Here is a 72089-nt window from a genome sequence, read left to right as displayed (position 1 = left end):
AGAGCCCCCACTGCCTGTTCCTGCTGTGGACAAGAGAGGGCCAGAACCTCCCTGAGCTGCAGCAGAGCTCCAGAGATCAGACCCAGCTCATATCCCAGCATCAGACCGCTGAGGGACGCAACGGACACGGCGAACACCACCAGCATCGCACCACAACCTGAAGAGCGAAGAAAGAGAATAATTAACAACAAAGATGTTACACAACTTGACAGCATAGTAAACTGAATGGTAAATCTGGAGCAGGACCTATAAAACACACAATGTGGGTATCCTTTAAAACTTTTTTAAAGGGTCCAGACTTCCATTCCTCACTCCTGCTGCCACATACACTCAATGGACAAAAGTATTGGGACAACTTCATTCATTGTTTCTTCTACTTTTAATCACATGTATTAAAAAAGAAAAAAAGTTTATATGAGTTGACACTGCTTTTGTTGGAGTAACTATCTCTACTGTGAATGGAAAACTTTCTGCTAGACCACAATCATTCCAGAGAACACAGTTTCACTGCTCAAATGCTCAATCCTGGGGGGCTTTAAACCCCTTAAGCCCACGTCACAAACATTCAGACATGTTACATACACTAAACTATAGTGTATCTTGTATATCTATGCAAATGTTAGTAGTTACTGTGAAATAGGCCCCTTAAGATTAATAATTAACTAAATAGGCTTAGAGTTCAAACCCCTTAAACTCCAAGGAATTATGTATGAGTAGTTCTAGTCTTCAGTTCGTCACCCTGAAAAATGCATGCAGTACTGTGAAAAAGTCAGAAACCACTCTTCACTTATTGAATTTGCAGTCAAACAACCTGTAAGCAGAACAATTTCCAGAGGAATGTCCTTGCATAAGGAAGGAGAAAGTCAAAGGAAGGGTACAGGAGATCCATGCAAGCCCTGGCAGATCACAAACACTGGCCCTGTCAGATAAACTGCACATACAGCTTTCATCTTTGAGAGGTGAAAAGCTCTGATCTTGCTTCAGATCTGCACAAGTGTTTTTCTCCATTCTCCACTGTGGGAAGATGATTTGACGCTGGGTCTGGAGGGATGTGGAGCTGATCAAGAAGCTTTTACTGGGAAGGTTTTGAAAGCTGCTGGGGCTTTCTGTACATTGGACTGAGCATTCCAGAGTCCAATCCTGACTGAAAGTGTGTCGGTGCTTGGATGGTAAGGAGCAGAAACTTCTAAAAAAGACTAAACTTTGGAGGTGTAGAATAATCTTCCTGCAGATTTCTGCAGAAACACTGAAACTGAGTCTCCAGAAGGGAACTAAAGCTCTAATAAAGGTAAAGGACATACATGTAGTTGTTGAGGCTTTTGTTAAATATACGTGTGAGCTTTTGTCTTGATAATATAAACTAAAGAACGTTATGACTGTTTTAACTGGAAATTAAACAAAGGAAGGGTCCAGACTCCTGCACGGTACTGTAACTAATAAACAAAGATTTTAAGTAAGGGATTAACCAGGCATCTCACATACCAATGCATCACAAAACACACATTCTATTTATATAAATAAATATATATATATATGACATATATTACACAATAACTGCCAAAAGTATCTACATCTTTTTTCATGATATATTAGCTTACGAGCTCCTGCTTGCAGCTGAACACATGGCTGTTTGATATGTGAACCTTTTGCCCACAAGCAAAGCTCACACTTTCAGTCCTTTTAAGGGGTGATGACATGCCCTTAAATGGATCATCTTGCTTGTTGACAACAGCTGAATATGCACACACACACACACACACACACACACACACACACACACACACACACACACACGACTAGCATTTCTTGCTTTTCTGAACACCCATGCGAAAACTACATTTCTCAACTGGTTTACTGCTTTAACATGCTCTCTTCATTTCAGGGGTCAAAGCATGACTATATACCACAATGCTCAGCACTATGCTTATCATATAATGATACTGGTGCAAATCATTTGGAAACATCATAAATCGATCAGTTATGATTATTAGCTGTTAATAATGTATAATTACTGGTGGGCGGTTCCTCTAAGTCTATACACTGTTGACCCCATATTTTGTTCCATGCAATAACATGTCTGCCTGCACCAACCTACTGTAAAGTGTCATGCATGTTCAGTTCTTCAAACACGAGGCCAGAGGCTTTTGTTTTTGTTTTTAGTCCTACTAAAGAAAAACATCAGGTGAAGTCTACACTGGCCCCTGTCAAGGAGTGGATACATTAGGCAGCAAGTGAATAGTCAGTTCTTGAAGGTGATGTTGGTCTTATAAGCAGGAAAAAGAAGCAAGCGTAAGAATCTGAAGACCAAACTTTGCCAAGAACCAAATTGTGACGTCTAGACGACTGGGTCAGAACATCTCCAAAACATCCGACAGGTCTTGTGGGTATGCAGTGGTGTGATCCATAGAGGTCCCACCTCACAATTTACAGGGCTTTATAGAGGATCTGCTGCTAACGTTAATCTTGGTACCAGAAACCACAGGGCACCTTCACAGGTCTTGTGGAGTCCATGCCTTGAATAGTCAGGTCTGTTGTGGCAGCACAACAGGGACCTACTCAGTATTATGCAGGTGTTGCGATGTCATAGCGATTAGTGTAGCATTATATAATCCTTATATATTATCACACTTTTATTACACAGATTAAAATCTAAATCTCTCTCTCACTCACACACACACACACACACACACACACACACACACACACACATACAGTGTTCAAAGCAGTTTCTGTCACTGCAACAAGGTTTAATAGGGAGCATTAAGATGATCGTGCTAATTTAGCATTTCAATTTGTTAGCACCAAGCAAGCAGTATTATATGATCACTATCCTCAACCTAGACACTTTTACTGTGTGTAATCTGGCCACTGGATTTTGTCATTAGCATTCTGACTGCCGTACATTCATGAATATCAGTACGAGTTTTTATCATTTCGATTAGAAACAGTTTTCCAGCTAATAGTTAGTAGTAGTGAACAGCTGCCTGCACTGGACACTGTTGCAAAAATGAGCATTTCATGGCCAAGATGATGTGGATCAGAGGTTCTGAATGACAGTTTGAATGATTTAGATTCATTTCCCAGCTCTATGCAGAAGTGCCCATTTTCTCCCCAATCTGTGCAATCACCCAACCCATACATATTCTCCCTCAGGACATGTAATGCTGCTGACACTGGGAGGGTGAAGACCTCCAGCACAAGCACAGCCAGTGACTCCTTTTCCGAACTGCTGCAGGCTCAGAGGAAAGCAAGCACTGCACTGGAGTGACGTGGGGAGAAAGTGCCATCTACTAATCCTGGAGAGAGCAAGGCCTATTTTGCTCCTTCGGGCCCTGGCTGCCGATGGCTAGCAACATGACTGTGATTCGAACTAGCGACCCTCTGACAGCACCTTATTCCTCTTGATTGCCCCCCAGAAGCGTATTTCTGTAGAGAATGTGAACTTCTTTGCATAGAAAATAAACACCACCTGTAATTAGACCGGGGTGGACAACCTTTTGCATCTGACTGTATATCTGTGCTGGAAGGTGCGGCAAGACAGCTGACTGTGATTGGTCATTTTGTGCATTAGTTAAATGGACTCTTCCTGTGAGAGTGGGCGGTTCTTGCCTACGTTAAGCCGGGTAAAGCACCAGATTCTCTGAGGCACTGGAGTCTTCAATTTTCAAAATGGTTCCCTCCTCAATGATTATTGATTATAAGAATAAAATTCATTTAAACAAATCAATATGTGACTATGCTGAAATACGCTACAGTTTAAATGATATTTTTTGTCAAATTTTGTCAAAAAACTATGACTAAATTAGTACAGCTGTAAATGAAACACTAAAAAATGATATATCTTCTTCTTAGAAGAGACATTTTTTGACAGTGTCTGATGTCATGTGCTCCCTGAACCAAAGCGAGCGATTTTTCGTTAACAGGAATGAGTTCCAACTGTTCGGGAGTCACAAGTTTCATAACAGCAGATCAAGAGTAAATCATTCATGTATAAATGTTTTCCCCGGAGACAGGCTAGCGTATCAAATGGCTAATATTTACCAGACGGAAAGGCATGAGGAAAAAAACGTCATGACAATTCTGTACGAGGGTGTTTACGCACTTTCAGCAGCGACTGTGTTAGACTGCAGAGACGTTGTGCTGACATCTGAATCAGGCAAATTCAACACATTACTTTTTTCAGTGTGTTAAACACCAGAGGTGTTAAGTAACGAGGTACTTAACGAACGATACTTTGTTACCTTACTTAAGTAGAAATTTATTTTATCTATACTTTACTGGAGTAATTATTTTTCAGTCGACTTTTTATTTCTACTCCTTAAATTTTCTCTCAATTATCTGAACTTTCTACTCTTTACATTTTAAAAATAACCTCGATACTCCTATTTCATTTCAGTTTGTTTTCATTCTGGCTTGTCATCATTCAAAAAAAAAAATCTATCCAGATCAATCGCACCATCCAGAGAGTGTGAATTTGACTGTGGTTGGACGAGAAGTTTAAACATACACCATTCTGACCCCCTATTGGTTTGTAAGTGATCCATCGCACCTGCACAGGTCACGTCACACTCCGGCAAGAACATGTCATGGCCTAAGCTTTTGGCATCCTAAGCCTTTTCCTTCCATTACTTTTACTTTCTACTTTAAGTAGTTTTAAAACCAGTACTTTTACACTTTTACTGGAGTAAAAGCTTAAGTTGATACTCCAACTTCTATAGAAGTCTTTTTAAACCCTAGTATCTCCACTTCTACAAAAAAGTGAATACTATTGACACCTTTGTTAAACATTTATAGGCTAGTCCTTACATACAGATGCACATAGGACAGCTTTCATGCAGTATCACAGGGTGATATTTTGGGTGCAATACACACACAAACACACACACACACACAGTGGAACAACGATTTGCTGGACGCATGCTGTCATTTGAAATTAATGACAAGAAATATCTGTATAATAAATCGGCCACCATAAACAGTTATAGCCCAGTTATAATTAACACTGTAAAACAGAGATAAAAATAACTGCTTATCTTTGCTGTTATGACTGATAGTGAAGCTGCGTTCGCTATAAGAGTGTGTATTTCATGGTTATGAAATGACACAGTAAGACCCGATTACTGATCCAACACACACACATACACACACACACTTTCTTTTCCCCCATAGGAAAAAATAACATGATCACAACCTCACCCCATTCACAACTCCCCAACTCACCACAACAGTATTAGATGAAGCATCATCCATCATTACAGAGAACACAGTTCCTCCACTGCTCCACAGCTCAGTGCTGGGGGGCCTTATAGAATCATATTTTATTTGCAATACGTCTCTACAGAGACTAGACAAGCTCTGTGTGTGTGCATTTACACAGTGTCAGCAAGGGGTGCAACTTAAAGCAGCTGAATGCATTCATTAGAAGGGGGGTTCAAAAAATATGCACAGCAAGTGATCTGTGGAAGTGTCATTCAAACTGAGAGACGCCCAACCTGATGAAAGCAGGCCAGACTGGATTTTCACCCAGTAACAGCTCTGTGAGCCCTGTAAACTCGACAAGCGTTATTCATATTCATTCATATTCATTTTATACTGGTACAAAGCACTGTTTTGCGGAACTGGTTTGAATGGGTTGGAGTCTAAAACTTGTCTGGTGGGATAACCAACAACCTCCAGCTAGTTTTCTGAAGTGAGGTTTGGTTAGGACTAAACTTTGAGCACCCTGACACTTCACAGCTGCACACAGTCAACAGCAATAGCAGATCACGTCTCACCGCTCTACAGCCATTTCACGCAAAACAAGTTAGAGGTGGCAGAGGGGTGTAATCTGCCGGTACGAACACTGAGAAACCCCAGGAAAACATTATCCTGAGGGGGAACTGGCAATCAAAGGCGTGAGACGGAACATACCTGAGAGTCCAGGTGCGCTTTTCTCAGGGTGCGTCTGCTCATCCTGTTTCTGCAGTACCGTCTTGTTCTGGAGGTCGGAGGTCATTCTGTCGGTCTCTGCCGGAGCGGCCATTCTTTCCCACCAGGCCAGTGCAGCTGCAGGGAGTGAGGAGAAATATGCAGAGAGTGATCACAAAATACGGAGTAACTAATAAACGGATAAAAAGGTGGGCTTTTCCGGCTTTGATGTCACACTAGCTTTTTACTCTTGCTTATTAATTATTAATAGTATTTTGCATAACATGGACAGCTTGCTCCACCCACTTTACGCAGCGCACCAAACAAAAATGCAGTAATATCGTAGACCAGCCGTATTCCAGCACACCTTTGTAAACCCAACAAGACCCCTTTCAGCCATAACATTAGCACCACTGACAGGTGAAGTGCAAAACATTATCTAAGCATTATAAAACAGGACAAGTGATCAAGCTGAAGAATCTGAGTCACTTTGACAAAAAAAAAAAACTGTGATGGCTAGACGACCGGGTCAGAACATCTCCAAAACATCAGGAAGGTCTCAGCACCTATCAAAAGGACACCTGGTGAACTGGTGAAAGTGTCATGGGCACCTATGGCCAACTGATACTCATGGAGGCCCCAAAACACAACGTACAGGACGTAAAGGATCTGCTGCCAGATACCACACAACACCTTCAGAGGTCTTGTGGAGCCCATGCCTCAAATGGTCCGATCTGTTTTGGTGGCACAAGGGGGACCTACTCAGTATTAGGCACTACTATTAGGTACTAACATTATAGCTGATCTGATTTTACAGCATCTTCTGCACTCTGTGAGATGTTAAAAGTGTAGTACCACATAAGAACCACTTTTGGTTTCCTGTCCCCTCATTTTTATTCTGTTTTTTTTCTCACCCGAATTCTGTCCCTAGTTTAGTAGAAACTCCAGATCTCATCAGAACACATGCAGGTGAACATAAATCCAGTAAAAAGAGCAAGAGCTTTTCATTCTGAAGAAAGTAGTGAGATCTTGTCTGTGAGCTAGTCTGAAGAACAGAGCTGGGTTCCTCCAGGTTTCTCCTGGACGCCCCCCAGTCCAGCCAGCACAGCGTGGAGGATGTGTTCAACTCCATCAGCAGCAGCAGCAGCTCACCTGATGATTAACCATCATTAAGCCCTGATTTACCACCAAACCAGGTGTTGATCTGAGGAGAACTCTAAATAATACTAGGACTAGAACTTTGGAGATGTTCTAATGATGAACACAGTGATGGAGAACCTCCGCCACTTTCTGTAGGAGTGTTATTATTAGAGTTTATTCTAATATTAGTGTTTTACTGAGTTGGTAAACACTTACTAGACAGATAAGCAGCTTCAATTCAGGTGTACCTGATGTTTACATGAGAATTCCACCATTTTTTCCAAATTCTCTTTATACCTCAGTGGCTCAAATGTAGCTAAAGTCAGTCAGAGTGGTTTGATTGCTTAATTTGATTTGCTTAATTGTAGACAGTCATGCTGCCTATAAGTTTATTTACTTACCAAAATGACCCTTGAACCATGTCTTATGAGGTGTCATGTTGATGATCTTTGGATACTTTTTTTTGGCTTGCGACACTCTGCATGCACCTCTCTTCTGCAACTGTGCGTTAGAAGCACACTTTTTACACTAAAACATGTTACAACTAAAAGGTTTCTCTTGAGCGGAGCATTTCACACATAACTTTAGTGTGTGGTAGAGAGACATGTCTGTCTGTCTGTCTGTCTGTCTATCTGTCTAACTATGTACCTATCTGTCAAAAGACCACCCTCAGGATCAAATGTATCAAACTATTCTAAACCCATGATCCAAAATAACGTCCCAGAGTCAGTTGCCCAACAGGTTGCAGGACCATGTTTACTCAGACAGCAGCCCTGGGCCAGTGGGGGAACCCACCACAACAACTGTCCTCAAGGTCACTTCAGCTGAGCTTCTGACAGCCAAAAGACAGCAGCAGCCAAACAAGCATGCCCACCACAGGCTTATCACACTACTTTACAGTGCACCAGGCTGGTCTCAAGAGTGTGTGTGTGTGTGTATGTGTGTGTGTGTGTTAATGGCCATGCAGCTCCTCGCTTAAGCCAACCCATCAAAAAAAAAGTCCCTCAAAGATTCACTCGAAAAACTCGACCACCGGAAGTAATGACAGCAGCAGCTAAGTAGCCCATCTCTTACCTGTCACCTGCGCGCGCGCGTTTGGGTCACTTGGCTCCCCGTCTCGTGCTTTATGAGATCATGGCGATGGTGGGAGCCTCGTTCTTTCTTCCCCGTCCCGGAGCTGCACACACACTCTCCTGCTTTTCTGCTCCTTCGTGCCTTGTTTTGGAGTGCTGGCACCCTCTAAGCCCCGCCCACTCCAGCAGGAGAAAAAAAAGACACACCAGAGCCCAAGTTAGCCGGTCACACACTGGACACTGGACATTGGTCCCGAGCAGACAGACGGACACCGCTGAGAAGGAGCAGGACAGTTTTCACTGCATGTTATTAATACTAATTAATATTGATTAACGCCACGCGGGAGTTACTTAGCTCTGACACTGAGGGCCTGGGACGTTTCCGGAGACTGCACAGCTGCTGGTCAGCGGTTTATACGGCTGCAAAACGGACACATCTAGAGTTCGTAGAAGTAAAGGGCTAAAAGCAGCTGTAGATGTGCGCGCGCTGCGGGGTTATGTAACACACGTAGGTCTACCGGCTCGGGCCTGAGTGCAGCACGGCAGCGCTCCAGAAAAACACACGCGCGCGCGCGAATGTGCTGATTTGGTTTCCACGCGGAACTGCAGGATCGTTCTGTAACACGTGCTGATAAAAATACAGAGCTTTCCTGGAAAAGCCACGCCCTGTTTTACAGGCTGTTACAACACCTTTCCCCCCGAGGGGGGTTAGAAAAAGAGCAAAAGAGGGGCAAAGAGAAAGAGAGGACAGAAAGAAAGAGAAAAAGGGGTGAGGGGAAAAGTGGGAGAGAGGAGAAATGACAACAAATAGGGAAGAAGAAAAGAGCCAAAGAGGACAGAGAGAGAGCAAGGAGAGAAAAGAGAGAGGGAAACAAAAAGAGCAGAGAAAAGGAAAACTAAGGGGGGGGGGGGGGGATGAGTAGAGAGAGAGGGGGGGGAGATCAAAAATTGGAGAAAGAGAGGTGTTAGGAAAAGTGAAAGAGGGGAGATGAAAGAGCAAAAGAGAAAAGTGAGGAAAAGAAAAATAAGCAAAAAGAAGAGAAAACAGAGAGGGAAAAAGGGGCGAGAGAGGAGAAATGACAACAAATAGGAAAGAAGAAAAGAGCCAAAGAGGACAGAGAGAGAGCAAGGAGAGAAAAGAGAGAGGGAAACAAAAAGAGCAGAGAAAAGGAAAACTAGGAAAAAGGGGGAAAGAAGGGAAGAAAATGAGTAAAAAAGAGAAGGAGAGATAGAGAAAATGGGATGGGGTGAGAGAGAGAGAGAGAGAGAGGAGAGAAGAAAAAGAGTAAAAAAGGGGAGAAAGAGAGGTGTGGGGAAAAAGTAAAAGAGGGGAGAAGAAAGAGCAAAAGAGAAAATAGAGGAAAAGAAAAATAAGCAAACAGGAGAGAAAACAGAGAGGGAAACAAGGGCGAGAGAGGAAAGAAAAAGAGGGAGAGGACAAGGCAAGAAAAGAGTGAACGAAGGGTGAACGAGAGAGACCAGAGAGAGGGAGAGGAATACACCACATTTGGACAGAAGTATTGGGACACTTGCTCAGTCTTTGTTTCTTCCGAAAGATAATCCTGCTTTTGTTGGAGGAACTGTCTCTACTGTCCAGGAAAGTAGACGTTCTACTATATTTGAAAGAATTGAAGTGAGGATTTGATTGCATTCAGCAACAAGAGCTTTAGTGAGGTCAGGATATTGGAGGATCACCACCCCACCTCACCCCAAAAGTATTGCATGGAGCACCAACATCCTTCCAGAGAACACAGTTCTTCCACTGCTCCACAGCTCAATGCTTCAGGGGCTTTATACCCATATAGCCCATGCCTGGCATTAGGCAGCATGGTGTCAGTTGGTCCTAATCTATTGGCAGTACTTCTCTACAGGGACTAGACAAGCTGTTTGTGTGTATTTGCACATCTGTGTCAGCAATGGGTGCAACTTAAAGTAGCTGAATGCATTCATTGAAGAGGACATATATTTGGACGTGAATCCTTTTGAAAGCCTGATATGTACTTGCTGACACTGGGGGGCGCTACACAACAACAGATGTTTCTGACATTGCTTGGTGGTGTCTTGGTGAAAGACTTGGTCTCTAGGACTTAGTAGTAGGGAATGTACAGGACATCCTCTACCGAAGAACACAAACATATCTCACGCTCAAACATTAGCTCAGTCTGATCGCACCTAATGCTGGAGTTACAGTGTCTGTTTGACCCCTTGACCCCTTGACTTACTGGCCAGTTAAGACGTATTACTCAGTTACTACACTCTTAATAATAAGTAGGTTCCAAGAAGGGTTTCTCAGGCCTTTGCATGGGCAGTTCTTGTAAGTGTGGCGGGGACTGAGAAGAACCTTTTAACAGTGTGAAGAACATTCATGTATGACAGGTCAAGAACCATTGAGGAACCATCATTTCAGGGGTTCTTAAATGTTCAAATCGGTCTTTGTATGGTTCTTCTCTGTGATATGATAAACTACTCCATATGTCCAGATGTTTGCAGATGAATGCATTCAGCTACTTTAAGTTGCACCCATTGCTGACATGTGCAAATGTTCACAAACACAGCTTGTCTAGTCCCTGTAGAGAAGTACTGCCGATAGAATAGGACTCTATGATGAACCTACTGGCACCATGCTTAGTGCCAGGCGTGGGCTTGAGGGGTATAAAGTGTGTAAACGGTGTTGTCTGGAATGATGGTTAGGTTCTCCATCTAATACTTTTGGGATGAGTTGGAGAGTTGGGGATGGGGTGATGTGGTGATCATCCAACTTCCTGATCTCACTAACGCTCTTGTCACTGAATGCAATCAAACCCTCACAACAATGCTCCTCCCAAATCTAGTAGAAAGCCTTCTTCCCTGGACAGTAGAGACAGTTACTCCAACAAAAGCAGGATAAACTCTTTTTTATAACCCTTCATTTTAGAAGAAACAACAAATGAGCAGGTGTCCCAATACTTTTGCCACATTTGTATTGTATATTCTTAGTTGAAGAGCCTTTTAAAAAAAGACTCTATAAAGCCAATAGGTTCACATTCATCTGCTCCAGAGAGTCCAATTCAGAAGGGGTGTCCACAAACATTTGGACATATAGTGTAATGAAGCAAGGGCCCACGGACGCTTAAGAGTTTACTGGGTCTTTAATGGTTAAGACTACACATAAAGTTGGCTTCCCGAGACACAGATTAAATCTTAAGCCTAGACTTAAAAAAGACTTTTCGGTGGTAAAGCACTATTGACATTGACATTTAGCCCATGACTAAGCTTAATGCATGTCCAGCAAACCATTTGTTAATGTAGGAAGCCTCAGCTTCAGACCATTGACCTGTTTTCTATTAATTATCTTAATTATCAGACAGGGCCCGTTTGCTAATGTGTTTCAAGTCTCATTGCCTGAAAGTGGCTGTTGCTGCTGTACCAAACACAAGCTGACCAGCACTGACCAGGCCACTAAATTGCATTGCCTTTTTGAAATTACTGGACTTTAATCTTAGAAATTCTGATGTTATGTAATGTGTCGGTTGAAATGTGTCAGGAGGCCTGTAGGTGGCAGTAGTGCACTTGAGAAGAAATGCACTGCTTCCAATGCTAAGAATCAGAGGCAGTTTGGAAAGAGGCCTGTTGCCTTTTCCATACCAGCATGGCACTGTGTTCCGGTGCTTAGGTGCTGGTACCCCACTTGTGACTTCATACTAGCGTTTGCCTGGATAGTTATAGGGACCTATATTAAGGTCCTACATTAAACTGTGCTTTGGCTGCTTTAGTAGCTATTACTAAAAGTTCCATAGGTCCATATCTAGATACTGAAGACACTGAAGACACTACAGCGCCCCACACTCCCCTTTCAAAATCTCCTGGATTGCTGTCAGATGGCACTGACAAATCTACTTACTGGACAGTCTGTGTCAACAGTGGTTCCCAGCCCTGATTTTTTTAGTACCCCAGCACCATATTGGGTAGGAAAGGGTACCAATACTGAAGTATCAATATCTTCCATACTGATTTTCTTTTGAGAATTGATCTTAACATAAGAGCAGGGCTGGAGTAGGCCTGGATGTTCTACACCAGTGCTCCTCAAACCTGGTCCTGAAGGCCCACTACCCTACACATTTCCCCCAGGTTTCCCCTCCAGAAACGGTGGCTTCTGCATCCAAATAGTGTACTAAAGGTCAAATATGGAGTCATGCAGTCCATGGCGGAATATACACAGATAGGAAGGGTCAGTAGTAGTAGGGTCAGGGTCAGTAGTATTGAATCTACACCACAGATTTGCCCATCCCCAGTGAAAGATTTTTTAGGCTATGCCTAGGGAACCTGCCTAGGGAACAGTCTACCCTCTATCATTGATGTTTACAACAGCAGGTAAAGGACAAAGACCTCCTGCATCACGAAGGACTCTATCCATCCTCTGTTCGCCCATTTCCTTCAGTTAGGAGGCTACGCAGCATTAAGGCCAGGGCGAGCAGGCTAAGGAACAGCTTCTTCCTGGATGGCAGAAGCTTCTTCCCAGGGCCAGCCATGGTCTAATGGTTAGAAAAGCAGGATTTGGAACAGAAGGTCACCAGTTTAATACCCTGGACCATTAGGAAGTTGTGGTGGGGGAAGGGAAGGAACAGTGCTATGTCCTACCTCAGCATTTACGACTCAAGTGCCTTGAGCAAGCCTACTGTACGGTTACTGGCATTGCTGTCTCACTAGATTTGCTGCTGTTATACTTTTTTGGTTGCGTGTCAGGGCACCACTGTAATGGGGCACCTTGTTTATCTCTTAATCTCCATAGTTTACTTATTGTATGTCTAATGGTGCTATTGTGTGCTTTTAGTATTGCTGCAGAGCACCTCACTTTGTTCCCTTTGATGGACATGTCCTGGAATGACAATTAATAAATGCTGATACTAACTGTAGCTTTAATAGTCCAGCTCGATCATTTCTCGATAAATCAAAAGTTGGCTATTTTTTATGTTAAATGGGATTTTTTACCAAAGTTCTGTAATTCTTGTCCAAAAGTCTTGGACCAAAAGAATGTATTTACAGGACCTTACAAATTGAAGTGCTGGGTATGGACCCAAATGCCTAGAAATTCCATTACAAAGTTTGGGAACCAGTGCTGTATTTTGCCTCCCTTTCACTCTGTAAACATGCATCTGCTTAGTTATTTGCTAAGCACCTTTCTATTTCTGTGCCCTAGTTAAAGGACTTCTTTGTAGTTCCTGATTCAGCTGCACTGGCTATCCAGCCCTCATATCTGATCTTATATCAGTTCAGAAGGTGAAGCTCAGTTCAGATAAGTGCTATCCAGGCACCTTTCCATGTTCAGTGACGGAATGAGAGGGTCAATGGCAGGCCATAAACGTTTGTTTCTACGTCAGAGGACTAAGTTTGTGGAACAGCCCTGACGCAGAAGCCTGAGCTGCCCGTAAAGAGCAGAGGAAAGTCCAACAGCATGATCAGCACGGGGCAATCACCCCAGAGGCTCACTGGCATGTGGAGGTTGAGATAGGCACTCATTATTTATACAGGTCTGTATGGTTTTCCCACACAGACTCAAAAGCTTTCAGCAGAGCGAAGGCTGCACATTTCCCATTGGAATTCTGCAGTGTACTGCAGTCAGCACTTTTGAGCCCGCTGGCCCCATTCAGATTTACCCCAAACACTGAGATCCGGAATGAAACGGAAGAGAAATGGTCCGTCCGTTGTTGGGGAAAATATCAATAGAGTTTTATTGCAAACCAAACAAAGTCACGTAAATCCAACATTATACAATTTTACAGTACGTATTTTAACAGTTATTGTTACATATAAGCATATCTTTAGTTGTTTTGTTCCATATACATTAAAACTAATACACAGACTCAAAATATACAAACAAACTTAAATAGCAGTACACCGTCATACTGAATGGAATGTGGCGTCCGGACGGATCGGAATGCTTTTCTGAGCGGCTTTATTACAATACAGAGGAGGCTGGAAGACTAACATGAGACCAAGCCGTCCGATCAGTTTGTCCAGTTGTCTATCTACACTCATGTAGCAGCAGAACCCTCCAGCATTTGCCCACTCAATCGAGCTAAAAAAGAAAAAAAAAAGAAAAAAAAAACGGGAAAGTGGAAAGTGATGGAGAAAAATGGAACTGATATTAAAATCATAGCGACAAACTGTGCGACAGGTGTCTTCCCACCAGCTGTAGAGCCGATGCCGTCACGTAGAACAAAAAAGAAACGACTCAAGTGATTGTAAAAGCTTGGTCATGATACGTGTGTTAAGAAAAGGAGAGGGAAGATGAAGGCACATCTACACATTTCTGTGAAACTAAAAAATAATATTTCGGCATCTCCAGACAACAGCAGTACCCTCAAATAAGCAGATGTGTTGAGGGGGGGAGGAAAAAAAAGAAAACAATGAAAAGTCCAACTATCAGCACTTTGGCTTATCCCTCTCGGCTTTGTCCCTCCCTGTGTCCTTCCAGAACGACCTGGGCGTAAGCGGAGAAGTAACCATGCTCTGCGAAGTCAAGACCACGATGATATTGATGATGATGATGATGAAAATGATGATGATGACAATAAAGATCTCAGTTCTCTCAATGTCTGAGATTCAGGCCTTAAATCTTAAGGCCCGTGGAGCTGCCTTAGGCCATGTGCAAACAACCCCCCTATCTGGGGGCAGGGAAAAATGGGGCTGGCTTCGTTCTCATAGTGATGCACTACAGGTGTGACTCCATGGGTACGGCATTTCCATGGCAAATGAGCTACAGGTAAGAGTCTATGGGATGGTGTCTCCATCCTGACGGGCTACAGGTAGGAGTCCATGGTGGGAGCGTAGGAGAAGCCCAGGAAGGCCTCGGCCGCCTCGCTGATGCTGGCCGTCACTAGGGCACTGTCGGGCGAGCAGCCGATCGAGTTGGGAACCGGCTCGTCCGTGAACTCTGGGTCGAAGTGCCGGAGGTCATTTGGCCCCGTCTGCAGGACATAAACAAAACTTCCTTTATTTCCTGCCTCATGTTTTGCTGTTGATGTAGCTTCAGTATTTTTAATGGTATTATCAGGAATCTTTACAAAGAGCCAGAACATGGAAACGGAACTTACCACATTGGGGTTGAAAGGTGGGGTGAGCTTCTTAGCGTTCAGATCGTCCCAGTTGATGGGGGAGAAGAACATGTGGTTCTTAATCTCAGTCTGTAATGAAATAGGCAGAGGAACATGAGTGACAATCTGCAAGAATCCAATGGTATTCTTAGCCTCAAGAATACTGACTTAATAGCACGTCTGCAGTTTAAGGAACTAAAGTCGCCAATGGTACCACTTACAAAGTCATCAGTGCAGCCCAGCCTCTTGGTCCGGTCCTTCTGAAGGAGCCCCTCCAGCAGATGTCGAGCAGCGTTAGAGATGTTGGGTTTCAGCTGCAGAGGCTTGTTCAGGATGTTGTCATACATCTCCGCTGTATTCCTGCTGTAGAATGGAGGCTGTTGGCCAAAAATGGAGAGCATAATGTTAAAACCTCACTCCCAAAAGAGGGTATAACATGGCAATTACACACTTGAAAGATCTGATGGACTACAGCATAAACTATAAATGATATAGGATAAAGTCTACTACTATCTACATCACTCACCAGGCCATACAGCATCTCATAGAGCACTGCACCCAAACACCACCAGTCCACTGTTCTGTCGTACGGCTGCTTATGCAACACCTCTGGAGCCAGATACTGGAAGAGAGACATAGAGAGAGAATGAGCATTTAAATGAGAGAGCGCTTGATTCTCTTTTCAGTCACCACTTCACTAGAGTAGGCTGAAGTAGCTCAATTCATCTGAGATGAAAAGAGCCTACCACTGAGGATTACAACAGAGGATTATCCATCTGAAGCAGTGTATTCATTCCTTCCATTATAAGAGAAGCTTAAAAAGGTAGAAAAACAAAGCAGTGCTACCAGAGCCACGCTTGCTAGTGTATGTGCTATAAAAGAGAGATGAAAAGCTACCTCTGGTGTTCCACAGAAGGTAGATGTGGTTCCATTGGGCTCGATGTTCTCCTTGCACAGGCCGAAGTCGGTGAGGATGATGTGCCCCTGTGAGTCCAGCAGAATGTTCTCAGGCTTCAGGTCTCTGTACACGATGTTCAGAGAGTGGAGGTAGCCCAGAGCGCTGGCGATTTCAGCTGCGTAGAAACGTGCACGAGGCTCAAGGAAACACCGCTCCCTCTGCAGATGGTAGAAGAGCTGAAGAAAGAGAGAGAGAGAGAGAGAGAGAGAGAGAGAGAGAGAGATAGTCTGTTAGAGCTCTGAATATTTCAGTACTCTGTAAAATATATCTCCAGGTGCCTAAACATTATTATTAGTGTTTTTAAAGATACACTATATGGACAAAAGTATTGGGACACCTGCTCACTCATTTCTGATTTCTTTCAAAATCAAGGATATAACAAAAGAGTGCAACTTTAAGTAGCTGAATGCATTCAATAGAAGATGTGTCCACAATCATTTGGACATATAGTGTATTATACTTGCATAAAATTTGAGATTTCACAATGCAACTTAATGATGTTCTAAAGACCTGTGATTAACACCCCATGTCTTGGTTCTACATCCTGAAAGCCATTTTTAATCAGGGCTTTCTTCACTCTTCACTGTTGTAACAATGGAAGGAAATGAGAGTGTACTTTACAGAAAGATCCCCCACAGCACACACACACACACACATACATACACGCACACACCTCTGTTCCTCAAAATGGACCAAAACCTCACTACCATCACTGCTAAATTAGGCTGCCCTCTCACACACACTCAGTCTCCTCCCAGCCATTTCCCCTGTAGTTTCCTTTAAAGAACACAGCCTAAGCCTCTCTCTCTCTCTTTCCTCATAGCAGGATATCCGCTCTCTCCCTCTGTCTCTGGCTCCACTGTCTGGCTGCCTTTTTACTCTCTCCTTCAGCTCAAATATCATCCTCCCACCCTCAATAATTCTCCTCATCTTCTATTTTTCTTTGCCATCTCTCATGTCCGCTGACCAAGCACCTCTCTGCTACCCCCCAACCCCCCCGCCCCTGCAGTGATTGTCTCATGCAGGTATTGTTCCATAAACAGAACTGATACCACAGTCTTACCTCGCCTCCGTTGATGTAGTCCAGTACGAAGTAGAGTTTGTCAGCAGTTTGGAAAGAGTAATGCAGGCCCACCAGGAACGGGTGTTTCACATTCTTCAGTAACACGTTACGCTCGGACATGATGTGTTTCTCCTGCAATGCACAGAAGGTCAGGAAGGGTTAGGTTAGATAAGGTTTCACATATGAAAGGAGTCCAATAAGAGAATTCCTGGCCATCTAAGTCATCTAGATAACACATGGCTAAAAGTATTCAATTGCTGTCGTAACACAAACTAGTGTCTCCAAAGTGGGAAATGCACAGGAGAATGAAATCACGGTCCTAAATTCCCTGAAGAAGTTGTATTCCAAGTGACGGTAGACCACTACTAGTCCACTCAGCATGAGACGTTCTGGCGTTTTTAAATCGTGTAACAAAAATCAAGTTACAAGGTTCTGACAGTGACGCCATGTAAAAATGAAATGCAATACTTAATAACTCCTACATATTCTATTAGGTTCCCTGTTTAATGTAGGACTATGGAGAGCGATTCTGTACAACATGTTTCTGACCTGAAGCCAAAGCTAACAGGCAGCCAGGCCTATTCAAACAGATGAGGTTTCTTACCTCTTTCTTCTTCAGGATGGCTTTCTTCTGTAGCACTTTGACTGCGTAGAACTTGTCATCGCCCCGGTGGCGGGCCAGCAGCACCTTGCCAAAGCTGCCTTTTCCAATGACTTTCAGGAAGTTGAAGTCTGAGGGCTTGGCGGTGGGGTTAGAGGAAGGACCCAGATTGATCTGCTGTGAGGGACTGGGCTGCAAGTGGAGGGACATTTAGTTACAGTCAGACAAAATATGTCTTCCTATAGTTGCCAATTAAAAGATACAAGGTTTTTACAGCGCAATACAAACAGACATGTACAGATACTGACCGGAGGAGAGGGGTTAGCGTTCATCAGCTCGGCATCTTGCGGTGGTGTCAAGTTCAGGATAGACTGGACCTCTGGGCTAGAACACGAAACAGCAGCCATAATTAATTTATGCTACCATCTACCATCCATGCTGCACAGTTTAGCCTGAAACACAGCAGCTCTGCATTATCGAACAAAGTGGTACAGTTCTGTAGTCTTTAGCCAGTACAGATACTTACTGTTTGCATGCATAAGAGTTGGTGGCAAGCTTCTGAATAAAATCATTCAGTCCCATTCTCCTCTGTTTCATAAAGGCTGTGGGATGAGAAAGAGAGACAGAGAGAAAAAAAGGGAATCAGTTGATATTCTTCCATCACCTCCCTGAAGTAGGTTGGCTCAAGTAGCTCCATTCATCCCAGATAAAGAAAGCCTACCACTGAGATTAGCCACTAGTCCCCTTGTCTTAGAGTAGGTCAGCGCCGGAGCTGGGACGCTGGTCTCCGTTTGGATTGTCATGGCAGTACTTTTCCACCGTGGGCAGCGACCCAAAAGCACACAAAAGCTTCACTGAACTCCTACACCTCTGTTCCAACTTTAATAGCAGACGGAGGGGGCAAAGGGGGAGGAGCTTCGATCTCGCCTTTCCCCGGGGCGTGACTAAGCGTGACGTCCGCGATCCGCAGCTAATCAGGGGCGAGGGTTCTTGAATGATTAATCACCCAGGCCACGCCTACTTCAGCAGAAAAAAACGAAACTTCTGGAGACTGGAAATATGAAGCAAATCCACTCAAAAATGAGCCAAAACACGAGCAACCCTGCCAGGGCAGTGCGTCCAAACCCGGTGTTTCAAGACCACATTTTTGCACATTTCCAGCCTCCAAAACACTGTACTGCTGTAATTCTGCAGCACTTTAATGTTGCAAGCTCTAACTAGAAATATAGGAAACTAGAAACCACCCCACTAACGTTGCAGCACAAATATGCACCACCTATATGAGCCATCCTGCATGCAATTCTATGCATTTTGCGCACGTGCCGGTTTCAGCAACAAGTGAGCAGCCCAGCCTACCTGAAAAGCCACAGGTCAACAGTGTACACCACAGGTCAAACTCTTAGCCTTGAAAACGTCTGATGTGCAGGTGATCCGCGCCCATGAGGATCCGCGTGAGCTCTGATCTCTCTCTCTCTCTTCCCCTCCCTCCCACCCTCTCGGTGGTCTTCAGTGACGCATGCACCGCGAGACAAAAGCGACTGAGCTCGTGCCAAACACCTCTAAACTCGTGCTCTGGTCTCAGGTTTCCTTCAAATATGCTCTCAGTGCTCACTTGGCTCGTGGTATTCGGGGCTATACAGCGAATCCAGCTACCTTGACTACTAAGCACTAGGCGAAGGTCCCCGTTAAAACTCGTGCACGAGCTCTCTGCCTATACCATGAAAGCGATGCCCTACTTTGGCACGGTTATGCAATGCTGTACTGGGGTGGACTGTTAATTAACCCGGGCGATTCGGAGGAATCATCAGTCTTCATTCATTTATGATAATGATGAGGGGAAAGGCTTTCGCTCATGAGGTGCCAGTGCCAGATGTTCACACGCTGAGTCTAATCCAGCTGTGCGACCAGAATACAAATAGCTAGATAGCTAGTGCTACATGCAAGCGAATAATACGGGCAGGTACGGTTTAATCACACCCAGGGGACTACGAAAAGGACCTGAAGCCAGGTTTAACATCTTGTATACGTCCAAAACAGTTGGCTACCTACAGTAAATAGCAGTAAACACGGAAAATAGCTTGGCGCCGCCTGTGAAGATTTTTTTCAGCCATCCAGGTCATTGAACTTCCTAATAAAATAAGTCAAGACGACTTGACTTGAACCAAAAGGGTAATATAACTCATTTAAATTGAGGATATTCAAGAAAATATCGATATTATTAAGTGTATTCATATCTAATATCCTTAGCTTACTATAACTAGTACTAGCTAGCTACTACTATTATCTCCAAAGCTGGTACAAGAAGGAGGTGTAACTACTCTGGCACTAATTTTTAAAGTTTTCCTGTCAGTTTAAGGATCTACACATCAGTAAGTGGTGTTAAAACCCGGTCACAGCTCTCCTGTGACCCGCAGGCTGCCGGTGGAGTTCCTCCTAGCTGACCGCCCACCACCGCCGCTACCACCACCATGGGGACCCACCCGCATTCAGCCTGATGGGACGCACACACAAACGTCTCATTTCCCCCAGAAGGTTCAACAGTTCACTTACATGTAAACGGCGAGGATCTGTCTTTCATAGGGACGACGATGAAAGCAGAAGTCAGAGGGTGATCACGGCGCTGGGAGAAGTTGGAAGGGGAGAGACTTTCCTCCAGTCGCCGCTTTTCGGCTGGGACTGACTGAGACTCGCAGCGGAAATGGGCGGGTCTGAAAGCTGCGTTTGAAATCAAACTACTTAAACAACAATAAGAATAATAATAGAAACGGAATAAGATATTTAATAGTAATACTAGCTAATTGCAAATAAATGCACGTAACGACAGAAGCGCCGTATTCGGTAAACAGTAGACGAAAAGTACCCGGATGAGTTGCCTGTTTAGTTCCAACCAGTCATTGATTCCACCATCCAGCCGTGAGCAGCAGGGGTGGGCTGATCGATACTGAAGTTTCGATACTTTTGATATTGGCATTTCTATTTCAGACTTGATCTTGACATTAAAATATTAATATGAAGTGTTTTTAGAATTGTAAAATGAATATCTACTTTTTATGAAAGGGGGGGTGTGTGTTTATCCCTATTCAGAGTGGATTAGTTGGTTTAGGGGGGTGTCAGTGATAACAACTTTACACATCTGCACATCTGATAAATCTCTCACATCTGGATGGCAATAAAATAAACACAGGATGTGAGTTTCCAGCTATGTTTTTTAATTAGAAAGTTTTTCGAGTTTTGCAATTAGTTAAATGTTAAATATATTCTAGAGGATCTTGGATACGTGTGTTTGAAGACTAAATCCGGCTTGAAACAACACCCCAAACCCTTTTTGTCCCAAACGCAAGGCCACACCTGCCTGAAATTACAGAGATACACTATATGGACAAAAGTATTGGGACACCATTGAGACACCTGCTCATTCAGTGTGCCTCGCTTTTGTTCAAGTAACTGTCTCTACTGTCCAGGAAAGGCTATCTAGTAGATTTTGAAGCATTGCTAGAGAAGTCAGGATGTTGGATGATGATGACCACCCCATCTCATCCCCAACTTAGCCCAAAAGTATTGGCTTTATCCCCCCCCCCCACACACACACGCACGCCAGAGACTAGACAAGCTGTGTGCAAATTTAAGTAGCTAAATGCATTCATTAGAAAGGGTGTCCACAAATATTTGGACATATGGTGTATGCATCAGGATGGGGCTAAAAACATCGAGTTAGGATTCTTGCCCAAGGACTTGTACTGATGCATCATGGCATGCTTGCCCAGCTGGGGAACTAAACCCTAGTCTGCTGTGGGGAGGGCAGGGAGGTGTTGTTACAGTTGCATTCCTGTTGTATTCTAGTCCACATGGTCCCTGACCATACCTTCCCGATACTGATCATGAGATCACAGGTATGTGGAGTGACCTGTAGTTGTTTTCATCCCTTTGGTCTGAACGCTCTACAGTGTCGCCATAAAACGGAAAACGGCACGCGCCTTGAGGAGGCTTAGGTAATGCAATGACAGTCATGTAATGGCGGGTGAATAAACTTCTCCAGTCCACTTCCTGAGCAGTCAAAGTTATTCACTTCCCCTTAAGAGTTTGAACTCAATGTTTTCAACTTTTCGGTTTGAATCTTCCTTAAAATGTGTAAGCACCATGTACTGTCCACTAATGGGGGACTGAATGTCCAACATTGTCCACACTCTCTTGAATGCAATTGTAAGTCAGAAAATGTGCGATGATTATAGCATGCACTTGGTTTCAGACAGGTTTTACAGCCTTGTTCTGTAGAAAGAAGAACTATGCAAATGTTATTCCTGTGTATTTAATCAAGTACATATGTAATTAAGCTTGAAAAGCAAAATGAGGGTTAAACTTATGAAGAAACTGGTAATGGAATGAAGACTGGTGTGTAGAAGCAGGTAAAACACCAAACCTAAGTTGAGTATCTATGGTCTTGGGCATTCACTTGGGAGTTCTCAGCTGAACTACTGAGTGTCTAAAGGGAGAATACACTTTTAGGAGTTGTCTACAAGAACTGTCTATTTATACTATTTAGCCCTTTATACATACCTCTACAGTATATGTCCAAAGGTCTGCAATAAGCATTTCAAATGAATGAATTTAACCATATAGGGAGCACCGTTTGCTTACACAGGAGCTCAGGTGTGCACACAGCACTTGTGTGATCTCCGTAGAAAATCATGGAAAAGCATAGCTAATAGAATGGGATGCACTGGAGCAGCCTGTCATTATGCTAAGGTTACCATGTACAATGGCAAACATCAGCATTTGGCTGTAGAGCAGTGAAACTGCATTCTCTGCAGCAATTGAGCACAATCCAGTACCTTGATTGATGGGATGAATGCAATCCAAAATCTACTATAAAGCCTTCCTAGAAGAGTGGATGCTGTTAAAGGTGTGTTTATACCCTTAATTCTGGAAGGAACGTTTGAATGAGCAAATGTCTACAAACTTTTGGACATGTGAATGTCTCATTCCAGAGAACACAGTTCCACTGCTCCACAGCTCAATACTGGGGGGCTTTATGCCCCTCTAGCCCAAGCCTGATATTAGGCATGGTGCCAATAGGTTCATGTTTATCTGCTCCAGAGAGTCCTATTCTATTGGCAGTACTTCTCAACAAGGACTAGACAAGCTGTATGTGTGCATTTGCACATCTGTGTCAGCAATGGGTGCAATGTAACAGTGTAGAATGCATTCATTATAAGGGTTGTCCACAAACATTTGGACATTTAAATATACATATATATCTTTGTTTGACCTCTTTGTAATTCAACAAGATAATCACTTACACACACACACACAAACACACACACACACACACACATTGTAAAAGCCCAAGCACAAACACACGTACAGAAATCAGATGGATGATTTCAGGCTCTGGTGTTATGTTTGTCCAGTGTGCGCTAACTGACCTCTCATCTGTCATCAGTTGACGTCAGCTGTCAACAAGCATGGCGCACAGCTGTCTTAAATATTACATCACACCGACTGGCTGTGCCTACACTGGCTGCACTGAGTTCAGCTGTAAGATCAACACTCACTGTAAGCCTTTTGTTTCTCACTGCTGCTGATGTTTAACTCTGCGCCACTGGACAGCAGTCGAGAGGAACTGCTCAAATGTGTTTAATAATACACTGATACACACCGAACAATAAACACAGTAAATAGACCCTAAGAGTGTTTATCAGTAGGATAAACAGCAAGACTCGCCTTGATGAACATCTCACACCACTCTACACTTACAGAGCCTGTTTCAGAGCCATGCACTCTTCACTGCTGTCCTCACACCACCCAAAGCGGTTGGATTCTTCTTCTCCGCACATTGTAGCACAAGTTCTCAGTGGGATTGAAATCTGGTGACTGTCCTGGCCATGAACTGATCTGTCCAGGTTCTGCCCTCTAATGTGTTCTTTCTTTCATAGCAACTGTTGTCATGCTGTCCACCATACCATGTTGATTACTGCAGTTCAAAATGTGCTCAGTAGATATGTACAAATGTGAATGCTGGTGATGGCGCGAATGAACTGAAATCAGTGCACCTGAACATATTAAATGTCTTCTGTCTGATGCTAACAGGCCTATCTTAACACATTAGGATGATAGAAAATCTATCTAACCCTGATGTTGATCAACTGTAAGAGCTACCTGTAGGTCCGGTGATGACACTTTAGGATTGTTGAAGACTTCTTTACGTATCCTGAGGTCTGCTCTTGGGCTGACTTGCTAGGACGGACTGATCTGGCCATGTTGGCAGTTGTTCCACTTGTAAATTAATTAGCGGACAGTGGAACGGCTAATTTCTAATTGTTCTGTTTTAAAATCCCTTCCCAGACTCATCTGCATCTGCAACCTTCTGTCTGAAGGCCTCAGAGAGCTCTATGGATCTGGCCATGTTGATCTTCATTACCACTTCAACAATCAAGAGCAGACCACACTAAATGTCTGAGGTATAAAAAAGACAGGCTACTCCAGAATCCTCTCTAACCATGTTCTAATCTGTCAGTGCCAACACATGAAAAGTCATTGAGTCTAAATCTACATGGTTCATGATTTCAGACCACACTTTTTTTCACACTTATTTATTTAGGGTTACAAACGAAGTAAACTGCAGGTATTCCTGACTCTATTCCAGTAGAGGATTGGATCTATTCCAATCTAAGGATTTAGCAGTAAATGTATTAAATACTAATATAAAATATAAGCCACATCTAAACATCTGTCTGATGCTAATAAAACCAATATGACTCTGATATCATCATGCATCCCTATCATAGGGATCATATTGAACGATAGCCTGTGAATACAGAGACAAAAAAAAGAAGGCATGGATGGAGGGAGTGAGGGATGAGGCAGGATGAGAGGATCACAGGCAGCAGGGTTCAGCTCTAGTGTCCAAACACAGTGTTTATTTGCATGTGAAGATGGGGATTACGTAAAACGCTTTCAAAAAATTTGTCTAAAGCTTTGAATACATCACCCAGCCATTATGCATACTAATGTGGCTTTGGATCATACAGTGTTTCGGGGTTCAGAGACGTTATGTAACTACACATAAAACACTCACATAAAGGCACATACACGTGAACACAGCACAGAGAAGAGAGTAAACATGGGCACGCTCCCTGGATATGAATCAGATTAAGAAACACATTACAAACGCTGTGGTTGAAAGCGGCGGCTGATTTTATGAGATAGTTAGACTGGATTAAGCAGATGACTGGACGCTTTAATAACACACAGACAGAAAAACACACATTCATTCATACAATCTTAAAGGTCTCACAGGTCGGACTATGACTGTGCACAATTTCCAGCACTTACAACAACAAAAACAAGTGAGGCCTAGAATTACCAGATATTTACTGAGACAGATCTGTTTTTAGCTTAAATTCATTCATATTTAATATAATTAGAATAAAGAAAAATATAAGAATTATTATAATTTTGTTGATTAACACAGTAGGCAGTTTCCTTTTTTATTTCTAGACAATATGTTGTTGTTGTTGTTTTTTCTTCAGCTCACTGCTGCACCACAACCCCCTGAGCAGGACCAGTGTTTGTCTTGTTTTTTATTTTTTAAATATATTTCAAATAACAATTTTAACAACAAACACAGCTAATGTTAGACATTGTCCAACTCATTTGTACTGGTCCAGTTCAACACTGCTGTGCTTATCGCTAGTGAACATGTTCCACAACTAAGAACATCAATCATTCCTCAAAAGAGCTCAGTAACACTGATATGCTAAATAACTGATCAGCACAGTGGTTTATCAGTGTACTCAGGCTTTAGCAGAGTTCAGTAACACTGAGATAAATAACTGATCAGCACAGTGATTTATCAGTATACTCAGGCTTTAGTAGAGCTCAGTAACACTGAGATAAATAACTGATCAGCACAGTGATTTATCAGTCTACTCAGGCTTTAGTAGAGCTCAGTAACACTGAGATAAATAACTGATCAGCACAGTGATTTATCAGTCTACTCAGTCTTTAGTAGAGCTCAGTAATACTAAGATACTAAATAACTGATCAGCACAGTGGTCTATCAGTGTACTCGGGCTTTAGTAGAGCTCAGTAACACTGAGATAAATAACTGATCAGCACAGTGATTTATCAGTCTACTCAGTCTTTAGTAGAGTTTTTGTGAACATTTATTTTTTGTGTTTTGTGGCGTATATGCCAGTATGTTCATTCACATAAAATCAATAACATCCACATACCGTTTCTCTTCCCTCTCCTCCAAGAAGCCATTTGTTGATACATCTTTAGAGTCTAATGAATGTGCTTGCTACTACTCTGCAAACAGTTATATACAAGTTAAATATTTATTTAATCTTTTTCATTCTTCCAGGCTGTTTGTCTTATGTTGAAAACTCATTTTATATGTTTATTTAATGTTGCTATGTTTCCTCATTGCGTTTGTTTTTGCCCTACATTGCTATCTCTTTATTGCTTTATTGTTATCATATTTCTTTGTTTTCCTCTTCCTAAGAAGTATCATTTGCTGTTCCAGATAAACACAATTTACAAGAATGTATTCTTAATGCCTCATCCGGTAATATTAAAAGTTGAATAAAACAATAAACTGAATTATGGAATATCCAGGCAGCTCAGTCATGTCATGGGTACCTTCATATACAGTTTACATTTGTATATCTGTGTTCCTGTTCGATTATGTTGACTGCCAGTCATATATTTGGAATAAATCTATATAGCATTGAATAAAACATAACAGTATGTTTCATAAGTCACAACTGATCAAGCAATGCACCATTTATGTAGGAGCAGAGTTCAACACAGTTCAGCCTAGTGTTGTAAAATCGGGTAAGCAAGTGGAAAAAATCTGTAATTACAGATAAGCCCCAATGGAAAGTCAGCGGGAGCTCATGGAACCCAGCAGTGATACACAACAAGTCCTCCCACATTTCCAAACCTCACACTGTTTCTGTGAGAGCAACTATAGTATCAGCTGCAGCTCTTTGAACTGTGCTCTCCTAAGAACCTAAGATACACTATATGGACAAAAGTATTGGGACAGCTGCTTGTTTACTGTTTTTTTTTTTTTTCAAAATCATAGGTACTAAAAATAAAAATAGTGTATTCTGCTGTCTCTACTGTCCAGGGAAGAAGGCTACATGATTTTGGAGGGCGTTGTGAGGTCATGATGTTGGCTGATCATCACCTCTCTTCATCCACAATTCCCCAACTCATCTCAAAAATACTGGATGGAGCCCCACAATTACAAAGAATGCAGTTCCACTGCTTCACAGCTCAATGCTTGGGGGTGGGGGGGCTTTATACACTATTCTAGCCCATGCTGACAAGCTGTGTGTGTGTGTGCATGCATCTGCACACCTGTGTCAGCAATGGGTGGGTGCAACTTAAAGTAACTATATGCATTCATTAGAAGGGGTGTCCACAAACATCTGGACATACAGTGTGGGGGCTTCTTTGTCAATTTAGTGGTTCTTCACACTCTTCACACATCGCTGACATCATTCAAAGAGCCCCTTTCAGCACCTTTATTGTTAAGAGTGTAGAAGGAAATCACCGTCTGTGGTACGCGACTGTGCAGCTACAGATGTGGAGGATAGAGGTTAGGTCAAAAAACACTGGAGTATTCTTTTAAAGATCATCTAAGAGGAAATAACACAGAAAGCTAGAAGGAAACTTGATGAGTTATCTGTGTGGAAATCTCTCTATCTCTCTTCTCTACTTTCATGCAGTCTTGGCACTGTGCTGTAATGGCTTGGAAAGGTGAATGGAAAAAGCTATTGAAGAGAGTTCTAAATCTGAAGACTATTTCACCATAAGGATTCCCAGAACACTTTAACAGGCCCATCACACAAAAAGGTCACACCTTTGCTCTGCTGGAAGTGAACCTCTGGTTTTTGATCCATGACAGACTGGGTTAGTCATGTGCCACAATTGTATGTTGTGTGAGTTGTTTTTCTTTCATAAGTGCTGCTTTGTGTGGAAATGGTTAGACAGCAAACGATTATTAAAGTTCCTACAACCTGCTGAGGCTGTTTACAGTGATCGGCAAGGTATAATTACAGTGGGGGGGGGGGGTGGAGGGGGGGGGGAGAAGGGGGGCAGAAAGAGATGGAGAGCGGGAGAGAGAGAGAGATTACAATTGTACATAATGTATACATATGTATAAAGTGGAGTGTGCATGTGTAAAACTAAAGAACACTAAACTAGGCCCAGTTTGAGTTAAGACATGGTTGGGAAACTACGCCTGGGACTAAAGTGGACTGAACTGAACTGAACTGAACTGAACTGAATGATCATATTAGCTGTCTCTCTCTTTCCTCTCACTTAGGCAGGTGGAATGGGTGGGTGGGATGGTGTCATGGGTAGAGGGGGTAGTTGGGTGGTTGTGGTACCACATCACCTTATATCTGCATGGTCATATACAAATGGTAAATTGTGTGACATATTAATGAAAGGAAAGATAGATAATTAAACAAACAAACAAATTAATAAATAAATGTCCCCATAACATAATGTTTATGTATTTAGCCCAGTCAGTATTCTGTTGCCATACCACCACCCCTGTTTGGGGATATTAATCCTAAACTTAACTAAACTGAATAGAGCTGAACTAAACTGAATTTAATTAAACTGAATTTATCAGAACTGATTTGAGTTTAACTGAATCTATTAAGATAGAATTAAACTTAATTCATCCGAGTTTAACTAAAGGGAATTGAACTGAACTAAATCAAACTGAATCAAATGAAACTGAATCTAAACTGAACTGACTCAGGTCCAGTTTCAGTTCAGTTCAGTTTAAGTTTAAGTTTAAGTTTAAGTTGAATTTTTTTCTTAAAGATGATTATTAAAAGGTCAAGTGACCTTCACACTAAACACTCTCTTTACCACACAACAATACTTTACACAATACACAATACACAACAAACCAACCAAATGTATTGTTGTGTGGTAGAGAGAGTGTTTAGTGTGATGGTTACTCGACCTTTCAAAAATCTTAAAACTTAAACTTAAACCTAAACTTAAACTTAAACTTAAACTTAAACTTGAAATTGAAATTGAACTTGAACTTGAACCGAACCGAACCGAACCGAACTGAACTGAACTGAATTGGGCTCACTTGAGAGATTGCTAGAATGAACTATTCAGTGATTGTTGTTTAATTGGTCTGAATGTCTCTTCTTATGTTCCACGCTCGGTGTTCTAGCAGCAGTAACAGCGGTTTGTAACCTCATCTATCACAATGACATATTGTGATATTTCCAACCTCTTCTTCCGTGTCTGTGTTTCTTAATTCCAGTGCCTGCATTAGTCACTGCTCTGATCATCTGTGCTTTAGGGGAGAGTTGGACAATAGCACTATTTACTTTTAGGTGAACTTTCTGTTGTGCCATTCTACTGCAATACTCTGATAAAGACAATGCTACAGGCTGCTAGCAGATAGCATTATCAAGTCATCTTTGTCAATCAGTTACACAGTCGCCTTTGCTGCCGTCATCTGCAGTACACTGTTCTACGCCACATGTGACACAAAAGTCAATCATTTAAAAATATGAAAACAGATTGCTCAATTCTGAAAGGTGTTACTGGGATGAGCGTTAATTAAACCAGTTCAGGCCGCCACAGCGAGCATGGACACAGGGAAATGCTAGCTGGTAATAAAAAGCAGGCCTGTTTTTCACTGGTGAACTGGAGATCAGTGGCCTGTGATTCACACAGCGGCCATCTTTCTCATTACTGCACACACATGTGGGAACAGGGTGCTTAGTCACTCAGTAGCTATGGGAAAGTGGGGCAAAAACATGCCGCAATAACTACAACATCCCTGTGGTGAAAAACATCAGCTACCTGTTAACTAAATTGTGAGCTGGTTCACAAGCATTAGCCTGCCTAGATAAAGACAGTTCTACCAGCTAAATGCTGTAAATTGACATATTCATTTATCTTAAATTAATATGTTTCGAATCAACTAATGACACCCCTGCATTACACAAGCAACACTGCTGTTGCTAATACAGATACACAGACCAGCCATAACATTAGTACTGACGTGAAGTAACACATTGATTATCTTTACCTACAGGGGCATCTGTCAAGGGGTGGATATATTAGGCCGCAAGTGAACAGTCAGTTCTTAAAGGTGATGAAGGTGTTAATCGCAAAAAATGGACAAGCATAAGAATCTAAGCCACTTTGACAGGAGTCTAGACGACTTGGTCAGAACATCTCCAAAACACCAGGCAGGTCTTGTGGGGTGTGCCCGGTATGATGTGGTCAGTACCTACCTAAAGTGCTCCAAGAAAAGGCCAGGCCCCATCTCACAACTTAGAGGACATGAAAGATCTTCTGCTAATGTCTTGGTGTCAGATACCACAGGACGCCCTGTGGAGTCCATGCTTCGAAGAGTAAAAGCTGTTTAGGCGGCACAAGGGGGACCTACTCAGTATTGGGCAGGTGGTATTAATGTTATGGCTGAGCAGTGTATAAGTTCCTAAATATTGTCTTGGATGTACAGTTCTAGGATCCAAATGGTTCTTTGAGTTTCTTCAAATAAAATACAGAGTCATTAGAGCAGACCTCTAGAATCCAACAGGGATGCTTTCAGAAATGAGCATTATCATAGAGGTGTTTTATTCATCTTAGTTTCATACTTGCATCCCAATCTCAAGGCCTAGCTCTAATAGCCATGGTCCACCACTGGCTTTGTGGAGGTTCTCCACACTCAGACATCTGATATTCTTTAAAAAAATAGCCCTGTTTGGATTGGATTGGTTTCTCAGGTTTCCTCAGTGATAAAACACAGAGACCCTGTTTACACCTGGTCACTTCATGTCTTCAGTATCAGGGTTATTTCTGGATCAGGCCAAACCACATAACAATGCAAGTGTAAACACAGCCAAGACTCATTTACAAGATACAAATCAGTGTAAATGTATCCATCTCTTCAAGACCCATTTCACAACTGAAACCCCTCCCAGTACAACCAAAACACCAGTAATCTGCACAACAAGCTAATTTGTATGTTCTGCCCCCATCAATCGGACAGGACTAAAATGATCAGATGACCGCTGATTCAGATAATTCAGTCTGTAACTACTATATAGTCTGTGTATAGCATACTATACATATGCTATACACACACTATACATATTCATTATTTAAAGCAGTTTAAATGTACAGGTTGGATAAAATCTGAATTTACATTATTTACTAAAGACACTGGATGGGTGTGAATACAAGTGTAGAGTGATTGAGGAGAAGTCTTTGTGGGTGCAGTGTTACTGAGCATAGGCAAGTGCAGGGTGCACAGTGTTTGTATGGAGTGGAGGTCATGGGTCATGGTCGATCCAGAGGAGCTCCCGTGAAAGAGAAAATGTCAATTAACTTGCAAATAGTTAATAGTTAGGCTAATGAAAGGTTCTTTGGGGAACCGAAAGTGGTTCTACTATGGCACTGCTCCAGATAACCCTTTCCAGCACCTTTAGTTTCAAGACTGTAAATGATTACGGAAAATAACTGCTCTTACTGTCTGTAGAGCAGCTGTAGTCTGGATCTGCATCTCCATGGTAGTACAGGTCCATAGCCTGGGAAAAGAGCAGAAAAGTGGGTCAGCATAGTGGAATATAACACTGGTCTGTAACACCAGTGGAGTGTCTCTTATGTCACACACACACGTGTGTTAAAGCTGGACAAGGCCTTTCAGCTCTGTGCAACCTTTACACTGACCAAGATATTTAAGACAGTCTATTATTGAGTCTTTATCTAGACATCAGTTGTTAAAAACACAGCACATGCAGTTAGAATTATTAGATAATACAACATATGTCCAAATATTTGTGGACACCTCTTCTAATGAATGCACTCAGCTACTTAAGAAGTACTACCAAAACAACATAACTCTCTGGAGCAGATAAACACAAACCTATTAGCTCCATGCCTAAAGCCAGGCCTGAGCTAGTGGGGTATAAAGGTTCTTCAGCTTTGAGCTGTGGAGCAGTGGAAGAACTGTGTTCTCTGGAATAATGGATGGTGCTCCAACCAATACTTTTGGAATGAGTTGGGGAGAAAGAGTCAGTGTCTCAATAATTTTGTCCATATAGTGTCATATCATTCTGTTGGATAATTTGCTGTATTCTATGAAAGGATCTACTCCAAACAAACTCCAGGTTAATAGATACAGGTTTGCCAAGATTATACTCTTAAAAATAAGTGTTTCTGGATTTCTGGTCTTAGCCACGTAGGATTCATAGAAAGAAACTGTAATTGGCACTGAATATTTATTGGGCCATTCACTGATTCTCAAAGTGGCTTTTTATGGAATCCTTACAGAAAACCCTTATTGCATCTTTATTTTTAAGAGGGTATACAAAGATGTCAGGGATTTCATTTGCACTTCTGTTGATATCAAGTCATCTGAGTGCTCAGAGGCTAAAAAGAAGGATTTGAAAGGCTTTGAATCTTTGAATTTGCTGGATGTTGCAAACTGATAATCATCTTTTGGCTGAAAGAAAAAGGTCAGATGTTTTCCTGTTATGCAGCCTGCATCACAACCATAGCCTCTACATTATACATACAAATGTTTGTAGACACCCCTTTCTAATGAATGCATTCAGCTACTTTAGGTTGCACCCATTGCTGGCATATATGTCCACAAACATTTGGACATATAGTGTACATTTAGTGTGTATTTGTGAAAATGTTTCATTTAAAGTGACACTATTTTGTGTGTGTGTGTGTGTGTGTGTGCGTGTGTGAAAGGTCACACTGTTAAGATGTAGCATTATTCGGATGTTGTTGGGGCTAACATGCCTAGATTCGATTGGCTACAACCAAATGGCTCAGCTGAAATAGGCATTTAAACTGAAGACCTATGCTATGTAGGACAGATATGGGTGTAGTTTTCTTGCCAAGCTAAGATTAGCATAGCGCTGGTTTTTGGGTCCACTCTGATTAGCTACAACAACAACCAGCCCAGTTCTTTAGTGTAGCACTTTAAAACAGTATAGGCATATCAACACTATGCAGTGAAGACTTTGGCTGACTTTCCACTTGTCCAACCAAGCAAGAGTTCAAATGAACACAATCAAAGGCGGAACGTGGTTTTGTCAGTCATGTTGCCCGTGTCCTATGTCAGGATGGTTTTTATTCACAAGCCTTCTACAGATCCCATGCTATTTTAACACACGGCCTTTGCAGGTAGTGTCACCATTTCCAACCTACGCTCTACTCTATCAAAACAATATTCTGCTATACAATTTCTACAGTTTTTTTTAACTGATAATCATATTTTGAAATGGAAAGAATAAATAAAGAATGCATAGGAGGAGGATTCGGGTGTTGAGACTTAATAACGTATGGAAGGACAGTCTTGAATACATTCACACTTGTTCTGTTCACTCGAGGCACTGCCTTATTCAGTTTGAAGTCCTGCACAGGTTGCACTATTCCAAGGTGCAACTACAACAATTTATTCCAGATATCTCACCTCTACGTGATTAATGTCAGACAACTGAAGCATCTCTTTCACATACACCCTATACAAATGCTTGGGGAGCGATTGGAGCCGGACACAATTATAATCATTTTTGGAATTTCGGAATCGGCGGCTCAGCTGCAACTCATTGCTTCATATGGTTTAGTCATTGCCAAAAAAACTTTTTCTCAAATTGTGGAAAGCGGCAGAAGCGCCTTTTTTGAGACACTGCTTTCCAGAAGTAACTACTACATTACACACTGTTAAAAGGATAAAACTCTGGAGGAACTTTTGGAGGTTCGAATCAGGAAATCGAAACTGTGGAGGAACCTCTTAAGGTGTTTTGAGGAACCTTCAAGAAAAGGTGTTTAGAAGAAAAAGGTCCCTCCACAGTTTCAAACTCAAGAAACGTTTCTTCAGGATCTTGTATTTTTAACAGTGCACTTAAGAGTTCTTTGGTTTCTTGTCTCCTAAGAGATGAGCGACAAGGTCAACGATCTACTCAGACTCTGAGTCATATGGGAGCATTCACTGGGAGGGATTGGGAGGGAAAGTTCCTTGAAGAACTTTTGGATGTTCTTCAACTTGAAACTGTGGCGGAACCTCTTACAGTGCTTTGAGGAACCTTCAAGGATCCTTTTTCTTCTAAAAACATTTTCTTGAATGTTCCTCAAAGCACTTTAAGAGGTTCCTCCACAGTTTCAAATTAAGGAACCTCCAAACGTTCCTCAAGGATCTTATACTTTTAACAGTGTTTGAGTTTAAATTGTTTGTTGTGATTCTGGCATGGAAGTTCTAACCGTACATTGTGAGTTCAGTTAGATACCTCCTAATAAAATATCTCAATCCAAAACATATTTTGGGTTTATATATATTAAGGGCTTCAAAGTGAGCCGTGTCACTGCAGGGAAGCTGGAATGTGAGCAAGACCTTTGACTGCTGACCTTAACCCACTTGCAAGGTATATGAAGCAGTCATGAGCTGTGTCCTAAACTGTGCCCTATTCACTATATAGTGCACTACTTTGGAGTTCAGCTATTTTGTAGCAATGTCCGAAAGGGTAGTGTCAAATTTCAGTGCACCGTAACAATCCATCAATGCAGTGTAATATAAAGTACAGTGCACAAGCAATGTCTGCTAAATGGTCAGGGAACACCCATAATTCATCACAGTGTTTAGTTTGAAGATTAGCACGCAGTTTCTCTGAGGAAGGCAGACTGTTTATGCGATGCACTCTGCTGTCGGAGCTCACACACATGTCCGGAACAATGCGTCCGGAATCGCTCCCTATCCTGTGGAATTCTGTTCTTCATAATAGTGATCTGGATTTCTGCATGTAGGGGATAGTGTTTGGGACACACACCCCTATACCCACACACCTCCCAAGCACCATCTTTCCCCCCATTTCTTTGTCTGGAAATGCTTGCACTCTCTCCCTCCCTCTGACTCCCTCTGACTCCCTCTTTCTCTCTCTCTCTCTCTCTCTCTCTCTCTCTCTCTCTCTCTCTCTCTCAAGTTTCTTTCCTCACTCCGAGGCTGTATCCATAGCAATAACAGATGTAGGCCTTAGCCTCATTAATAATGCATGGCTGATTTTTTTTCTTTGCTAAGTAAAATGACACACTGTTGAGAGTTCTGCATGAGCGCTCTAAAATCCTGCAGTAAATCAGCGCCCGAATCAAGAAGCTAACAGTCTGAAAGTCGTATGAGTCACAAAGAGAGAGACGGAGCTGAGGTGGAGGAGTGACAGGAGATGAAAGAGGATGGCACGAGAGAGAGGTTTTTTTAGTCATGAGTGTAGACCTACAAGAACTTTAGATAGATGCGCATACACACAATCACCCCCCCCCCCACACACACACACTACTTTTCAATCTTTCTAGATAATCAAACATATCAAGCATTCACTAAATGGACAAAAGTATTGGGACACCAGCTAATTATTTATTGTTTCTTCTGAAAATAAGCATACTAAAAAAGAGTTGATCCTGCTTTTGTTGGAGTAGCTGTCTCTACTGTCCAGAAAGAAGGGCTTTCTACTAGATTTTGGAGGAGCATTGCTGTGAGGATTCGATTGCATTCAGGCACATGAGCATTAGTGAGGTCAGAAAATTGGATTAACTTCACCCCACCTCATCCCCAACTGCCCACATCATCCCAAAAATATTGGATAGAGCACCAACCATCATTCCAGAGAATACAGTTCCACTGCTCCACAGCTCCACACTGGGGGGCATAGACTGCATGACTAGGTGCTTATTTTTATACATCTATTCAATGGCTAGGAGTTGTGTCCCAATACTTTTGTGATACTTTTGAAATATGTCCGTTAAATGAGTTTCGTAAGAACGTCATGGATACGGTTTCCTTCTTATGACCCTTCCATAATCATTCTTGTGTAAGCAATGCTGCACAGTGGAACACACCCTTTTGAGTTTTTTGCTTTGTCTGTCTTACTGCTGCTACTGAGCAGTTCTCTCAGAGAGTTTTCTTGGTCTTCTAGATCTCATCTCGACTTCAACAGTTCCCCTTAAAACTGTAGAAACTGCAGAATGATAATGCTTGTCTATGTTTCTATTACATTCCTCTATTACCTTCACCTTCAGGTATTTCAGCAGTGTCTTAGAAGAGCCCATATGTGACGAGTGTTGGTTACAAGTTTTGAAAAGTCATTAAATATATGAAACTTGGAAATGTAAAAAGCTCTGGTAGGTGTGTATGTGTGTGTATGTGTGTGTCTTCTGTAGTCCTCTCAAAAGACAGCTAGCAATGCCACCTATGTTAAACTCAGAACATGTGTATTTTTTCTGCTTTGAACCTGACTTCAAATCCATACATCTGCCTGTGATATAGCCCACCATAGCTGGAGAGGGAGGGGGTGGAATAGAGGGATGAAAGAAGGGAAAGTCTATGGGGAAAACAGCTGGCCTGAAGGCTGAAGCAGAAGGAAAATCACATGCATGGCCAACGTTTCCCACATGTCTGATTCCACCGTAGAATTACACAGCATACGTCCAAAGGTTTGTGGACACCTGCTTGTCCAGGGTTTCTTCTAAAATAAAAAGGTATTAAAATAAATGAAGTTTGTCAGACATTTACAGCCTGAACTGCAGCCTCTACTCTTCCATAAGGGCTTTACACTAGATGTTGGAACATGGTTGTGAGAATTTGACTGCTCACGAGAGTATTACTGGGGTCAGGTTGGATGATTGGTTCTGAATCACCACTGTGACTCACTGTGGAGCTTCATCCAATATCTTTGGTGGTGGTGGTGGTGTGGGGGGGGGGGGGGTATATTCATTGTATGATCTCCTGTATCTGCAGCAGTGGTGGGTAGATTAGTCTGAACACACAGACCAGTAAAGGTGGTTTGACTGCAAGGAAATAGCCTAGTGACTCAAGAAGCAGCAGATTGAGTCTCTTTAGGGAGACCATGGTAGATGCTGAGGTATGTCTTGTTGTAGAAGCCATCCTGTTTTCAGCTTCAGCTTTTTAACAGATTTTCATCTGAAACTCGGTATTTTGGGGAATCCATTCTTTCCTTTACCTGTGTAATTTTGCCAATGCCACTGGCAGCAACACAACAACAAAGAATGACGGATGAATGCCTCACAGTTGGCAAGTTGTTCTTTTCATGAAATGCAGTTCCTTTTTGAACCTATTGGCACTAGGCCTAGGCTAGAGGGACATAATCTGGTAGAAAGACTTCCCTGGACAGTCTTAATGGACACAGTTACCCCTGAGTCAGAAGAAACAATGAATGAGCAGGTGTCCCAAAACATTTGTCTATTTAGTATATTTGAGTACTAATGGAGGTGTTAACCACTTGAAAACCTTATATTATATGTCAGAACATGTATCTGAGTAAACAAAGCTAGTTGCCACCCACCTCTGACCAGCATTGGACAATTCATCTAATAGAGGCCTAGTCTGTCTGCTTGACCAGTTACCAAGCGGGCTGATGTGATCCAGGAAAGCATGAGGGTGTGTGATATCAATGTCTGGTGCAGAGGAAGTGTACAGTACATGAGTCACACTGTTATCTGTATTTGGTATGCAGTTCACACAGTTTTGGTGAGTTGGTATCGATGTGTAAGGAAGTGCTTGTGTGTGTGTGTGTGTGTGTGTGTGTGTGTTTATGTGTGTTTGTTTACATGCATTTAATGCATGAAGAAACACAACAGACATTGTACAGACAAAGTACTTTTTAAATGTTCAGATTTATGTTTAGGATTAGGCATATACCAGTCAGCCAGAATACTAGTACCACCTGTCTAATATTGAGTAGGTCCCCATTGTGCTGCCAAAACAGATCTGGCCATTTGAGGCATGGACTCCACAGGGCCTCTGAAGGTGTCCTGTGGTATCTGGAACCAAGAGATTAGCAGCAGATCCTTTAAGTCCTGTAAGTTATGAATCCTGTAAGTTATGGATCCTGTAAGTTGTGGATCATATCAAAGGTGACCATGATTCTGTCTCTGGTTTACTAGCTTTCCTTTCTTTAGTCATTTTTGATACCGGGAACTGGCCATAAACCTTGCCTGATGTTTTGGAGATGTTTTGGAGATGTTCTGTCCCAGTCGTCTAGACATCACATTTTGGTTGTTGTCAAAGTTGCTCAGTTTCTTAAGCCTGATCATTTGTCCTGCTATTAACGCATAACCTTAAAGAACTGACTGTTGATAGTTGACAGATGTCACTGTAAATAAAGATAATCAATTTTGTTTACTTCACCAGTCAGTGGTGCTAATGTTATGGCTGATCGGTGTTTATACATATGGGTTTACATCTTGTGAATGAGAAGGGTAAACAGAGAATGGTCAGACAGGTTGACGCTCACAGTGAGATGGAGGTGCTTCAGCGGTTAGAGCACCAGGCTGATGACAGGGATGTGTGTTGAGCAAGGCCCTTAGCCCTCCCTGCTCACCGGGCGCCAAATACCTTGTGTGTCCAACACAAATGGTAAATATGGTTTTCTTGTCTTGTCTTGACAGAGAAGCTGCAGTAACTCAGATATTCACTCTAAAGAAAATCATCTCAGAATAGACAGCAGCAGATGACCAGGTTCTGCTTATGTCAGCCATGGACAGAAAGCTGAGGCTGCAGTGGGCACCGGCTCATCAATCAGGAAGAAGCTAAGACTGGAAACACATAAAAAACACTGACCTGTGTGCGTTGCCGTGGTTGCCATGCCTCCTCACTGGTGTAGGTGATGAATGGGCCACTGCAGACGCAGCATTCCAACAGCACGGGATTCCCCAGCAGGGGTGAAATGGCCCAGGGGCAGATCACCTGACTCTCCAGCTCTGCCTCCTTCGTCTTGCCGTCGCTGTGATGACGACTCAGCATCTTCCACTTCCTGACCTGTGCAAACAAATATGAACACTGACTTTATATGGTTTAAAATGCTTGCAGATATGAATTTGCATTAGATACATTAATATGTAATGTATTTGACTTGGGCAAATGAGCCCAACATCTACATTACACTAGTGACAACAGATGTTGCAGGCATTAAAGCCTGAATTTTGTTTATACTTCTGTCAAGTTTTGATAGAAATCATTTAAAAATACATCTGTATGAGACTGGGCTTATCTGATGAATCAGACTGTCATGTCTGAATCTTCAGCTGCATTTGCTGTAAAAGGGAAAATTGTACATGTTTGACGGCTTGCCAAACCATCGGTTTACCCCCTTCCTTACAGTATATTCAGCAACAAACTTAAGCTCGTGCCTCTTCAGGTAGTCCATGGTGGAATTTGAGGTATGTTTTGGGTCATTGCCCTGTTGTAGAAGCCATCCTCCTTTCAGCTTCAGCCTTTTAACAGATGCTTTGATATTTGCACCCATGGTATGCTGGTATTTTGAGGAATTCATTCTTTCCAATGCCACTGGCAGCAACACAACCCCCATGCTCCACAGTTGGCAAGGTGTTATTTTCATGAAATGCAATGAAATGTTCTCTTTTTTCTCCAAATGTACCTGATTGTGGCCAAGAAGTTTTATTTTGACTTCATCAGTCCACAGCACTTGCTTCCAAAACTTACTGAGCTTCTCCGGATGTTCTTAAGCATTTGTCAACTCTGCAGTGGTTCCTGGCCTTTTTCTTAGGAACAACACAGATAGTCTGCATTGTTTTCCAGTTGCTGAAGAATCATCCTTACAGTGCAATAAAAGTCACAGAATATATAAAGTAATAGTAGTAGCATCTAGATGTCTACATTTTTGTTTATACATGTAAACATTTTTTTAGAAACCACAAAATTTGCGATGCTAATGATGGCAGATGTGAGATTAACTGTTAGCTATGTCAGCTTTGTGGCTTCATTGCAAAACTAAAGAAGCAAACGCTCTGCCTTCCCTGTTCAGCTGCATTTGGGCAAAAATGGAAAATTGTACGTTTGAATGTTTGATGGTTTGCCAAACCTTCACTTCCCCCCCGTGCCTTCAGACTTCGGTTATTGCTGCAGGATTATATAAATCAGGGTCAGGCGTGCAAAGGTCTTCAGGGCCAGAGATAAACTGGATTCCATCAGCTACCAACAGCTTTTACCGCCACAATAAGTGTGTGCATTCGCATATGTGTGTGTGTGTGTGTGGCCTACAGCTGCACATAGGGTTTTGCAGTATTACAGATGAAAGTCAGAGGGTTAGAGAAAGACGTCATCCCGTCGATTCAATAACGAATAGGCTCATCCTCTAATCCATAGTAATCAAAAGCTCTATCTCTCTCTCTCTCTCTCTCTCTCTCTCTCACACACACACACACACACACACCCTTGAGACCTTCATGCCAGTGAGTTGGCAAACATTCAGGGGAAATGTTGAAGTGCATCCTTCGAGGCCTCATTGCTCACACACACACAGACACGCACACACACTTGCAAGTGCACTGTCCTGAATACCTCAGCATAAAAAGGTGCTGATTACACAGTAATGTGAAAAAATTAAGACACCCCATTAAATACTTATTATTATTTATAAAGAAGTATGGACATATCAATATATGGTCTTTTCTAAACAATATCTATAGATAAAAGATAAGGATATTGCAAAACAACCCTGACATTTTGCACTATATGTCCAAATGTTTGTGGACACTCCTTCTAATAATCGCATTAAGCTACTTTAAGTTGCACCCATTAATGATACAGATATGTGAATGCATGCACACACACATATAGCTTGTCTAGTCCATGTAGAGCCAATAGAATAGGACACTCATGAACCTATTGGCACCATGCCAAATTCCAGGTGTAGGCTAGAGGGTTATAAAGCCCCCAGCACTGAGCTGTGGAGCTGTGGAAGAACTGTGCTCTCTGGAATGATGGTTGATGCTCCATCTAATCCTTTTGATATGATGAGTTGAGGAAGAGGTTTGAGGGTTATCATCCAACATCCTAACCTCACTAACGCTCTTGTTGCTGAATGCAATCAAATCCTTACAGCAATGCTCCACAATCTAGTAATAGAATACTCTTTTTATTATGCTGGATTTTTAAAAGGAACGAGCAAATGAACAAGCAGGTGTCCCAATACTTTTGTCTATATAGCGTATGGCACATATCCTCTTTTCCCTCTCCTTTCTTCTCTCTCTGGTCTCCTCTCTGTCCTGTCCTATCCTTGGCCTTGGGTGTGTGTTCGTGTATGAGCCGTCTGTTGATTTGCCAGGCAGTGGAAAGCTGCTATTTTGGAAGATTGTGTGTGTATACATGCGTGTGTGTGTGTGTGTGTATATGCGTGTGTGTGCAGAATGCTGGTTGTATTTCAACTTTGAGAAGGGTTTAGGCCTGAGTCAGTTGCACATATTGGATAAACATTCCTGGAATTCCCAAGATCCCACATGGCTTCCTTCTGCTGGCTGTCACCATGGAAACCAGCCGGGGCAGGACAGCACTTGTCGCCCTTTTTTTCTTCTTTTTTTTGGTTTGTTTTGGGTTTTTGAATGTGTGTGGGCATTGCTGGCTAAGGGTTGGACTGCCTAAATGCAGATGCTGTTTTTCAAGAGTGAAGGTTTATGTGTGTGTGTGTGTGTATGTGTGTGTTTATAGTTGTGCACCAAACTTTCCAACAACCATGACTTTGGCCCTTTTTTCCTGAGCACGGTGTGTTCAGCTTGTTTGTTTGTCTCTGTGACATTATGGCTTCTTCTTTAATCCATTCCAGGAGTTAGAAAGACACTGTCTGGCCATTTTATTGGAAACTCCTACCTTGATCAGGATGTCCTGTGAAACTGTACCTTGTGTTACCTTGTCATTCTCTAGCACTTCCTGAACGGTCAGTTTAAGGCCCACATTCATGGAACCCTTTTCCACTCCCTGGTGTTTTTTTTACAGCACTGTGTTTCAATGAACTGTCTTGTGTTGCTCTGAACAACGGCAGCCAGAACAAAAGTCCTCCTCCAAGGCCACCGAGCTAAAAATACAAAGTGGGTGAAAGTCATGAACTTTCTTAATAGCACCTCTACCCAGCTGAGAGCACCAAGCCATGCCAGGAAGAATGAGGAGGGGGCTGGCACTAGGCCAGGTGGCTGATATGCTCCACCTTACCCCTGGGGTATGGAGCTGGCAGGTGGCACACACACCCAAGGACACACACTGCTGAAAACACAGTGGTCATGGAGGCTGCAGACACTGGCAAGCAAAATAATGTATGGTGTATGGATTGTGTGCATGCATGTGTGTGTAGTGTGTGGTTTCTTTCCTTGCTACCACAGGTTTTGCTACTTTAGGTTACAACCATTGCTGACACAGATGTGCAAATGCACACATACACCGCTTGTCCAGTCCCTGTAGAGAAATACTGCCAATAGAATAGGACTCTCTGGAGCAGATAAACATGAACCTATTGGTATCTTGCCTAATATGTGTGGGTTACAGGGGTATAAAGCCCCCCAGAATTGACCTGTAGAGCTGTGGAACTGTGTTGGAGCTCTTCTACTTTTGAGATGAGTTGGTGATGAGGCTGTCTGATGATCATCTCTGATGCTCTTAATGTGCTGAATGCAATCAAATCCTCACAGCAATGTTCTAAAACCTAGTAGAAAGACTAACCCAACTACTGTTCAATATTTAGATTAGTGCTTAGTGGTTGCACCTAGCAACACCATAAGAGCCACCTGGGATACCATAGCAACCAATTGGCTACAATTTAGCTACAATTACTACAACTAATAATAGAAACTATTACTATTATTATGAAAGCATTATGTTTATATATATATATATATATATATATATATATATATATATATATAACACATTACATAACTAAATAACATATTATTTTTTATAATACATATTTTATTTTTATCATATTTGCTATTTAGTTACATTTACTTTACGAAAATTTAAATATGCATGGGGTGACAATTTGCTTGAACATGAAACAATATATGAAAAATAAAAATAATATATATTATTTACAGTGACAGTTTGTAGTACAATATTCATTAAGAAGGTCATTATTTTATATAGAAAGTAAATATTATCTAAAGAAAGCTGGAATATTTCCAGGGTTCCTGAAGTTAAACTTAGCTAGGTTCGGGTGTAGGCACTGCTGTATTCAGTGGCAGTAAAACACAGTTCTGTGTAAAACCCTTTGAAAGGCAGAAAAGAGTGTTTAACCTATTTTACTTCTTCTATGGGGTTCATGTGTATTCATAATGACCAAAAACAAGCATAAATACACCTGAAACAGTGAAAAGTATTTAAGTGTTGGTGTAAAATTGAGCTTCGCTTTCCATTTGTTTGCTGAAGTTAAATTTAGTTGATTTAAGATGCAGGTATTTCTGTATTCAGCAACAGCAGTATATAGTTCAACATCACACCCTCCATAAAGATAGCAATACAAGCGTTTGCGTCTGCACCTTTTCCATGACTCGTGCTTACCCTGTATATAACCTCATTAACCCTCAGTGCAGATACATAGAGAGGGACAAAGGCCAGCAGGTCCAGTGCTATGGGGAGGAGCCAAAGCAAGCAGCCGACAGAAGAGAGAAACAAGTGCGGCGCTGATTCTCCTGTATGTGTCAGCTCTCTGCAGCCTGAGAGGTTGTGCTTATGTAACCAGAGTCTTTTCCTGCCACTGTGCTGCTCTACTGCAGTTAGCTTAATGATGGAGGTGGACAGCACGGCTGATGGGGGTGTGAGATGTGAAATGCAGGGGTAAAAATATCCTGTAAAAAGGTAGTAAAAAGTCTGGCAGGAAACTGTAGCAGCAGTGTAATGCATACAATCAGCAGATATGGACCAGCAGCTTCAGGAAATGTTCACATCAGCCATCAAAAATGTGATTTTTAGCATGGTGTGGTTGTTAGGGCCAGACGGACTGGGTTAAGGATATCTAGATCTAATGATCTCTTGGGATTTTCAGCACAACAGCCCCTAGAGTTTACTCAGAATGCTGTAATATGCTCGACGAGAGAGGTCAACAGAGAATGTCTAGACTGTCACTGAATGCAATCAAATTCTCACACCAATGCGCCACAGTTTAGTAGAAGCCTTCCCTGGACAGTAGAGACAGTTACTCCAACAAAACCAGGATGGACTCTTTTTAATACAATTTCAGAAGAAATTATGAATAAGCAGGTGTCCAAATACTTATGGAATCTTGCCTATAGTTTTGCATATTAGAAAATAGGTAACAAAAAAGGTGCCATCTAGTAGAATCTATAGCACTTTGAAGACGAACCTGCTTACACATTATCTTAGGTCCTCAAGAAAGCACCTTATGAGTTATCTAAGACTGACGTCAGATGAAGTACAGAAGCATGTGCTGGACTCCGGACTGATGACAGTGGGTGAACAGAGCATGCTATGGGCTAAGGTCACTATTCTGGTCCTTACAGGCTGAGAATTGGTGTCATTAAGCTCAATTGTTCTGCTTGACCTTGTTGTCCAAGGTTAGCTGTTGCACCTACAGGCCTTAATCACAAATCCTATCACCTTCCCAGACAAGCACATATAATCTCTATAGCATGCAACACCACAATCACCGCCATATCATATCCCAGCCAGCCGCAATCTCTCCTGCAGCAATTACCAAGAGGTTTCCCAATTAAAACTGCACTGATGACGCCATTGTTAAGTGCTAGGGTCAAAAAGTTAAAGAGTGTGCATACACACACAGACTGCAGATTCAAAGGTGTAATAATATCTGCATAAATATGGGCAAAAGTATTGGGACACCTGCTAATGCATTATTTCTTCCAGTTTCTCCTGCTTATGTTGGAGTAACTGTCTCTACTGTTCAGGGAAGAAGGCTTTCTACTACTGCATGCAGCAAGCGTTAGTGAGACCAGGATGTTGGAAGATCACCACCCAACCTTATCCCCAACTCCCCAACTAATCCCAAAAGTATTAGATGGAGCAACAACCCTTATTCCAGATAACACAGTTCTTCCACTGCTCCAACAGAGGACAAAAGTCACACAATTAGTTTGGAAGCATTTACTGAAACTTCAGATACAACGTTACTATACACCTCAGAATTCACTGTGCACAATGAAGATAAGTCTGCCAGTACCTGTGACAGCCAAACATGCCCAAGCCATGACACCCCCACCACCATGTTTCACAGATGAGGTGGTATTTTGGTATGCTTTGGATGGTGGGCAGTGCTTTTTTTAGAACTTTGCTCTTGCCATCACTCTGATGCCGTTTAATCAGTGGTCCTCAGACAGAGGACTGAGGATTTTTCTGAAGATTAGTGAAGATCTGTCTGCTATCAGCAGTGGCCTACCAGTCCCTTTGCATTGGTTGTGTTCTTGTTTTCAGCCTCATAAGAGCTTCTTTGACTTTCAGTGGCACAGCTCATGTCCTCATGTTGAACATTGTCAACTACAGGTTCCAAAGATGTTTGAAAGCTTAAAAGAATGTGTACAGATACCCTTAAATTAACGCCTTAACACTCTTAACAGGCTTATTACACACTAAGGTGTATTACTGAATAACTACAGGGACATCTGTACAACCTTGTGGGGATATTCTCTGGTAATAGACGTTTGTAATAACCATAGGTATTTTTAAGGGGTTAAAGTAAATGAAATGAATGTGTAACATAATCACATCTGATTGGCTGTGGAGCAAAGGGAGGGGCATATCCCTAGGGGTGTTTTCCCTAGCATTGTGGAAGACCCTGTATATACCTACATACATGCATTTCATTTTCAAATGCAAATGATGTATATTTTAATTCAGATGAAGTAGTGTTCTTGTTTAGAGAATAACAAACCTGTCACTATAAATAATCACTCTTCACTAATGCAATTTAGTGTGTGTGTGTGTGTGTGTGTCACAGCAGAGACCCCAGCAATGAGTCATCGGTGCACTCCAACCATGCTGCATCTTTCTGCCACATTAACTCCCTGCCTCAACACACACACACACACTCACACACACATATCCACCCATACAGAAGGAGCGCTCTAGCGTTCAATCCCTGCTATCTGAGCAAATGTCAAGAAACTTCACAACAGCCTTTCAGGGTAAGCCTCAGTAATTGGGTATTAATGAATGTGATTTATGAGAGCAGTGTGTGGCAGGACAGTGTGAGCGCCAGTCTGCGCTGTGGATAACAGGAGTGTGATATGTGTCAGTTCGCTGAATGAAGCCACCATGCCTTTGAAATGTATTGCATAACATCTCCCCTAGGACATCCAGAGAGAAAAAACGGTGTGTCATCCTTCCCTCTTGCTCTTTTCTCCCTCTCTCTCTCTCTCTCTCTCTCTCTCTCTCTCTCTCTTTCTCTCTCTCTCTCTCGCTCACACACACACACACACACACACACTCACATACAGGTTGTATAACTTGTGAGGACATGTCGTGACCTGTCAGGATTTGTGTGTGTAAGTCAGTAGTACTGTGTTATTTTATTGTGGACAGTAGTGAAGCTTTATAAGTACATTATAAATGATAACGTCCAGCCTTAGATCAGCTGTTAGGTCACTTGCCTTAATTGCCAGAGTTGATTTAATGATAGGTAATGTAGTGTTGTGTAAATTCCATATTCCTATAGATCAACACATGTTGTATATACATATATATGTGTGTGTGGCCATAGATATGATGATAATAAATATATATTTATATACAGACTTGTATGCAAATGATTTGACACCCAAAGATTTCAAAGGTGTTCAGGTCATTGAGGACAAGGACCATTCCTAAAGGCTTCAGTTTGCATTGTTTTTAAGTCGTTATGGTGGATATTTAGTTATGCTTCAGATTATTGGGCCTCATTAACCAATATCCTCCTACGAATTTGTTTCTGATTTAAAAGAAATCTAATAAAACGTCTACACCAGATTCATCAGATGTGTTTTTAAAGTGCAGAACTGTTCCCGGGTATGCCCTTCCAATGATGGATCCCACTATCCTCCTAAACTGAACAAATCCCAAATAAGAAATTGGTGATTGGTGAATGTCAGAATCTTAATCTTACGTAAAACTACAAAACTTAGACAGGTTGGTGGATAAGGCCTATTGAGTCAGTATATAAGGTCTTACAGGTCTTGCCATGACTTCCACACTGCCATTTCCTAATGTCATTTCAGACAGTGAAGTTCAGATCATTTCGAGCTGGAAGCTCTGCGGTTCCTGGAGCCTGAGAATATATTATTATCAATTCCTAAAGACAATCCAATCACCTCTCTAACCAGTCAATTATGATCTTAACTTTATATATATATATATATGTGTGTATATATATATATATATATATATATATATATATATATATATATATATATATATATATATAGATAGATATATACAGACTTTGTCAATACCATACATCAGTAACTGCAGCACAACTGCTTCAGACAAAACAGCTGCCACTAAATGTGACTCAGTAGTCCAGGTGTATTGTAGGTGAACACTGTAATGATACATTAACAGCTCTTATGAAACACCGCTTCAGCACCTGGAAAAGCTAACCTGCTTCTTCGAGAGCTCCCATGAACAAGTCTGAAAGCTTCCCTCTGGCAGTGGATTTGCATATTGTTCAGGTAAAGTCATACCTGTTTAGCGTTAATGACTCAGTTTGATAGTTAATCATTACACATTTCTAGTAACCAAGAATAGAACAACCATGCAGTTATTGGAAAATAAAGAGTGAATGTTGTTTTTATTGTTTTCTAACAGAGCAGGAGGGTCAATGCAGGTCAAATCACCTGAAGAGCAAAAAGGTTTACCTTGAAGCTCTGGCCAAAAAAAGGATATTAAAAGAAACATTTAAAGCAACTAAGCATCATTTATTTACTTTAGTTTTTTTGCATGGAACTATGTAAACACTAAATATGTAATACTTCATAAGTTGTTAATAATTTATTAGATATGTGTTATTAATATCACATGACTTGGTAGCAATTAACTCAGTTTAGTGATGAAATAATAAAAAATAATGATTCAACTCTAGAATGTGGCTAAATAAAGAAATATTTAATAATTGAAAGTATATTAAGAAACAAGAAGAAGCTTCTTTATGTTGTGATAAATTGACTATTTATTATAATTATGAATTTTTATTCAGCGCTGAGTCAGAATTCTGCAGTGGAAAACCAGGGAACACAAAGCTCAGTGGTGATGCTCCCCAGTGTTTTAGCAAATACCACAGCATTAACTTCACATGGAAAACTCTGCATGAGCGCATACACACAAACACACACACACACACACACACACACACACACACACACACACACACACACATATACACACACACACAATGGACCAACATCCCCAAACATAAATACAGAAACTTCTGAGCTTTCTGGAAAACAGCCTGAAGCTAGAAACACAAAAGACTCAAAACCCTCCTTTATGAATGAAGATCTCATCCAAGCACGGAACGGAGGAGAAGCACTGCCTTAACCCTTACATATCTGCAAGTAAGAAGAGTAGCCTATTTCTTACTCTACTTAAAGTAAATGCATCATTAACTGCATCGTTAGCTACATGATTAACTACATTTACATTTGAATTCTGACATTCTGCAGTGGCAGCCTTTAGTCTGAGCTTTCACTGTTGCTTTACGATGTCCAGAAAAGGCAAAACCAAGGCACAAATGTAAACAATGAAAGCAGCACAATAAGGCACAAGATACACTCAACAGAAGCAGAACTCATAATGAAACATATTCTGTTCTACACTCTTAAAATTAACGATTCAAAGGGTTCTTTGAGCAACAGTGTTGGTTCCATAAAGAAAACCATTCACGAAAAGGGTCTCCTTCACCAATATCTTCCTAGATAGTAGTTATTGAGAAAAATCCTAACCAAAAGTCAAGGTCAGATTCATGATGTGTGTGTAAACCACAGAACTGTTCACAGCTCTGCTCTTATGGTGATGGAACCCACTGTCCTCATAAACTGAACAAATCCCTAATAAGAAAACACTGGTGAATGAATATATTTTTCCTTTTATTTTTCCACCCTGTTTTGATAGATATGTGTCAAGAACCTTCAAGTGATGTTTTTTGGGCAACTGCTTTAGGTTCTTACACACTATTCTCTACTACTGGTTCTTCTATGGCATCACTCAAAGAACCACCTTTATTAAAAGTGTATTAAAACCTCAGCTGCGAATGGAAGCATTAGAAGCTGCACTTTAAACAACATTAGGGAGATATGAGTGGTAACTAAGTGGTTATTAAGTTATATATATATATAATATATATATATTAAGTGTAACCTGATTTTGTTATGCCTGGAAAAAGCTGCAGATATTGAAGCATTTTTTTTTGTTATCTAAACAACTGCATATCGTCTTATTTTGCTTTCTTATTTAGGCCAACTGTAACGTAGATCTTCATGCTATATTTCACAACTCATCATATTTTTCAGTATTTTCCAATATTTAGTTAAATGGGTGCAGTGGATAAAAAACTGGAGAAAAAAAATGAATTAAACATGAACGCTCAAACAATAGCGAGAAGGAAATTTTCATTTCGTAAAAACAAACAGTACAGACTCCTCTTTCACTCAAGAGGAGTGTGAGGCCGCTGTGAGGTAAGAAAATTTATATTTTCTGAGAATACCGATTTTAGAATCTCAGGATCTTACTTAAGTGATTAGTTAAAAAACTAAATCAGAAAATTAAGAACAAATTTAAGAGGATTTTTAAAGAACATGATGAACGCTAGTGAAGAAGTGAACTGACTAGCTGCATGCAGGAGCAGCTCAGCTGTCAGATGGCTCCGATGTTTTGATGGCCTGACAGCTTTCCTTTAAAGAGAAGAGGACTGGTTAGATTTTCCCCTGAGCCTGAAGCTGAACAAAGCCAAGCCCTAGACTGCAGCAGAAGAGCATAAATGATGTAGTGGATGATCTCTCTCTCTCTCTCTCTCTCTCTCATTCTCTCAGAGACTGCAGCTCCCAAATGCTCATAATCACTGAGAGATTATCAAGAAAAAGTAGGGAAGGGACAAGAGAAAAGAAGACCAGAAAAGAGAAAGAGAGATGAACAAAGAGGAGAGAGAGAGCAGAGAGAGAAAGAGAGGCCGAGACGAACTGTGAGAAACATTGTTTGACCCACATGAGGAAAGAGCAAGCGAGAGTAAAGGAGAGAGAGAGTAAGAAGGCCTCTGGAGCTTGGCTAATCCATAGAGACACACTGAGGGGACATTGAGGCCTAAATGCAATACAAGACACTGAGCCCACGTCTCGCATACTGAGTTTCCAGTTTATTAGGCACACTTACCCTGTACCTAACTTTACTGGCCATTTTTAGTGCACTGCGCAAATGTGATGCAGTCAGTAATCGTACATCTAAAGTGCACCTACATGGTCGATGTTTTAATAAATGTATGTGTTCAAGCTTATTAGTTACCTAATAAACCGGCAACTTAATGAATGTCCAGAAGTATCCACACACCAGCTGGCCCACCATTTCCTCCAAAATCAAGAGCAGCAATTTTTCTGAACCCAGCGACAGTTCAAAACGTATAGTCCTTCTTTCTCATAACATACGAGAGTACTAGCAGTTTCTCAACAAGTCCTGGCATTTGCTGGAAATCACTGAACAGTTTGATGCATCAATGAACTAACATCTGTTGAGACTCTAATTTGATTCAGTAATAAGAGCACTAATGAGACCAGCAACTCATCCCAATGGTGTCTAACAGGACTTCATCACTCTGACTAATCTCAAAGGTGTTAACTGGAATGTCATCGTTCCATCATCACTCCAACTCATCCCAAATGTTTTCAATAGAAATTCATCACAGCAACATCTTCCAAATATGTTCAGTGAAGCTTTATCATTCGACCTAATCAAAAATGTATTTAACAGAACAGTTAAACTACATCACTACAACTCATCCCAAATGTGTTTAATAGAACTTCATCATTCCAACTCATCCCAAAGATGTTTAATGGACATTCAGCACAGAAACATCCCAAATGTGCCCAGTGAAGCTTAATTATTCTGACTCATCCCAAAAGTGATTTACAGAACAGTTACACTTCAGTTAATCCCAAAAGTGTTCAGTAGAACTTTATCACTCCAAATAATTCCAAAGGTCCAAAAAAAAAGGGTTTAACAGAACAGTTAAACTACATCACTTCAATTCATCCCAAAGGCGTTTAATAAAACTTCATTAGTTTAACTCATACTAAAGGTGTTTAATGGAACTTCCACACTCTAACTCATCCCAAAGGTATTTAATGGACATTCATCACATGTTTAATGGACATCCCAAATGTGTGTAGTGAAGCTTTATTGGAACAGTATGGAACTTCATCACTCCAACTTATCCCAAACATGTTTAGTGGAGCCCAAAATCACTACTAACCTCCAAATGCTTTCAAATGTGTTCAATGGAACTTCATCACCCCAACTCATCCCGAGTTGTTCTGTAGAACTTCAACACTCCAACTCATCCCAAAGGTGTAATTGAAATATCTTCAGCCCATTCCATCGCAAAGGTGTTTGATGGAACTTCATCTCCCCAAGTAATCCTAAGGGTGTTTGAAGAAATCTCATCCTAAAGGTTCAAGCCTCCAAACTATCCCCATCCCTAAACTGCTGAAAACAACTTCATCAGTCTGTAGAAATGGATGGCACTGCTCCACAGCCCAGCAGCAGGGGATCTTTTTACACCCCTCTAGATGACTCTTGGCATTGTGCATGATAGTGTGAAGCTTGCGTGCAGCTTCACCACAGCATCCTATTCTACTGCCAAAGTGTTTCTATGGAGATAATACAGCTATAACTTGCTTTAACGAGCTGAATCCACAAGAAATTCGAAAGGAGCACACTGACCATCTTGGACATAAAACCCATACTGAGTGCATTGGCGACATAGATGAACTGTTTACTGACCTTGCAGGTTTTGTTCTTGTCTCGTGGTCCTCCGGTGCAGGGCTGGCAGAGAGGACTGGGCGGGTGGGGTAGGTAGTACCCTCCAGGGCTATAGGGGCAGCAAGCGTACGTCGTGGGGAAGTGTGTGTACCAAAGGTCCTGGCCATCCTGACACTTGGGGCATGGCGAGAGGAAGCCTTTAGTCTGAGACTTCTCCACGCTCACCTTCGGATTCCTCATCCACCTTCGCACCTGTCCATACACAAATACACACACACACACACTCAACACACTGAAATTCACATTCAAATACCCAAATTACAGGGAGATGTGTACTTTTTAGCCTTGGTATTTGACCTTGGCAGCAGATAATAGGTTGGAAAACTCAGAGCAGCATATTTTAATCTGACAGCATAGAGAGAGCATCATGAATGTGTCATTTTTACAAGCTTGGGACAGTTCTGATTTGTCACTCTGGCAGGCCGCAAAGCCAAAATGACAGCCAAAGAAAGCCACTCATTCTTCTCTCCCGAAGCAGCCTGGTATGACCTCTCCAAGTATCAGTTACTTGAATAAGAGACTCTGAACAAATCCGACATATCTGGGACTTGCCCATAACTTGCTTTAGAAATAACAAAATCGCATCTGATTATGTATCCTCCAACCTAGAGCTAGCTCTGACAAGTCACTCAAGGGACTCTGTATGAAACTGCACTGTGTAAAACGATTGCAATTCCAAGCATGGAATACAGATTTATGGCTCATGGGAGGATCTCAAGCTGGAATTAAGCTCTTTGAGCCAGTGAGGGCCACAATTTCAGTATATCGAGATCTGAAGTGATGCAGAGCTGCTGAAAAAAAAAAAAGCTGGTCAAATTGGTTACGCTGGTTGACCAGCATGGCTCTTGACCAGCACTGAATATTTGGTGTATGTTTGAGCTTGACCAACCTGACCAAGATAAGCAATCAGTTTACCCAAGCTTGAACATGATAGTTGACCATGACCTTCACTAAGCTGGTCGACCAGCAAGACCATGACCATGCTGGATGACTAGCGTGACCAGAATAAATAAAAACTGGTCAACCAGCAAGAACATGACCAAGGTGGTCAGACAGCATGCCCACACTGGTTGATCAGTTTTTCTACATATACTACTATGCTGGTCAAGAGCTGGTTAACCAGCTAACTTAGTTTAGGGTATGTTTTCCCTTCTGCTGGAAGAGCAGCTTTTCAACCACCTTGACCATCAAAGGTCAGCTCAAACCATCTGAAACCGGCTACCAGCAAAGGCTGGTCTTGAGCAGGGGTGTGACCTTGTGGACAGTGGAACAATACTTATTTCTTTTCAACAGTGTGGTAAACAATGTAACACTCGAACCCAGTGGTTCCTGGCCCTAGTCCTGGTGGACCTTCTGCCCAGCACATTTTAGTGTTTACTCTGCTCCCAACACATCTGATCCAACTATTTCAGATAGTTAACAAGTGGGAACCACTGCTCTGATCCACACACTTACCTACTAAGTTTTTTTTTAATAGATTAGAACTTACTGATGTTTTTGCACATGCTCATTTGATCTAGATGGGCAGATAGATATGGACAAAAGTTTTTGGACACCTGCTCATTCATTGTTTCTTTTGAAATCAAGGGTATTAGAAAGGGCAGATCCTGATTTAGTTGGAGTAACTGTCTCTACTAGGCTTCCTACTAGATTTTGAAAGAGCATTGCTGTGAGGATTTGATTGCATTAGGTGACAAGAGCGGTAGTGCGGTCAGAATGTTTTATGATCACCACTCCACCTCATCTCCAACTCCCCAACTCATCCCAAAAGTGTTGGATGGAAAACCAACCATCACTCTAGAGATCACAGTTGTTCCTCTGCTCCACAGCTCAATGCTGGGGGGCTTTATACCACTCTACCCCACTCCTGGAATTAGGCATGGTGCCATGTTTATCTGCTCAAGAGAGTCCTATTCTACTGACAGGACATATGGCGTATGTGCTGGTTTGCACATCTTAAACCAGAGGGTGATCAGATACAGTAATTTGCCGTGGTCTCAGTCTGGTATCGAGTTCTCAGAGTGGTCGGACTCAATGTTCTGCACAGAGGAACTCATGGGGATGTTTCTTGCAGTATGCTCAGAGCTTCAGGCTTGATGCTGTTCCCTTTAAGCAAACAACTACATAAATAATAAAGGCTTTACCCAAAAGAAGTGCAAAAGGGTCAGCAAAAAGTAAAGCCATGGCCTTTTCGCTGTTCAGCCGGTGACTAAGCATTTTCCATTATGATTAGAAATTCAACTTTAATCTAGATTGACTCTAAAGCTTTTGACCAAATTCTACAGGCCTGTGCAAATGCCCCCCAAAAGCTTCTTAAAATACAGACAGTGGTTTCAGAACTGGTGTGGCTGGTTTGTTCCCTAGGTTTGGTGAGTTCAGTGCAAAAATACAGATGCAGTAAAGGTCAAATTAATCAGTTCTTCAGCGTTAGCAGCTCAGAATGAATATGAAATATCATCTTTTATTTCTATATAAGTTTCTGTGGTTAATTACTTTGGAATAAAGCCACTGTTTATGTCCAGCCATGATGTATTTTTCAGGTGAACATTTTAACCTTCTAAAAGACAAGGCAAAAGTATTGGGACATCTGCTTATTTATTGTTTCTTCCTAAATCAAAAGTATTAAAAGTGTTTATGCTTTTTTTACTAGATTTTGGAGCATTGCTGTAGGGATTTGATTGCACAAGAGCATTAATGGAGATGTTGGATGATTTACCTTAGTCTCAATCTGGTGATGAGTTCTCAGAGTCAAAAGACATGCTGCATTTTTCAGGTGAACTTTTTAGAAAACTTTTAACCTTCTAAAAGAGAGGCAAAGCGAGATGAAGAAAATACAATATAATAATATCTTCAAAAGTATAAGGCAAAAGTAACAAGGAACGCCATATTTGGTTGCTATGGTATCCCAGGTGGCTGCTAAGGTGTTCCAGGTGGTTTCTAGGTTGGTTGATATGGTTTTGCTTATTGGGTCCTATGATGTTTGGCGGTCACTATGGTGTTGCAGGATATTTGACATGTAGTTGCTTAGTAGTGGTTGAGGTGTTGCTAGTTGCCAGTTGAAGAGGTGGTTGCTAAGGCGTTTCTAGGTGGTTGCTATGGTGTTTCCAGGTGGTTTGTAAGGTGTTCCAGGTGGCTACTATGGTGGATGCTAAGGTATTTTAAGTGGTTTAAGTAGTGCACAAACCTTTGCACCCCATTTATTCCACATGTCCAACTTCCATGAAAAAATGCAATTGTGGGCGGAGCCTGTGTAGACCCATCTCCAGTTTTGCTGGTATATTTTCCTGCTCCTCAGTTCTCCATGGTTCATTTTTGTGAGAGCAAAAACCAAAATATACAAATCTTCACACACACACACACACACACACACACACACACACACACACACTCCCCCTTGATCTTGTTTTCAAAGTGGTGTCATCTCAGGCTCTCTCTGCGTGGCTGTACTAGTGCTGCTTAGCATTCAGCCGTTAGGATTCTTCTCATCTCTCCATCTCTCTTACACTCAACTGAATCCCCCCAAAAAAGTGGAGCACCTTCCTCCTGGGCCTGGGCCTGTGTGTGTGTGTGTGTGTACTGAACAAGAACTGTCAGACCTTCAGGTCCTACTCGAGTGTAATAACAGAGACAGAAACAGAAACACTGATACAACGGTCAAACACACACACACACATACACACACACGCACACACACGCACACTGCAGCTATGCTGCACCACAAAGCTCTAATGATGACTCAACTTATCCAAGAAAGTTCAGCCACAGAGAAAACTCACAGTAGTGTGTGTGTGTGTGTGTGTGTGTGTGTGTGCTTGTGTGTGTGAATGAACTGTCCAGAGGGCTAAATAAACACATCTACAGCCATGTTACTACTGCACAGCTATAGCACACATACACACACACACACACACACACACACACACACACGCACACACACTTTTTCTTCTCTCTCTCTCTTTTTCCTCCCTCTCTCTCCCTCGCCCACTCCAGTTCTCACTCACTCTACCTCTCTTTTTTCCTTCACACCATCTCTCTCTCTTTCAATCTCTAATCTCACTCAGTCTCTCTCTCCCCCATCTCTGTCTTTCTCTCACATGCCATCTCTCTCTCTCTCTCTCTCTCTCTCTCTCTCTGTAAAGGTGATGAAAGCAGTATCACACTTGGCATAAATACATAATAACCCAAAACCAATCTCACTGAGTCAGCCTCTAACACCCCATCTGCTGTGTGTGTGTGTGTGTGTGTGTGAGTGTGTGTGTATATGCTTGGACACAAGCCTTAAACAAACAGGCACGCAGCAACATCGCCTGCAGACAAACACAAAACCCATGCACCGGAGTTCTGAAGCCAAAGCCTGCAGGCCTTTACTCAGAACCTCTCAGCGGCCAATTAGAACCATTTCTGTATAAACACAAGGCACGGATCAAAAGTGTGTATGTGTGAGTGTGTGTGGGGACCAGCTTATCAGTCACCCATCATATGAGATTACACAATAAAAACAGTGCACTGATTTGACGTGAATGTTAATGTGAAAGACAATCTGCCTTCATAGCCCCTGTATTACAATAAAACAGTGGCTCTCCGGCAAAAACCGGGTCTCCTTAGTTCCTGTCTTTCACTTTTTGACAGAATGGAAATCTGACGGTTGTTCTTTTCAAGATAAATGGACCAATAGAAATGCACCAAAATTATTTGAATACAACCTTTTTCCACTTAATAATAAACATAATAAAAACATCATTAACTCCAGCATCTCTTCAGCATCGTACAACATTCCCAGACTGTGACATTTTCAGCAAGCCCACTTGCAGAAAGGGAAGCGATGCTAAGGAATCATGCATCCGTCTTGTAGGCAATAAATATACATGTCAAATGTTTGTGGACAACCCTTCTATTAAATACATTCAGCTACTTTAAGTCGCACCCAGTGCTGACACAGATGTGCAAATGCACACATACACAGCTTGTCAAGTCCCTGTAGAGAAATACTGAGAATAGAACAGGACTCCAGATCTCTCTGGAGCAAATAAACATGAATCTTTTGGCACTGTGCTGCCTAATGCCAGACGTAGGCTAGAGGGGTATACAGTCCCCCAGCACTGAGCTGTGGAGCAGTGGAGCTGTGTTCTCTGGAATGATGATGGTGCTCCATCCATACTTTTGGGATGAGTTGGGGTGGTGAGCATTCAACATCCCGACCTCACTAACGTAAGCTATCAAACCCTCACAGCAATGCTCCTCCAACATCTAGTAGAAAGCCATTTACCCACTGATTACTACTTTCCTCCTATCACATGTAAAGACTGACACATGCACAACCAGCCATGTGTCAGTTATCAGCCAGCGCCTTTTACCCATCTACTCACCTGCAAAGAGCAAGGCCAATTGTGCTCTCTCTGGCTCTGGCTGCTGATGACTGCTTGTGTTTGTGGACACCCCTTCTAATGAAGTTTAGTAACTTAAGGACCACTCATACTTCCACACTTGACATGTTCCTGAACTACCTACAACTCAGCACTTCTAAACAAGCGGCTACACACACACACACACCCCCACACACACACATACACATACATACACACAGATGGACTCACATACCTTCCTCTTGACAAACTGGAAAGCTGAGCATTTCTTAAAGGAGAAGGCCTGTTTCTCAGTGCCGTGGACCAGGCGCATGGCCTCTGGCCGGCCCGCACACTCCGCAGACCCCAGTGTGAAGCCTGACAGAGCAAGAGAGAGAGAGAGATGAGTTTTCTATGGCCACACGGAGCATAATTTACATTTACATTTATGGCATTTGGCTGACACTCTTATCCAGAGCGATTTACAAGGTTAAGGAATGATCATCTTTCCTAGGACTGAATCAAACTGACTACTGTTGTTAAATCCTACCAGCACCTGTATGCGTTTGAGGATTTGTTTTTGGGCGAGTGAGATCGGGATAGAGGGAGAAAGAGAGGACAGAGAGATAGTCCTATGACTAATGTTCTTAAACCTTATCTGCACCTGAATGTGTTTGTATATGTGTGTGTAACAGAGAAACAGAGTGTGTGTGTGTGTGTGTGTGTGTGTGTGTGTGTGTGTGTGTGTGTGTGTGTGAAAGAGAGTAAGAGATATGAGAGGAGAGAAAGAGAGCTTTGAAATTTTTAAATACAATCTGAATCTGAATCTGAATTTAAGTCTGAATTGAATCTGAGATAGTGAGAGAAACAAAGAGAGAGAGAGAGAGAGAGAGAGAGAGAGAAATAGGGAGAGTGAGGAAAAACATGCGAGAGAAAGAGAGAGCAAAATAGAGAGAGTTGAAGACAGAGTGCGCGAGAGGAGGAGAGAATGTGAGAGAGAGAATGTGCAAGAGTGTGAGAGACAGAGAGAGAAGGAGAGTCCTATGACTAATGTTTTGAAATCTCACCTGTATGTGTTTGGATATGTGTGTGCGCATGAGAGAGAGAGAGAGAGAGAGAGAGAGAGAGAGAGGAAAATAACAAAAAGAGAGGAGAGAAAGACAGGAGAGAGAGATGAACAGAGAGAGAGAGAGGAGGGTAGAATAAGCGGTATTACCGGTGTGGTCGTGTGCGATGCTCCAGGTTGCTGTGAGTGTTTTTGCTGGTGGTGGTGTTGATGCTGATGATGTCGCTGCGGTCGGGACGCTGCTGGTCCTGATGCTGCTGATAGCTGACTGTGATGATGATGATGAAGATACCGATGATGTCGTTGCTCTTGCCCCGCGCAGCTCCTGTCTCTGTAGCGCTGCAGTGCAGCACTGTCCGCATGTGTGTGTAGTGTGTGTGTGTGTGTGTATGTGTGTGTGTATGTGAGAAAGAGATAGGGGTGAAAGCGATACCTGCAATTTATCAATGAGCGAGGGAACGTGTGATGAAGCTCAGGAGAACAGTGCCTTCCTCTGCTCTATCGCTCCAACACTCTTCCTCTCTCTCTCTCTCCCTTGATCTCTCTCATTCTCTCATCCTCCTTCTCTCCCCTCCCCCTTGCTTCTCTGCAGCAGATGATGCTCTCTCTCTCTCTCTCTCTCTCTCTCTCTCTCTCTGATTGTGTGAATGGAGGTAGGGGCTCAGAGGAGGATGAATGAGGGATGATGGATCGGAGGGGTGTGTACCATTTGACCATTCCTGTCACACCAGCTGATGCAATGCAGTAACCCCAGTGTAAACAAGCACACACACACATAAACATGAGCACAGAAAACACACATTCATTCACATTCTATATATTACCCCCCCCCCACACACACACACACACATATATATATATACACTCATACCATAATATTATGACCACCCCTGGTTGCTTGGAATAAAGTCTGCCCATTATGCCCATTAAGAGCACTTCATAGTTCTGTAATTCTGTTTCTCTGCATACTTTGTTAGTTAGCTTCCTTTCACCCTCTTCTTCAATGGTCAGGGCCCCCCACAAGACCACCACAAAGCAGGTATTATTTGGGTGGTGGGTCATTCTCAGCACTGCAGTGACACTAACAAGGTGATGGCGAGTGTGTTAGTGTGTGTTGCGCTGGTACGAGTGAAAGCGGCAGTGCTGCTGGAGTTCTTAAACACTGTATAAACTTCATGTCCACTTCATAAGACACTCCTGCCTAGTTGGTCCACATTAGGCAGGTCTTGTGGGGTGTTCCCGGTACTTACAGCACTTAAAGGATCTGCTGCTAATGTTAGGGGCACCTTCAGAGGTCTCGTGGAGTCCATGCCATAAACAGTCAGATCTGTTTTGGTGGCACAAGGGGGACCAGAAAGGTGGTCTTATGGCTGATCATTGTATGTGTATTTGCACATCTTTGTCAACAATGGGTGCAACTTAATGGGTGCAGCTGAATGCATTCATTAGAAGTGGTGTCCACAAACATTTGTACATATAGTGTGTTGATCCAAAAGTGTAACGGATAGAGACTTTCAACAGCCTCGCCTGAAGCTACAATCCCAAAGAATGCACACACTGTATTAGTAGCGGCAGATGCAACTGAGAATGGAAAGGGATCTGGTGTTAAGCTTGTGCATTAGGTACGGTTAATAAGCTTTACTGATGGGCTTATAGTAAACAATCTGGTTACAAAGGTCGTAGGAGTCCAAAAAAGGGCTTTCCTCCTATTTAATTCCTACTTTAGACAATTCATTAATGGGATAAGAAGCTTAAATGCTGTATTTCCTGAATACATTTGAGTGTTACAACAATATATTGTTTAGGTATTGAGCATTTTTATGAGGGAGGAGGTCAGTGGCACATGTAAGGGGTCCGTTTACAAAAACCCATTAACACAGAAAAGCTTATTTCACACTAAGGTGTATTACTCACTAAATAACTACAGGGACGTCTATACACACTGGTTGGGCTATTCTTTGGTAACAGATGTTTGTAATAACACTTTCGGTCTGCAGGACTGTCCATAGGTTGTTTAGAGGGTGAAAGGGGTAATTTTCACACTAGAACTTTTTTCCGGACCCAGGTCTGCTTGCACCGCGAGTTTCGTACATTTGGTCAAGCTGTTTTCGAGCCCGGGAGTTGTCTAGGAGGCCGATCTCTGGTCTTCCTGAAATCAGTGGTCTGAGTTTCACTTCATGAGAATCCCTGTTCTTCTCTTTGCATATCCCAGCTTGGTGAAGGTAAAGGGCCATGCTCAAGAGCCCAACAATGTCAGCTTAGTGGATGAGGGAATCGAACCCACAAGCCTGTGATCAATAACCCACTGCACCACTAAATCTACAAGGACACATTAAAATAAGGGTTCAACTGTTTAAAAAACAAAACTTGTGGGATTGATGCAATATACGGACAAAAGTATTGGGACACCTGCTTGTTCATTGTCCGAAATCTTTCAACTAGATTTTGGAGGAGTACTGCTGTGAGGATTTGATTGCATTCAGCAACAAAATCATTAGTGAGATTAGGATGCTGGCCTCATTCGCAACTCCCCAAGTATTACCATAATTCCAGAGGTTTTCCCATCCAGGCAAGTATACCACACCACCAATTAACCCCTTAATGCAGGAAGGCTAATTACACAACAAGGTGTGTTATTCAGTACCTACAGTGACTTCCTACAAACAAGTGAGGCTATTTTTGGTCATAGAAGTTTATAATAACAGGGGTTATTATAACAGGGACTGGGCAAGATCTATCTTTTTGTGGTCTCATAAGTCCATCTCCCATAAACTGCACATGGTTTAAACCTTTTTTAAGAATTACCCAACTTGGCTTATTGTTTTACTTCCTTTCACACTTCCACTGCTAAACCAAACACAGAGAGTTTACTAGCTGAATGCATTGCTGAGGCACAAGTCGGAGTATTTGCTAACATCATCATCATGGATAGCACGATGTACCAGAGCAATCCGGTTCAGTCCAGACACCACCAGCAGCCGCACTCATGATTCAGTGCTTGTGTCAGGTCTGGTTCAAGCAAATACACAGGACTGCATACTCTGCTGCTAAATACCCAGCTAGCTAACAGGGTTGATGATCAGCTAGCTTAATGTTTAGACATTAGCAAGCACACAACTGTAGCAAATCACTTCCCAGAATATGCAGATGTGGATAAGCGAGCAAGAGTGAGAGAGAGAGAGAGAGAGAAAGAGAGAGAGAGAGCAGTTATAAGAAAAACACTTGCTTCTTGTTAAGTTTGACCGATGTAGGCTAATGATGAAAAGCTTTATGAAATCCATTAGCCTTGGCCTTCCCTGAGCTACAACACAGTACATTATTCTGAACAGCACTGATCATGTCTTAGAAAATATATTTACACAGTCATTTCACAATATTAGGACCACCTACCTAAAAATGGAAATAACCACCCTTAGCTCAGATAACACTAGTGAGATGCCATGGCATGGGCTGTATTAGGTGACAGTAGGTGCTAATTATAGAGGCTAACCATGGACCACCATGCCAGTTGATTGTTCCCCTCTGGTATCAATGGTCCATGGGGCACCACTGTTACTGGAAAGGTACAGCTTCATTACAGTGGCTCTAGAACATCCCACAAAGTTAGGGGTTTACAAGATGCTATGAAACTTAAGTCGATACCCTATTATCATTATTGGCTATGCCCTTAGGTGTGAGTGTGTGTGTAAATAGCTGTGTGTGGTACTCTGAAATGAACTGGTGCCCTGTTCAGTGGGGATTCCAGATAGGCTCTGGACCCAACCGTGACCCTGACCAAGAAGAAGCATATGAAATATTGCTGTTGGTCTCCAAAAATGCCTTTAATCAATCGTAAAGTCAAGTCCCTACCATATAGCCAGGGGGGTCACTTTGATATCAGCCAATAGAAACATGCTATGAGATCCGCCACAACATCACTACACTCATTACACTTTAAACAGGGCCAGCCCAAGCCTATATGGGGCCCTAAGCAGATTTTCCTTTGGGGCCCCCCATACTACCACCTCAGCACCATTTGCTTCAAAATTTCATTGAGAGAGATATTGTGCAATACGCTAAGGCGCCTAGGCCTTTATCGACAACCCAAACGGCGCATTTCTGCATTTTCCCCAACAGTGGCAGCAGCCAACAGCAGAAATTGATTAACCTAGTATTGGTGTGTCGACTATGAAAGTATATCATTTCGTTTTATTATTCAATGTTATTTTAAAAATATGTATTTTTTTTTATCGTGATAGCTTGGTGCTCTTGCAGGCCCCCTGGTGGCGTTGGGGCTCTAAGTGGCTGCTTAATTCATATATGCCTTGGGCCAGCTCTGGCCTTAAATCAGCTAAAATAAACAGTTGTCAGCTAATTTTCAGACTGGTTGTAGTGAGAACAGTGACAGCTGACCAAACTGCTATGTGTCTCAGGGTTCTTGCAAACAAGGCCAGGAATCTGGTCCCCTGTTTACAATAATGAAACAACAGAACTTTTTAAACAAGGAACACGACATCCAGAAAGAGTGAACAGACTCCGGTAAAAGCTAAAATCCTCACATCACTGGAGAAGAGCAGCGCTCCCATTAAATAAATATGATGCTGTATATTTGCCTAATGTGCCTAATCTCAGCAGTTCACAGTGTATTCCGAAGATAAGTCTATGAGGGTCAGCAGAAAGTTTCAACATTATTCCGCCAGTTTTTGGTGGCAACAGGCATTGCAGTTTCAGTTTGCATAGCACGGCACACACTAAGCCCTGAAGGTCTCCATGCAGCTACACTCTACTGACCCAAAAGCGCAAGAAAAATCCACTGCAGTCTACTCAGAACCAGCCAAGTAAGTTTTGCAACTTTTTGGACCTCAGCGGTTCTCAGAGGTATGTCTGGAGGAGGAAGAATGAAGCATATGCTGAACAGAAGTAGACACCCTGTCTACAGTGAAGCATGGCAATGGCTTGGTAATGCTCTGGGGCTGCTTTGCTTCCTCTGGCACATGAAACCTGCATGTGGAGGGCCAGCAAGATTCAATCAACTATCAGGAAATCCTAGGAGAAAATGTCATGCATTTTATGAGGACGCTGGAGCTTGGACGCCATTGAACCTTCCAACAGGACAATGATCTCAAGCATACCTCGAAGTCCGCTAAGGCATGGTTTCAGAAGAAGTCCTGGAGGACTCTGGAGTGGCCGTCACAGTCGCATGACCTGATCCCCATAGACATCTTGTGTGTGATTTGAAGGAGGAGGTTGCAGCACAAAAACCCAATAACATTAGTGAACTAAAGGCCATTGCCCACAAGGAATGGGCTAAGATTAAAAAAATGCTGCCAGCTGACAATAAGGTGGAATCTGTTTATCTATCTGAAGAGTGTACCGGATGACCCAACAGGCTGTAGTGGTCATCTGTAATCCACATGCTTTTGAACTTTTGGCATAAACAAAAAAACCTCAGAGCTTCTGGACATGTTGTGCGGCTTGTTGTTGTTTTCAGCCGCCTTCGTTCTCTTTTATTTAACCTGCCTGAGACGAAAGCCACACACAGGACAAACTAACAGCTAATTTCATGCTTATTATTACTATTATTGCAGGGAAAGCAGACACACAAACATACAGTTAGCGAGAGCTCTGCAGCTAGAAAACACTGGGGAGAACGTTAAACTTCTGCACTGGCTGCCAGTCCATTAAAATATCATTTTACATATTTTTCATGGTTCAGCAGCGCAATATATTATAGATCAGTGGCCTCTGCAGTGCACTCGGCTTCAAATGTGCAGTGGTACTGGCTCCCGCCCCCACCCTGGTCTCTCTGTCAGGCATATCAGGGCTGAGCTGAAATTCTGAAATATGTGTATTTCATTTAACAGGAATTATAAACTGTGTAGTCCATATGTAATCTGACATTGAGGCATTATTTGTTGTTTTGGCTCTGCATACCAGCCTGCAGGACTTGAAACAGTGACAATGAGGTTAAAGTGCCTAAACTCATGCACAAAACATCTGAAGAAGGGTGAGGGGAGGAGGAGGAGGGGGGGGGGGGTTCTACAGTTCCAATGACTTCCAATTCTGGGGCTAAAAGTTTCTGTATGTAATTGGTTTGTAATTTTGGAACCACGGGATCCAAACCACCAGAATTCAAAGGCCAGGTTCCTAAACAGTGCATTAAAGACTCTTCTGGAACAGTTCCTTTATTGCCGTTAGGCACATACCCAGTTCTCTTTAAATATCCTAGCTTAGAAAACCAGAGTCAGCCAAGCTACAGCTCCCCTGCAACAGCGAGGGTTAAGGGCGTTGCTTAAGGGTGCAACAGTAGCAGCTAAGCAAATGTGGATATTGAACCCACAACCCTGTAATCAATAATCCAGTGTTCTACCCACTGAGTCACCACTGCCCAATAAACACAGTTTGGTCCAATGGAATGAAGAAAATGTAAGGATGGGGAAAAAAACAACCGTTCATGATCCAAAGCACAGCAGGTTGCAAAGTAGCAATGGATGCAAAGCAGAGAAAAGAAAATAAGGAAGGCTCCCTCCAGCACACAGGACCCCAAGGTGCACATCCAAATGGCCTCAATGGTATTTCCAACCATGGTGACATGCTTATATATAGCTGTCACTTGTCTTTACAAATGATTTGGCATTTGACAGCAGCAGTGTGGAAGTGCTGAGGCTGCTCAGATCCCAAATTAATGGATGGTAATGAGCCAAAATGTACTACTAAAGCTACTACAGAGTTTTCAGGCCAAAACGTGAACTGTTCAGGCTAAGCCAACCACCCAACCGGCACTCTATTGTGAATACATTACACTTCCTGAAAGCAAAAGCCCCTGAAATAAGCAGAGAGTAAAAATGGCTGCATGACAGGCCTGGCAGCGCATTACTGGGAAAGAACCCAGCATCTGCTGAGATGCTTATGGGTTGCAGACTTCAGACAGTCATCAGTTGCAAAAGATTTGCACCGAAGTATTTAAATGTGTGATTTGTCCCAAATTTGTTGAAGATTGAGTAGAAAGCCTTTTTCCCTGGATAGTAGAAACAGCTGGATATATATTTTTAAAAAACTTGATTAAAAAACAAGAATGAGCAGGTGTCCCAACACTTTTGTCCTTTTAGGGTATTATTTAAAGCTGCTTACTCTTACACTACCCTGTTTGAACCACCACAATTCGAACTAAAGTAAAGACCCAATTTGCAGTCTGCATTAGAATTACAAGCTAGCATTAGCATTATGGGTCATAGCAGTTTTTTTACAGTTCCCCAAAGGCACTGATGCACTGTCATGTTTTTCAGGATAGCTAGGTGGTGAATAAGTTAGCCAGGGATGATGGCCTTGCGCTTAGACACTCAGGTAGGTTTGCTGAGTAGCTAGCTTAATGTTTAGCCAGTTAGCATGCAAGTCAAGCTCTTCCAAGAACGTGAAGGCCACAGATGTAGATCTGAGGTGTACAGAGAAGTAAGTATATCGTTCAGAGAAGTAAGTCATTCAGCAAACTCCCTGTCTGGGTTCTGCTACATTAACTCAAAGATATATTTGTTTGCCAAAGTTTGGTCACCCTCGGCCAAGTGACACATTTCTTTTTTACAGAGCAGTAGTAAACACAGCCTCTGTAGCTAATCAAGCATAAACCACAATATTTCCTAAAGAGAAGTCCCAATGCGCAACTTGTTGGCATGTTGGCACACTTCCACTAAAGCGAAATGCCTCGTCTTGCTAATAAAGTGGTGAAAGCAATAGCATAGGTTTTGGAGGTCCTCCAAACAAGTAAGTCAAGGGGTTAGAGTCAAAACCGCAGCCAAGGCCTGACTCTTTAAACCCTGTTCTAAGACTCAGCGAGCATAGACTCCTCTAAACAACTGTGCAAAAATCAGAAAATGAAAGTAATCAATGCACACAAGACAGATGAGGGCTATAAGAAGATACTCAAACATTTCAGCTTGTGGACCACTCTTAGAGATAACTAATTGTATGCTGGTAAGACCCATATGAGTGCCAAGAACCTACAGGAAGGTTTATAGTAGCTGAGTGGTGGTGCACTATTCCACTGTGCAGCATTGCTTTTTTCTTAACTGCAACCTCATCATATAACTCAGCATTTAATGTGTGCTATAGAACATCTGGACAATCCAGATGGATTTTGGAAACAAAGGCTTTGGACTAATACATACAACTGTACGAACCCCTTACTGCGCCCACATCCTACAGTGTATTACTCAGTAACTAAAAAAATGCAAAATTAGTATTATTTAATTTTGAGTTATCATTAAGCCATAGGAGGGTGGAATGGATGCATTCTGTTGGCGCCCTAGGCAAAAATATTCACAGGGGGCCCCTCCATTAATTTACATTTCATTGGCTAGGAACAAAGTAAAAGTTCCAAGTAAAATACAGAGGATTAAACATATGTGCTGGAGCCTGCACTGGCTACTTGGGCTTTTACATAATTAAAATATAGCCACAGGTTTTATTATTATCACCACTAAGCCTACACTATAGATACGGAAAATACAATAAAATACACACACACACACACACACACACACACACACACACCACGCTGCACATATAGCACAATAATCTACACCAGTACACTATGATCATTTAGAGTACACTTGTCCATTTTTCATTGCATATAAATTTCCTAACTTAGCATTCATCACATCATGGCCAGCAGAGCTGGACACAGTAGCTGCTCTGCTAACTAGGTCAACTAAGACGCTGTCACCACGATCAGAGGATCGCTGGTTCAAATCCTGGTCATGCTGCTAGCCATCCGCAGCCGAGGCCCCTGAGAGAGCACAATTGGCCTTGCTCTCTCCTGGGTGGGTAGATGGCGCTCCCCCCCCCACACTGCTTCGTTAAGGTGCTAGCCGTCATTGCTGTCTGCAGTCTAGTGCAGTATGTGGCGCTTCCCTCCAGGCACGTTGGTTGCCCGGCGATGTTGGTTTAGCGGCAGTTCGAAAAATAAGCGGCTTGCTAGCGTCAGAAGGGGCGTGTGTTAGTCCACCTTCACTAGTGATGGGGGCATCATGTGCGATGAGGAAATTTGATAAAATGTATATATATATATATATATATATATATAAAGGTAAACAAAAGAAATAATGAGATGGTAGTGGAAGTTCAAGTTTCTCTCCTCTACAGTTATCATAGCACTACTCCTAATCCACTACAATCCCCAGAATACCATGGAAACCCAACAATTACAGCTTCAGGTATCAGGGGATGCAAGCACTTGTAAAATGACTGTATTTACCATCATATTTACCCTAATATGCATACCTTGTATTCTCCCTACGACTGAGTGCACTGTGCGTCTGGCAGGGCCCCCTTAGGGAGTTGAGGTCTCCCCTACTGTCATTGCAAATTTTGCACATTGCTGTAGTTTTAGTTGCACCCCTCAGGGGCCCCCCACTAGCTTGAGGCCCCAAGCAGTTGGCTCTCTTCCCGGTGGCAAGCGGCCTCTGTGCCTTCACCCACTAATCTGTATGCACGTAAAGAGGTTAAACATATGCAAAGAAAGGGTAACATAACTAAAACTGCACCTCAGTTCAAATACCATGGAATTTTTCTCAGATTTCAGACGTTTGGAGTAGGAAAAGCAAGAGACCTATTTAAGCTTGTACATTAAGCCCACCTAAGACCCTCTTTTTGTTTGTGTGGGGTGCACAAACACCTCAGCTTTATGAGATAACTGGTGAGGACATATGTGTGTGTGTGTGTGTGTGTGTGTGTGTGTATATGCTTGGAACCAGCAGGAGTTTGGAGCAGATTATGTCATTTTTGGATCGCTTTGTCATTCTAGCCTGTCTGCCAAATAACCACAGGAACTATGACATGGTCCAAGCAGTGTCCTGCTGTGAAGCTCCACTATCATATCTATCTCCTCCCAAGCCAAGAAATAACGTCATACTGAGGCCAGGATGCAGCTCAAGGAATTTTCAGTTCAGGAAGGCAGATTCCTGTACAGCACTGTGAGAAAATTGGAGAATTATATGGAAGTGTTTTTAGGGGTCATTTTTTGAATATTAGAATAAACACAAGTGAACTAAGTGGAGTTATGACATAACATAATTTTGGTAGATGAACCACGCCCAACTCCTCCTCCTCAGCCCTATATATCACCTTTGTGTTGAACATTGAACATCACACCAACCGCCTCCCTGTCTCCTCCCTTTGTCTCTACTGCTCTCCACAGTAACTGAGGGGGGTCCTGCTTCATGCACCCACCGCCGTTCTGAACTCCAGCCTCAACTTCCCCTCCCTGTTCCAGTCTCACAGGCGTGATCCATACTAGCAAATACTTAATTGTGATTTAACGTTAGTGTGTGTAAGCTTATCCCTTTCCAAAGCTTTCCTACAGAAAGGCCAAAGTTTCCAACTCCCATCCAATAACTTGTTGTAATCAGTCCTTTATTAAAGTAAAGCATGGACCTATCAACACCATGCCTAATCTGGTCTAGAGGGGTATAAAGCGCCCCAGCATTGAGCTGTAGAGCAGAGGAACTGTGTTCTCTGGAATGATGATGGTGGTTCTCCATTCAATATTTTGGAATGATGAGGTGGGGTGATGAGCATTCTTGTCACTGGATGCAATCAAATCCTCACATCAATGCTCCTCCAAAATCGAGTAGAAAGCCTTCTTCCCTGGACAGTAGAGACAGTTACTCCAACAAAAGCAGGATCAACTCTTTTTAATACTCTTAATTTTGGAAGAAGCAATGAATGAACAGGTGACCCAATACTTTTGTCCATATAGTATCTGTTTGATTCTGTAGCATTGCACTGGAACTATGAGGCTGATTAAACTAATGCAGCCTCCCTCCACAAATACAGATGGTGGAATAGCCTGGGTTATGTTTTAGTGACAGAGGCTAGGCCCCAGGGCAAGGCTAGAAGAAGCAAACTGCATTATACACCACCAGTCAGCGTGTCTGAACTGAGGCGCATATCCCTAAATTAAACCCTGCATCCAGAACTTTCCAGAACTGCAGTACCTCTTCACTTCTATTCTCACACCTTCCATCCAATGTTCTACTTTCCCTCTAATTCTGCAGGTCCCTTTAGTGCACCCGCCCCCCTAAAGGCAGCCTTATGAAATAAACATGGAGTTCTCCTTCGTCTGTCTGCGATTGAGGAAGAGAGCTGTCTCCCCCCGCCCTGTTCCCCCCAAAAATAACTCGCCTCCCTTCACGTGCTGTAACATTTTACAGGCTAATAAACAGAATCAGACGCGTGAGGGTGTGAAATCGTCTTCATTCAAACGTGAGATGCGATGCGATCACACACTGAAAGCAAACAGAGCAAAAAGTAGAAAGTAGACCGTCTCAGGAGGTGGTGGAGGAGGGAGTGTGGGAAAGAAAAAGAGAGAGAGAGAAAAGACCCAGAGAGAGGGAGAGTAAGAAGACATGAGAGAGAAAGACCTCAAGGTGGATGATGATGGTGTGTGTGTGTGTGTGTGTGTGTGAAAGTGTGTGTTGAGCACCTGGATGATCTGAGGTGACAGGTGGAGCAGGCAAAGCAGAGATGACTGACAGGTTAGCTTAATCTGCGGTGTGTGTAAGTGTGTGTGTGTGTGTGTGTGTGTGTGTGTGTGTGAGCAGCAGTAAAAAATAACAGCAATGGGTGACATTCAAGGCCATGATTTGTATACCCATGGCAGATAAGCCAATTATTTGGCAAGCGCTGTAACACTGGGTACACACACACACTCACACACACGCACACACATACACACACACAAATTCTAAGGTAGTCCTCCTGCGTCATTATTTTATCCAGTTTGTGCAATGTACCAGTTTCACTGGCAGCAAAACAACCCCTTAGCATGACACTACCACCACCATGTTTAACAGTTGGGAGAGTGAAGAAAGCTCTTTATTTTACTTGGGTTTATGATACTTGGGGTGTCAACTGTTATGATTCAGATGAGGAGACACACATATTTATGTAAAAAGAAATGATGTCTTTTAGGTGAAGGGTGTCCAAATGCTTTATAGGCTGGTTAGCCCTATATATGTTGAGGCAGCACAAGGTGGACCTTCTCAATATTAGACTGGTATTAATGAATATTAGATGGTTTTAATGTTATGGTTGATCAGTGGATCTTACTAAAGATATATGTTGTCTCTAACAGGGAATATAGAAGGTGGAGAAAGTAATTGAACGGTGGAGCTACTTCTCTGCCTATTAACAAGAACCAGGTCTGGGCTCTTTGAAAAGAGAACTGATGCAGGAAAGAGGGAGGGAGGTAAGCAGAAGGCAAGAGCCTAGCCTGAAAAGCTAGTTTCTGAGGATTATGTGCTTGTGACGCCGAAGCACTGCTAAAGCTTATGAAAAGCAGCAGTTTTGAGTTTAATGAAAATAAATATGTCTGCAACACCCCCCCCCCCCCCCCCACCACCACCACCCCAACCCGGCCTCCAGGGTCTTTCTTTCTCCAGAGAGAGGCTGGTGTTCTTCACATGTCTGGGACTGGGAAATCACATCATTAAACACATAAAATGTAAGGGCTTTTGTGTCTTCTCACATATTATTTTTTATTTAAGTACAGTTTAGGTGACTAAATAACAGGTCATGTTTAACCTCATTCCCCTTATTGAATAGACTGTGTGAAGATAATTATATCCACAGGGTGTCATAAATTTATTTCACTGTCTGTAAGCTGAGAAAAAAACAGAAGTGTGTTGGTGTGATGCGACTCTTTAGACATTTACTTCGAGCTACACGGAAAGTTGACGTAAGAAAAATTTATAAATAATCTTTTGAATGGCAGAATCTTTTGCTAATCTTTTCTTGAATGGCAGAAATGTGATAATAATGTGTATCATTATTAGTATAACATCTATGTTGTCTCAGAAAGTGAATGTGACCGCTCGGTTGAGTTGCCCAGTTAGGGTAAACAGAATTGGATGCTTACATTAGTTCAGCAGAAACTTTATAAGAGTATATCACCAACTTCCCTGCTAGACTGAATTATATGTGGGTGACATTCAGATTTGCCGAAAGTGTTATTACAAACTTCTGTCACCAGAGAATAGCCCCACCCGTGTGTAGTTGAATAACTGAATAACACACGTAGTGTGTAATAAGCTTTTCTGCATTAAGGGGTTAAGCCCTTTAGTCTTTACATGATGAGATGAGAATATTCAAATGTATTTCTTAGTGTGTTTAAGGGTTAATAAGGTTAATGTTTGATGGGATTAGGCAGTACTGTGAGAGTTTTAATTATACAGCAGTGAAAATATTGTATTGTGTGGTCCTGTAAACACAAGCCATGTGTGTATAAGGCCTTGGATGTATGCTGGCTTATTCTGCTGTATACCTTTAGATGGTGTGGGAGGCTTCTTGATCTAGATCTTAATGAAAGTCATATAAGAGTACTGTGCATATTACGGTTTCTTACTTACTTTATTAAGTGTGTAAATGTGTGCATGTACAGTATGTGTGTGTGTGGGAGTGTGTTAGCCTGTTGGTTTGGCCGCTAAGGGCTCCCATTGGGAGGGTGATTCGGTTTCAATACTGAGCAAGCACGTGAGAAGCAGTGCAAACACACATTGCAGTTAAGCTATCCCTACACACACACACACACACACACACACACACACACACACACACACATTGCTACCACAGATGCTCAAATGGATCTATTTTTTTCCCACACCCACACACACACTTCTGTCCCCATCTTCTAATCCATACACTGCTTACACATAATATATTAAACCCAGTAGAATATATAAGTGTTGAACTGCTGAGTTTTGGTGAGTCACTGTGTATCTCAGTGTAATATGTTGACACATATAATAGTATGTTTATGCAGATGAGATAATATCCCTTAATGAACCCTTTAATACAGTAAAAAAGCAGCTATTTCTCCTTTCAGTTTGCCCTTCCTTTTCAAACAAGCTGTTTTCGCTACTGTACCTCTAAGGCATATGAAATCAATCGCTCTGTATCGCTTTCCAGTTGTGGGGGCCAGTGTAATATCTTTCCATGGGGCCCAAAATCCCCAACTGTGCCTTGCTTGCACGCATACCATGCTTT

At 42.2% G+C, this 72089-nt stretch overlaps 2 protein-coding genes across 5 annotated transcripts in view; both read right to left on the bottom strand.

Moving 5' to 3' along the window:
* slc2a12 (solute carrier family 2 member 12) overlaps positions 1–8747 on the bottom strand; it is a 16342-nt gene extending 7595 nt beyond the window's left edge. Inside the window, exons 1-3 of the mRNA XM_072697365.1 lie at positions 8122–8747; positions 5911–6045; positions 1–157 (exon numbers count right to left, since the gene is read on the bottom strand). The exon at positions 1–157 is cut by the window's left edge and continues 1250 nt beyond it. Of these exons, the coding sequence (XP_072553466.1) occupies positions 1–157; positions 5911–6022 (269 nt within the window). The 5' untranslated portion in view covers positions 6023–6045; positions 8122–8747. The remainder of the gene's footprint in view (positions 158–5910; positions 6046–8121) is intronic.
* Positions 8748–13801: 5054 nt separating this feature from the next.
* On the bottom strand, positions 13802–58671 carry sgk1 (serum/glucocorticoid regulated kinase 1). Of its 4 annotated transcripts, XM_072696338.1 has the most exons (14): positions 58221–58671; positions 57261–57382; positions 51624–51854; positions 38466–38663; positions 31353–31410; positions 18342–18417; positions 18124–18199; positions 17819–18007; positions 17215–17346; positions 16091–16327; positions 15720–15815; positions 15415–15570; positions 15194–15283; positions 13802–15067 (listed from the first exon to the last, which is right to left on the bottom strand). In XM_072696338.1, the coding sequence occupies exons 2-14, from the start codon at positions 57336–57338 to the stop codon at positions 14900–14902; spliced, it is 1785 nt and encodes a 594-aa protein (XP_072552439.1). In that variant the 5' UTR covers positions 57339–57382; positions 58221–58671; the 3' UTR covers positions 13802–14899. The 4 variants fall into 4 exon arrangements, with proteins under 4 accessions (XP_072552439.1, XP_072552443.1, XP_072552442.1 ...); XM_072696342.1 differs by lacking the exons at positions 31353–31410; positions 38466–38663; positions 51624–51854; positions 57261–57382; positions 58221–58671 and adding an exon at positions 20366–20527; XM_072696341.1 differs by lacking the exons at positions 31353–31410; positions 38466–38663; positions 51624–51854; positions 57261–57382; positions 58221–58671 and adding an exon at positions 19172–19278.
* Between the last annotated feature and the right edge of the window lie 13418 nt (positions 58672–72089).

This window comes from Salminus brasiliensis, chromosome 14, assembly GCF_030463535.1.
Source record: "Salminus brasiliensis chromosome 14, fSalBra1.hap2, whole genome shotgun sequence".
Classification (NCBI taxonomy): domain Eukaryota; kingdom Metazoa; phylum Chordata; class Actinopteri; order Characiformes; family Bryconidae; genus Salminus; species Salminus brasiliensis.
This window is presented reverse-complemented; position numbering and strand designations above follow the sequence as displayed.

Bases quoted from the DNA above. Each gene is read 5' to 3' on its own strand.
- sgk1 (XM_072696338.1), bottom strand. From the start codon at position 57,338: ATGCGCCTGGTCCACGGCACTGAGAAACAGGCCTTCTCCTTTAAGAAA. The intron at 38,664-51,623 runs GTCAGTAAACAG...TTGTTTGCACAG, and splicing joins ACAAGAACAAAACCTGCAAG to GTCAGGAAGTGGAAGATGCT. The intron at 18,008-18,123 runs GTCAGTATCTGT...CTCCACTTGCAG, and splicing joins ACGCTAACCCCTCTCCTCCG to CCCAGTCCCTCACAGCAGAT.